General features: G+C 40.6%; 2 protein-coding genes across 2 annotated transcripts; both read left to right on the forward strand.

Annotated features, from left to right (window-relative positions):
• Nucleotides 1-4,065: 4,065 nt before the first annotated feature.
• Nucleotides 4,066-44,033, forward strand: LOC124277760 (cell surface hyaluronidase-like). Its single transcript, XM_046713483.1, has 35 exons — nt 4,066-4,437; nt 5,862-6,028; nt 6,906-7,050; nt 7,261-7,434; nt 8,661-8,891; nt 11,269-11,373; nt 12,227-12,411; nt 13,153-13,225; nt 14,164-14,282; nt 15,955-16,127; nt 17,809-17,878; nt 18,671-18,817; nt 20,054-20,205; nt 21,101-21,172; nt 21,693-21,836; nt 24,563-24,758; nt 25,502-25,714; nt 29,018-29,120; nt 29,806-29,911; nt 31,178-31,348; nt 31,906-32,071; nt 32,902-32,952; nt 33,524-33,605; nt 35,691-35,796; nt 36,178-36,353; nt 36,651-36,817; nt 38,040-38,202; nt 38,545-38,646; nt 39,979-40,124; nt 40,572-40,652; nt 40,991-41,065; nt 41,238-41,270; nt 42,218-42,308; nt 43,137-43,231; nt 43,707-44,033. Exons 1-33 carry the CDS (start codon nt 4,083-4,085, stop codon nt 42,230-42,232), a joined length of 4,464 nt encoding a protein of 1,487 aa, XP_046569439.1. The 5' UTR covers nt 4,066-4,082; the 3' UTR covers nt 42,233-42,308; nt 43,137-43,231; nt 43,707-44,033.
• On the forward strand, nt 43,150-45,934 carry LOC124277744 (putative uncharacterized protein DDB_G0286901). Its single transcript, XM_046713469.1, has 3 exons — nt 43,150-43,231; nt 43,707-43,908; nt 45,490-45,934. The coding sequence occupies exons 1-3, from the start codon at nt 43,150-43,152 to the stop codon at nt 45,932-45,934; spliced, it is 729 nt and encodes a 242-aa protein (XP_046569425.1).
• The last annotated feature ends 26,155 nt before the right edge of the window (nt 45,935-72,089 follow it).

The following is a 72,089-nucleotide window of genomic DNA, read 5'->3' on the forward strand; positions in this document are numbered from 1 at the left end:
CAGACTATAAGTCTTATGAACCTTCTTGGTTCTGTTCTGGTCCGACAGTAGGCTGTCACAGAGTCGCCGAGACTGACGGCAAGATCCATTTAGTCGTCTCAAAGGACAAAGACGTTCACTGGGTGCAAATCCCTTCTTCTATTAACTACTGATTGTGTGAGTGAGTCAGTTAATTTTACGTCACATTTGTGAATATTCCATCACTGTCACTGCGCCACTGCGGGATACCAGAAATAAGCTTTACACATTGCAAAAGGAATCGAATCCATCAGTGATGACAGATTACCATTAATGGTTGTAAGTGGAGGTTTGGCCAAGCGTGACTGTAGGATGTTACATTAACAGATATGTACTGTAATGTCATGGGTCATGTGCTAGGGATAAACCGTTCCAATGTACTGATGATTCTGTTTGTTTTTACAAGTCAGTGACAAACAGACCATAACGTTGTCGAATCCCAATTAGTATTGTTGTCATTGTGTTGAGGGAGTAACACAGACTGTGACATGAGGGAGTTGAGCTTTAACTGGGACATTCACTCATAAAGGTGGCCATGTTGATTCAAAACCAAAATCAATTCAGTTTATTCTCCGAACACAACGGACCGCTGGTACAAGAGCATATACATTTCATTACGGACCACTATTTAGGCAAACAGTGATTGAAATGTTTGTGCAAAAGGGGTACTGATAATGGCTGAATAATAAGAGTCTGTCTAGCTGATATACTCATTTGGAACCAAGACAATAGTATGCTAAAGGCAACAATATTTGAGGCACTGGTTGGTGAACATTCTATAAACAGCGAAGTCTTGACAATATATGTGAACGGGCATATGAATCATATAAATGTAATATTGGGCAGATAAATACATTTCCGATGTCTCGAGTGTATCCTACCTCGTGGTTGTAGCTAGATAATTCATCTCCATATATCTTTGGCAGTGGATGGGGTATTTAAATCAGTTGTGTCAATCGTATAATCATTTTCAGCTTAGTCAATACCGGCTGACCTACCTTGTCATATTATTAATAGTTTTACACACTTTGTCTTTTGTAATTCCTGTATTCAGCATAGACGGACTGTAGTATATACCACTGGGAAAATGATGCATCACTTCAACTAGGGTTGTCCTCGGTCTCGATCGTAAGTATATAGTTTATCATAGTCTTACGAATATCGTAGTGCTACGAAAGTTTGTGAATCGGGACCCTAGTTTAGCGTTTTAATCGTTTTTAAATCGCCATGAGTTTGTGTCATGTGAAGGTCGGTCATATTTTTTTACTGTACCAAAAATTCTCAGAAGACTATTCATGAATGTTTCCTTTGTCATATTTGTATGTCTCTAAATGTGGTTGTTGATGTATGTCCTATACGTGTTGGCTTGAGAACAGGAATGTTATTTGTTATCTGTAGTTTCATTGTACGGAAGGATCTCTTCAGAAGTGTTTCTACTTCTTTCAACAGTATCTTGGAGTCAACGCATTGAACGTCACAAGGGGTATCGTCTTCACAGGGTCTCACTACGGCCATAAAGACAATGTCTGTAAATTGTTATTCCCAAACAACCAGATAATCTGGTGATTGACACCATGGACATCAAACGACAGCAATAGATGACAAAAGTCAACGAAATTGGGAGCCTGAGGATCTGATCAGTCCATGACACATAATATCCCGGATAATCACGTCGGATCACGCGTTGTCTCGTTCACATTTACATATTTTCATATAGTCTGCGACAGTTGGAGTATTATTGAGTGTGTTTAACAACAAGTGAACCAAATTTCATCTTCAATGCCAATTTTCAATTTTCCAGTTTACAGGAAATATGCCATGCATGAATCCCTATCGCTGATCAGTCCGAGGGCCGCCGGACATTGTTTCCGGCACTATAGTGCTGCACCTGGCGGTGTCGAGTCAGGCTGGCAAATATGTCGACACAATAGAGATAACTATACTTTCTCTGGAGCATTGTGTATGTATCTGTATGACACATCAATGTTTGGTTTATAATGATACGTGTTTTGTTTTAATTAGTTCAGCTTCTATTGTGAGACATAAAATTTTGAGTCACGCGTTGAAATATTTTGACCTGATTAAGTTATACATTTATAGAGCATAACGACATGTTGTCAACTGACAATACAATCACAGTAACAGATCAGATATTTACTAATAGCTGGTGTGAAAACAATAAAAAAATCAGTCTAACTTAGAGCGAGTAATAGGGCGGACTATAGGCCATCAGCAGCATCCACTTCGCTGCAGGCCATGGAGTACGCCTCTGTAGTCTCAATGGCCCACAGCAGGACCTGCACCACTCATCTCAGCATTTATGAACGTACAACGTTAAAAATTACGTAAATTTGAGTAAAGTGGACAAAAATGCCAGCTTTGGGGATTTTTATGCTACTTCTAGATCCTGAGAGGATACAGCGACAAATATGAACTTCAGTGTGACACCTTGACACCAAAGGTGTCACACATCATCTTCCAGATTTGTTTCACACCGGATGGCGGCTGAATTGTATCAGCCCCTTATATGGTCATGCTATTTGCTGTAAAGCCGTATTTCGTATATAATTTGTTTATGTTCAGATTCGATATAATGTTTTTCAGTTCGGCATTTGCCCATTGCCGTTAATGGCAGGACATAGTGGGACTGAGTCCTCCCTGCCCCCCTTCCCCACTGAGAGGCATGTATTATTAAAGTGGGGAAAAAAAGATTCACCTATCTGTGTAGTGCGCAGCCATGACCTCAGCGTTATCAACATTGAATGAGAACATTGTTAACTGCGTGCGTGCGTGCGAGAAATAGGTGCTCTATTTGTACACTCACATCCAAGAGAGAGAGGAGGGGTGTGTGGTATGTTTACATGGCTTTATCCCAAACTGTGCTCCACTGGTGATATTGCTTTTGTGATATCAAACGATATCCCCTAGAACACATCTTTTTGACAGTAGATTTTGTACAATGCCCTGACATCATCATTTACATGATATCACAATACTTTTACATCATCAGTTACACGACTCACAACGCTATGACATCATCAGTTACACGACTCACAACGCTATGACATCACAATTTTATGACTTGGCAGTCGAATGGCAGTACCGAGTTCGGACATATACATTTTTCATTGAAAACTAATGAAGAGTGATTTTTCGTGATAATGAGACTCTCTCCCAAGTGTCTTCTGATATCAATTATATCAACACTCGTTGATAAAAGTAAAAATATTGTCGGCAAGCCTCGGATATTTGTAACTTTATCAACTCATGTTGATATATTTGATATCAGTAAACACTTGGGTGAGATGCTCCATGTGTGTGTATAGCAAGTACAGGGAGAGTAAGACAGGTGTCGTAAGGGCCTGACATATGGACGCACCAGTCGTAATTCAAATATAAGCGACAATACCCTTTCAAAAATAATAAGAGCATTTTCTTGAAAACAGAATCTATTGTATGATTCCGATTGTATCATGAACACGTGTTTATGAGACGGTACCAGGTGTTAGTGAAAAGGTGTCTTCACATTTGTATGTCTAACACCTGTGCTTGTAAACTCAACATCACGTACAGACACAATACCAATATTGGAATGGCAGAGCCAGGTTTAAGTCCATTAATACAACTCGTTACTGATAATCAGTACGTGAACTCTTAAATCTACACTATAATGCACCAAAATGCTACAATAGCTGTCCCTTGGCACTGTACATTTCACTTCTAAATGCTCAAAGACTTTACAGACTTGATATAATTTTTGCCGGAATATTTGCCTCGTGTACAAAAAACGGCTCACTGATTCGTATCTTCATGCTAAAAGCTTTTCCCTCTAAAACATCTGTACATATAAAATAAACTAACGGATATTCGGTCAACACGTGACAGAATTGTCCTTCCGTGATAATATTGTTTTATTAAACATATTTTCCGTTTTTCATCAAAACCAATGGAACTGTAGGGACTGTCATTAGAAACAAAGTTTCACGCCAATCAAAACAGTTATAAGTGCCGATCAATACTACAACCCTCTATAAATACCAGGTGACAGCCACGTGCAGACAAAGATGCTGCTCCAGGTGGTTGTGGCACTGTGCGCTGTGGCACCTCTGTGTGCTGCCACTGCAACTTGTTCATACGATGATTCAAGCCTCCTTGACTGGGACTCGGCGGCGACTTGGGGTGGGGAAGAGTACATGCCAAAGGCTAAGGAGACAGCGACAATCCCTAAAGGAAAGCACGTCCGTCTCAACGTTTCCCCGCCAGATCTGAAAGGGATCGTCATCGAGTCTGAGGCTAGTCTTGTTTGGGGCAATGTTGGCGGTCTTACAGTCACCACAGACTACATTCACGTCAAGGGCTCGTTCATCGTCGGGGACGAAGATTGCCCTTTCACCCAAAAAGCTCATATTAGGCTGACGGGTAATTATTATACTCTGGAGTTGTTGCTTAACTGCCGGGTAAAAAAAATTGTGATGCATTTTTAGCCACAATCATTTTACACATGGGTGTTTTGTTTTTGCCTGGCAGTTTAGTATAATTATTTTCTATTGGTTTTGCAATTACATGGAATACACAATATGACGAATCACCTACGTTATTCATACAATTCTTAACGACAAGACTAAAAGATATGTATATTCGAACATGATGTGAAAGGATATCCTTATCAAAGAAATGCATGTATTATTCATTGTTTAAAAATGCCATAGTCCTTGAGTCATATCTATCCTGTGTTAATGTTTAAAAGTTTAGAATAGCACTGGCACGATTCAGATGCTCTTCTCATGATTTGTTGATTGAAAGAGGCAGATATATGAATGTAAAAAGAGAAATTAGAATATGTACACTTTGAAATAGAAGATGAATTACATTTTCTCCTAATATGTCCATTTTATGACCGGTTGCGAACAAAATATATTAAAAGATATTACTATGTCCATCCAAATGTGATAAAATTCTCCACACTGTTAAGTAGTAAAAATCCAGTTCTTCTACAAAATATTTCAATGTTCATTTACTATAATGCTATGATTACCCGATCTAAATTCCTCTCAAATGTAACATAACTTTATGTACTATAGGCCTGTGGCCTTCTCAGTGCAAATACAGATTATTATTATTATTATTATATCGGAAGTCTTTTGTAGAATTGGTTTCAAACGATATTTTTTTCGTGAATAAGCTGACGTGCATGAGTGTCATTATTTTAAATAATTTAATCATTTCCTTCATAATTGTCAGTCCTTCATGTGAAATTCAAAACAAATGCTTCTTTGTAAAATCCCAGCTTACTCACTCACTCATACCAGTATGCAAATGCTGGGGCAAAACATGAAACATTTGAACATGAAGATCCGTGCCTTCAGCAACCAGGGCTTGTCGGAAGAAGCGACTGTCGGAATCGGGTTGTAAGGCTTGCTGACACATGTCATCGTATCCCAACTGCGTATAGCGATGATCATGATTGTCTGGATTGTCTGGTCCAGATTCGACTATCTATAGACCGCCGTCATATATCTGGGTTGATCCTGGGTCGGCGGTACACAAGAAACAAACCTTTGCGTCTGAGATTTACAATAATTAGTATCGGCATGCCCTTCCACGAACTCAAGCACCCCTGTTGTATTATGAGCATGTGGTAAAGAATCATAATTAATAGTGATGATACCAGGTGTCTGCTAAACGGTGGCGTATCCTGCCCAACCGATGGACCCCGTCACAAACACATGCAAAGGCAAGACAATTTTGTACCTGAAAAAAAATACCAAACACGGGAACAAAAGGGGAATTGCATCTGGCATCACTTTTGTCCAGAAATGATCATGTCTGCTTCATCCTTTCAGGTAAATCCAATACTGGCAAAAAATTGCCGGGTATAGGTAAGAAGGTTATAGGTGTGGACGCGGGTGGCACTATAGAACTCCACGGCGCCGTGAAGAAGTCATGGTCATACCTCATACAGACAGCAAAGCCGCCCTCGGAAACCTGTGGAGTCATTTTTGATTTACGGGTAAGTTTAATAGCAATCGGTTCCTAATTGCGCAGATCGATGCTAATGCTGTTGATCACTGGATTGTCTGGTCCAGACTAGATTATTTACAGACCGCCGCCATATAGCTGGAATATTGCTGAGTGAGGCGTAAAACTAAACTCACTCACTCACTCTTATTCCTTATTTTTGGTCTGTGCGTTTCTTGTTTTGAAGAGTGTATGATGCACTAAACAAAATTCTGCAATAGTTGTCATTTGGCACTGTCCATTCCACTTCTAAACGTTGTAATGCAGAACACTGGCATCAATGCATATATTGCTCGTGACTTAATACGTAATGAATAATATACAATGACGTGAGAAAACAACGGAAAACAGCAAAACCACTATGGAATGTGGTCATTTTGATTAAATATCAGTTTTGGGATATGTTGAATAATCTCGATACAGACTACCTTTTATGGAGAGTTTACTGCATTTATATGGGCTGGTTTGGAAATATATTTGGGAACAATCTGTTTTCCTACAAATTATTGCTTGAGATCTGCACCAGATACTAATTCGAACCTCATATTGAATACACCGGCTGTTTCGACAATGCCAACAATCTGCGCTCATTCAAAGCAGATTTGTGAACAATGTATAATACATTTTTCCAGTAGGGGTGTAGAATATCGAGATCAAATATCGGCATGCCATATACTTGGTCGTCATCAGTTTGATTCAGCAAAGTAAAGCCAAGATGTTATGTTGATGTCAAATTATCCATAAACGTTCTTGCCTTCATTGTTGCTTACCAACTTCTTAAATGTAAGTCAGATAGTTGAGGTGAGTCACCTCTGCAGATATGTGCACTTATCGACGTATATGTTAAACGAATTCTGTACCTTTTGTAGGAGAGTAAGTTCCAGTGGGAGAGTGGAAAGGGGTTGTTTGGCATCATCTTTAACCTGGACGGCAGCGTGTACGACTTTGGAGTCTTTAAAACAGCCGACGAGAAGGTCAAGACAGCTGAAGAAATGTTCCAGGGCTTCATCGACGGTTAGTATAGTTATGTTGTTTTACTTTCTCGTTCATGTTTAAAATATATATGATCTCCATGGCAACCGCTTGTTTCGTTTAACGTGACGGTTTTAACGTGACATCTTTGAAGTGATTGTTAATATATCTTTGATGTTTAATAAAAAAACAACATTTTGAAAATTTGAAAATAATGTAGAAGGCCTCTCATAGAATTACTGCTTTTAACAGGCATACCCGATGATAAGATTCTGGTAGTTGCTGTGAACGGAGATTTTGGCAAGGGGACAGTGTCACGTGACTGGGACATGATCTACGAAGCCGTAGAAAGTGTGGGGGGTCTGACGTCATCGCTCCTGAGGCAAGTCAAGGGTCGAGAAGCATATGCCTTCATCACAAGGACAGGTTCGTAATTCAGAACTGACATCGTCAAGGTTGATGATAACGATATTACATTTTTCAGTAAATTGAAACAGCACATTTTTGAATAATTAATCTGTTATGACATGAAGCGTAACAGTTAATCAGTATATAAATATTATAACACCTGTTGTGTAATAAGAATAAGATTCGAACATACACACATAAGTATTACATGATACATACATTTCAATACAAAATGTCGTCAATGCTTCACGTATATATGTATATTAATTTTATCTACCACTCATGAATGCATTGAACCGGTATGTTGAATCATGGGGTATGTTTTAAGTTAGCCAATGACATAAAACGGAAAGTAAGACGAGCCACCTCCGTGCAGGCACATTGTGCGATTCCTAAACTAGATATTGAGTCAGTGTGGAGACCAGGTTCGTGGCAACACTGATGACGAATTTGAAGATATAATAATACAGAACATCAGTGCAACAGAATACCCAGTCTGGACAATCCTCAGAAATACATTCCGTTTGGTGTGAAGAGAAAATTAGCTGTGAAAAAATATATGAATGTGAAAAAGGGACGAAACCAGGTGTACACTACAAGGGAAAGCATGTCCTGCCCTACCGGTAGCACCCGCCGTTCACAAAATTTGCCTAAACATTAAAGTGAAAAAAGTATTACTATTAAGTCAATTTGGACACACATTACACATCATTGAGATGTATACACATTGTCCTTTACTCTCTGCTCGCAACATATAAAAGCCACAAAACTTTTCCCATATTCCCATAAATATTTAACGTCAAATCTATAATCCTACCGATATCAAATCTTTGATAAAAGCGGAAGCCATTGTACAATAGTATATCATAAGCATATGAAGAGGAACAAGTTTTAACAACAAAGGAACAACTTCTTTATTGCAATAGGTGCGACGTGTCGATGTATATATTAACGCCGTTATGAAGCAAGTGATAAAGAAGAAATAATAGGAATATGTTTATAAATCAAAATCAAATAGTGATGACACGAGGTGTTCGCGAAATTCCTTAATATGTGTTCAAAATACAAAATTTAAAGACAGCATAAACATTTTCACCAGAAACCGATTTCGAAATTGATAGATTTTGCAGACTCTAGTATGCGCTTTGGAAGCAAATTTTGAGCAAGGAAAGATAACTCTTGGGTACATATCCGAACAAGTTTGTGTATAATTATAGTACATAGAGTTTCACTTTGTGTTGTAGGGAATGCATCGTCTACCCAGGAGGAACACGTTCGCTTCAAGAAGAATGAAGAGTTTGTGTCCACGAGCGAGCTGTCCATATTGGACGATACCCATAGCCTGAAATTCAGCGTGGTAGGCATAGTATCAGCCGATGTAAACAAGAACAAAGAGCTTGAGGTCCGTGTTCTGTCGGATGACGTGGTACGGCCTAGGATTAAGCTGAACGCTGACGTCACTTCCTGGAAACCCGGTAAGAAACTTGACATTCGGTAATACGTATAAAGTCTTATTGCCAACAATTTAATCAACATGTGTACAGTGCCGTGAACTCCTTAACATGGCGGCCTATGGGATTGTGCATTGTGGAACCATACGTAAGTTGATAAATGTGATGTCATTAGTTAAATAGTGGTCGGAAAATTGAACTGAAGTTATGTGCGCAGAGCAGAGATGATTTCAAATTTGCCTGTCAAATTTTACAAAGATCCATCCTAAACTCACTCCATGAAAATTAGTTATGCTACACTGAAATAACATGTAAGTCTACAGAAATTACGCCCAGTGCCCAATACTTTTGGCACGACTCTGTAGCATAACATCACTTAAGCTGGTTCCGGGCTTTGCGCGCGCCACCTTGCGTACATTGCGATATGCAGACGGGGCCCAGCTTAATCATCACTGCCACAGGCTAATTTGCATATCATGTGACCAGACCTTTCTCTTGTTTGTAAACAAACGCGCATATTCGTAAATATGTAGAGACCCAACGCAAGCGATTCGGCGCGCTCTTCATAATGTTTCACATTGTTGCATAAATATTCTTATACAACTGTGACAGTAAGGTTTATGGCAATAGATATTTATATATCAAACGGGCTGCATGTTTGCTCTCCGTCGGCTTCGATGACAGCACGTGGAGCCGTACAGCCCATGTAAACAAAGTATCGCTCCGCAAATCGAAATATTTGACACGTTTTAGGATATTTTCTCAGCGAAACTAAACAAATCTATCAAAGATGTTTAATCAGATCCGTCAAAAATAAAAGAGTTAAGAAATATTTACATTATATTGAATGGACTGTGTAAGATGTTACGAATTGTACTATGCTGGCCGCATGGAACTCTGGGTAGGAGAGTGGAAACGGCCGTCTGATGTTACTTTATTGCTGTACCCGTACTCGGTGTCAGTGAGTGCAAACACAACAACGCGTGTGGAGCTTTTAGTTTACATATGTGTTTAGAATGTCGATAAATATCATGTGTTGTTCAATTTCCGGGTGTTTTTGAGTATTTAAAGCACGGGAATATTTCATTTGAAACCTCGGTTCCAAATGAATTCCCGTGCTTCAAATACTCAATAACACCCAGAAATTGGGCAAGACATGATGTTTATCTCCTAATTAGTCAGCCCAAATGCACGCAACTGAAGGTTTATTAAAACTGATTATTAGGGTAAATAAAGTAAACACCCATGTCTGACAGTTAAGGGCGGTGGGGTAGCCTAATGGTTAAAGCGTTGGCTCGTCACGCCGAAGACCCGGGTTCGAATCCCCACATGGGTACAATGTGTGAAGCCCATTTCTGGTGTCTCCCGCCGTGATATTGCTGGAATATTGCTAAAAGCGGCGTAAAACCAAACTCAGTCAGTCAGTCAGTCTGACAGCTAAACATAAACCAAGCAAAAAGTAGCTATTCGATGGTGATGTACTGTACACGTACATCACAGCTGTATTATACAACTCATGTTTCCAGTATTTCAGAGACCAATTACTGGTACGTTGTATGTTCAACAATATTTGTAATTCTTTTGTCAAATCCAAATTTCAAGAGTACAGGTTTTTTTTGAAGATCGTGATGATCATTCTTAATCATGCGCCATTTACTAATTGAAAGAGATTTATGCTACAAATTCTGTTGTCCGTTTTTAGTTTATGTTTCAGATTTTGTAGCTGTAGTTTCCCAAAATTTTGCTTTGTTTTAACCTGACATCCCCTTTGGAGCACTTGTGGGGCTTGTGGGGAAAGATACAATCAAAACAAATTAGGTAGTTTCGTGGTTTGCTCTGAACAGTGTCACGTTTTATCATGGCGTGTCTTCTTAAAGATATCTCTATGTCCTCAGAGTGATCAAAATAATCGACGTTTACCTGTTTGGTGAAATCATGCACGGGTGATATCATGCACGGGTATGATTCTGACAGGGCACGTTTTAAAACAGGAGCAAATCAGCAGATACTGGTACAATTAACAAACCAAGCATTTTAAAACGAAAATGAGTACCAAGACAAACGGGTCAGCGGTGGCCAATTTAGACTGATGCAAAATTGAGTCTTTGAACGGCATTTAGAAGAGATACACATAAAGGGGAGAATTTATGGCTGTTAACTTCTTTATTTGAATAACGTGACGTTTTGGGGAATATTCTTACTAGAATCGTGGTTTACTTAGTCTCCATTTGGTATTTATGTTACACTTTACATTCAGGTAGACCTTTGTGGGTTAAGCAGTGATAACCTAATAATCTATCGTGTTTATTATACCCATACGTCGCTGAGTGAAGACGGCTTGATGGGAAGTACTGAACGATAGTTTTAATACTTTCAATATTAAAGACACTCTTACCTGTAGATGACAGGATTGTCGTGGCATCGACCGATTTTGACTGGCGACAGGCAGAAGAGTTTAAACTGGTTAAATGTGACGACTGTCAAGCCAATGAAGTCCGTCTGGACCGTGAGTACATTGTACCTGTTTGTAATTATGGGCAAAACTATGTGTGTTTTACATCACTTGTTGTTGTTTCGTAAGAAGCACTCGTATAATCCATATTTATCAAAGAGGATAGTATATCTCCATGGCAGGTACAGCAGGATACAGCATTAGCGTATATAAGAACCACTGAAAATGGTTTCCTATACATTAGCATGAACCCAAGGGTGTGTCGTTAGCACACATAAGAACCACTGAAAATGGTTTCATGTACATTGGCATTAACCCAAGAGTATGTCGTTAGCACACATAAGAAACACTTAAAATGGTTTCATGTACATTAGCATTAACCCAAGGGTATGTCGTTAGCACACATACGAAGCACTGAAAATTGTTTCATGTACATTAGCATTAACCCAAGGGTATGTCGTTAGGACACATACGAACCACTGAAAATTGTTTCATGTACATTAGCATTAACCCAAGGGTATGTCGTTAGCACACATACGAACCACTGAAAATTGTTTCATGTACATTAGCATTTACCCAAGGGTATGTCGTTAGCACACATACGAACCACTGAGAATGGTTTCATGTACATTAGCATTTACCCAAGGGTATGTCGTTAGCACACATACGAACCACTGAGAATGGTTTCATGTACATTAGCATTTACCCAAGGGTATGTCGTTAGCACACATACGAACCACTGAAAATTGTTTCATGTACATTAGCATTAACCCAAGGGTATGTCGTTAGCACATATAAGAACCACTGAGAATGGTTTCATGTACATCCTGATACGGGAAAAGTTGAAGGAATATTTGACAGCTGCTTTATGAAGCAATATCTAAGACATTTTTCTCTCTTGCTAAAGATTCCTTCGAGCATGTTCACTATGGCGAGATAACTCTCGACGTGGATGAGAGAGCGGAAGTTGGGCTCCTGACGCGCAACATCTTGATTGAGGGCATCTTGGAAGATGAATGCTACGAGAACGATAAAGAGGACAAGTTCCTGTGCGACATCTTCAAAAGAGACATGTACGGGGGACATGTAAAGGTGAAGTCTGCTGTGGAGGTTTTGACGTTATTGCATGGATCGATTTACTACGTGAGACTAGTCCAGATCAAAACTATTTAGAATTTAAATACGCTCAAAGTTAAAAAACTTATGTTCCATATATAGCTAAAACGGATAGAAAGTTCAACATTTTCCGTGCTTGACAATAGCCATCACATTGAGTGAGTCAGTGGGTTTTAACGCCGTCTTAATGAACAGGCCAGTTATGTCAAGGCGAGTCATCTTAATGTGAGAAGGGACGGTGGAGTAACCCAGGGGTTAAAGCGTTCGGGTTTGATTCCCTACAAAGGTACAATGTGTGAAACCCATTTCTGTTGTCTCCCGCCGTTATATTGCTGGAATATTGTTAAACGGCATAAAACCTTACTCATTCACATGCTGTAAGTATACACAAAGCATCGTCACAGGCGTTTCACTTCTGGAGAAATAATTTCCCCTTTTTCTCTCAGCGTCTGTTGAAGCAACTTTGGTGAAATTAAGCATAACTCTTTGTATCTTTTGACTATGAAATAGTGAATAAGAAAATGACAAATATGTTTTGGATTTAGATTGAAAATAGCTGTTTTAGTGAAATATATTTTCTACATCAATAATCAGTTTGTGTACACAAAATCAAAGCTCACAGGAAGTTCTGATAAGTGTCTGTCTCCTTACTACGGATCTATGTCAATAACAGGGTTTATTCCTGCTTTTTCTGATATTCCAAATGTCTTCATGTAGGTCGTTCGAGGATTCGCTGCTGCACATATCGAAGGAGTTGAACTTTATCATATGGGGCAACAGAAATTCATTGGTAAGCTACGACATATTGCCTACCTGATTAACAGCAAGACTAGACATAGCTTCTCGCTGCTGATTGGTTGTATCACATTTGTTAGTAATGGAGGAGACAGAGGCAACAGAGGTAATGCATGCTTGATGAAACGGACCAGTCTACTCTGCAAATATTCGCTGCAATTTGCTAATCTAGTTTTGGGGTTCAGATACAAACACGAAACTTTCGTATTACATATTATTTATTGACTTGTGTACAGATATGATTAGCCTTCAGATGAAGTGATTAAACCCAGGGAAATGCAGTGTGTTCACGGGGCTGTACGTGAACGGGAGTGTACGTGAACACTGGCTAAATGAAGTGTGTAATGTTATTCTGATAGAAGCCGAACTATGAAAGAGACCAAATGAAATAACAACAACAATAAAACCCCACAAAACAACCAAAACACGTGAACAAAAACAAACAAACAAACCCAGCAACAAAAACAAAACAACAACAACAAAACAACAGCACCAGCATGGGGAACTAGATGTTGGTCATTTTCCACTAAGGTTAGGACCTTCTCATGGCCATTGTGCATGAACCTCCCAAGCTCTATATCATTCCAGTATAAGTATGAACATATATAATATATTCAATTGACATTCATAATTAGGGAGAGATGGGACAGCCTACAGGTTAAAGCTTTAGTCAATCAGGAGGCCAGGTTCGATTCCCAACATGTGAACGCTGTGTGAAGGACATGTCTGATGTCCCCGCTGTGATATTCAATTTGCTAAGGGTGATGTAAGATCTAACGCACTCTCTTTTTTATGATAAATCAACCAAATCTGCGGTATCCAAACAAACTGAGATGACAATCTACTCGACTATAGCATCACTAACTACTTAGTCGTGTTGGCCTTGACCTGTGTATCGACTAAGGGGGATAACTCCTGTTTTCCTTGATCCAGGATCCTACGCGCTTCACTTCCACATGTGTGATGACGTGGAGGGCAACTGGTTCCGGAACAACTCTATCCATCATGCCCTGACGCGCTGTGTGACGGTGCATGGAACCGACCACGCGGAGGTGGGTAGTTTCCGAGCTGTTCATAAACACCTGTCCATTGCTGGGTTCCCCTGCTGACGGAGTTATTCTGGTCATCAATGCCCTTAAACATAAAGGTTCTGGAACTGACCTTTTCATATTTTGTGTCTCAAGACTTACAAGAACTTAAGTGTATGTTTGTTTAGAAAATGATTTTTACAAACAGAACTTTAGGAATGACGATATTTTATGGATATACTACTTCTTCATTCTTTGAAAGGCGACCCGTGAAGGTCCGGGTTAGAATATTGATCTTCAGTAACCCATGTTTGTCGTAAGAGGCGACTAACGGGATCGGGTGGTCAGGCTCACTGGGTTGGTTGACACATGTTATCGGGTCCCAGTTGCGCAGATCGATGCTCATGCTGTTGATCACTGGATTGTCTGGTCCAGACTCGATTATTTACAGACCGCCGCCATATAGCTGAAATATTGCTGAGTGCGGCGTAAAACTATACTCACTCATTCTGAATATTGTTGAGTAACATGTTCCGACATAAGTTAGGAGAACTCCTGATTGGATGAATTTATGTGTAACACGCATCCAGCAGAGATGTAGAAGCTCTTTAGCGGGAACCTGCAAATATTCCAGTCAGGCATACCGATGTTGGAAAATCTTTAGTCGGAACGCTGTCTCAGTCAGTAATCCAAGCAGGATCTTTTTGAATTTGCACATACAATTTACAAATTATTTGTGTATTTAGCAATATTCGGGCTGTATCTGAACATGACCAAAATATCAGCAATAAAACCATTGCCATAAAGATAAGAAATCTGTAATAAACAAACATTCAGACTGTCAGAGCCACTGACTATCGGAACCGAACCTTCAGTATCCGGTGATAACAAAATAGGTTTTGTCTGCAATATATTCAACTGAAAGGCTCTGAATATAGCGTGTTAAGTAACATATACTACTGAAAAGGATTATCAAAATTCTAATCAACATTAACGTGTCATCTATCCAATACCAATAGCCTTTCGAACAGCTGCATATATTCAGACCGATAATGTAGATTAGCTTTTGTTTGTTGTTGGACGCGGCTCTCATTGCTATTCTTGATATATGACGGCCGTGAGCAAAATTACCTTATCTGTGTCAGACAGCCCAAGATTGACATCATAAAAACTGGGATACGATCACATCCATCAACCAAGTAAGCGAGACTGACTTCACGATCCATTTAGATGCCACGATATTACTATTACGACTTTATCATGGTCATGTGTTTATGAATCAGTATCAGATAGTGATAATACCAGATGTTCGCGGTATTGTGAGCGTATCCTGCTCCCCGGTGGCACCTGTTCTAAACACATGCAAAGGCTAGTCAATGTTTCATCTGAACAAAAAGACAAACAACAAAAACAACGGGAATATATGGAATAAGTGAAAACATATTTTTTCACCGATATGTCAAATTAAAAAAAATGTCCTTCTATCAAACTTTTTGAAAATTCACTTGGTCTTGTTGTAGCCTTGATCGTTGAATGAAGCCTTGATCGTTGAATGAAGCCTTGATCGTTGATCGTTGAATGAAGCCTTGATCGTTGAATGAAGCCTTGATCGTTGAATGAAGCCTTGATCGTTGAATGAAGCATTGATCGTTGAATGAAGCATTGATCGTTGAATGAAGCATTGATCGTTTGACAGGTTAGCGACAACGTGTGTTACCTGACACATGGTCACAGCTACTTCCTTGAGGACAGCGCTGAGCAGTGGAACATCTTCGACGGTAACCTCGGTCTGGGAACCCAGCACGGTGCTCACACACTGGCAGACATGCGCAAAGAGTGGTGCAATGCTACGATGAAGGGATATTGCGAGTAAGTGACGTAATCAGAAACGCTTTGGTATGTTGTTTCATGCATGTTCATTACGCAACACATATGACATATCAAATTGGCTCTATAATGAAAGATACTTCAGAGAAATCTATATAGAACTTCGTTCCCTCTGAATACGTTCAAATTCAAAATATTTCCGTTGAAAATAATTGATTTATAGACTTTTGCGAGGGATGTGTAGAATCACACAATGACTTTACAGAAGTGGTGAAATGTAACAGATATGTACTTTCTCCCATCCGGGATTCGAACCCACACTCGCAGAGCCTGGCACTATAATTGCTGTGTGCGAAGACAGTGAATCCTGTGTCCTATACTGACACAAGTACAGCATATAGTTGCAACCGTTTTAGTCGAAATACACCAGGGTCAAGTTCACCTATGCTAACCTGCCAGGCCAATACAGCTTTCTAGGGGATGTTAGTACTGGGAAGCAAACCGTCTGATGTGTATGTAAGCTTAACAATCACTATCCCCCAAGTGTGGACACTGGTCACATACACTGTGTTATCTCTTTAAATAACCAGTGGGGATTCCAGGTATGAAGAAACAACTAAATGGATCAGCTTGTCCCCTGTTGATTGCTTGTCATCGAATCTCAGTTGCGTGGGGTAGCCTCGTGGTTAAAGCGTTCGCTCGTCACGCCAAGGCCCGAGTTCGATTCCCCACATGGGTACAACGTGTGAAGCCCATTTCTGGTGTCCCCCGCCGTGATGTTGGTGGAATATTGCTAAAAGCGGCGTAAAACCATATTCACTCACTCACTCAGTTGCGTGGATCGATGTTCATGATGTCAATCACTGGATTGTCTGGTCCAGGCTAGGTTGTTTGCAGACCCACCATAAAGCTGGAGCATGCGCAATGCGGCGTTTTAACAAGATTGAAAAAGCACCCATGTAGATGTCTAGAGTTTAGAATGCCTTGGTTCTAGATTGTGGAGTCTAGTGCCTGATTATCATGCAGTCTAGAGCCTTATAATTTGCGGAGTCTACTGCAAGATTATTGTGGAGTCTAGTGCCTTATTGTTTTAAAGTCGACTGCCTTACCATTGTGAAGCTTAGTGCCATATTGTTTTAAAGTCGACTGCCTTACCATTGTGAAGCCTGGTGCCTTATTGTTGTAAAGTCCACTGCCTTACCATTGTGAAGCCTGGTGCCTTATTGTTGTAAAGTCCACTGCCTTACCATTGTGAAGCCTGGTGCCTTATTGTTGTAAAGCCCACTGCCTTACCATTGTGAAGCCTGGTGCCTTATTGTTGTAAAGTCCACTGCCTTACCATTGTGAAGCTTAGTGCCATAATGTTGTAAAGTCGACTGCCTTATCATGGTTAAGTCTGGTGCCATATTTTTGTAAAGTCTACTGCCTTACCATTGTGAAGCCTGGTGCCTTATTGTTGTAAAGTCGACTGCCTTATCATGGTTAAGTCTAGTGCCATATTTTGGTAAAGTCTACAGCCTTACCATTGTGAAGACTAGTGCCTTAATGTTGTAAAGCCTACTGCCTTACCATTGTGAAGTCTAGTGCCATATTGTTGTAAAGTCTACAGCCTTACCATTGTGAAGTCTACAGCCTTACCATTGTGAAGTCTAGTGCCTTATAGTTGTACAGTCTAGTGCAATATTACACTGTGATTGCTGGTATACTATTGGGATGTTTCCAGTGGTTTGTCCACCTTCTGGCTGACGCACCCCAACAACTACGTGAGGAACAACGTTGCTGCCGGCTCCGATGTAAGTGACAAATGGAGGATGGAGAGAACATGTGTCCAACCTGCATCATATCATGTGTTATAGATACTACTCAGATCGACACGGGTAGAAGTATACACTGATAGGTCTGTGTATTGGCAAAAAAACTGCATTGCCATATGGTGAGATAATGGGATAAGTGTTTGACAGTAAATGACACTGATTGTAGATGCAGATAATAGTATATTCTACACACTAAGGCCTGATAAACAAATGACAGGCTTCAGATAACATCCACCTAAAGTACGAGTTGGGTTGTTAGGGATTGTTTGTTTTTAATACAATTCATAGCATATCAGGTATGCCGTTTGTCAATTACAATGGGGAACATATATACAGGCTCTCAGAAAAATATATTGCAATACGATTTTCAAACAATACGTATTGCGGTATAACGGTAACACCGTACATTCCTTCTCACTGTTCACAGTCTTCAGGTTTTTTTCACTCGCTAATGTTCTATTCCTGAACACGAAGATGTGGCGTCATATAAACATTATTCACATTATTCACGTTATTCAAGATGGCGTCATTCAATGTTCATACACGATTCATACAACGGACAGATCTAATGTTTGAACTTGAGAAATGGGAACCCACATTTCCCATAGTTTATAGAAAAACTGTAATTTAAAGAATAACATCCTGTTAACCAGGGATTATGGATTATCTGTCAGTCGTGTTGGACTATTGCGGCATTTATTCACTCGGGACAGATAAGCCTTTTAAGACTATTGGCAAGTTGGATCACTCTGATCCGTCTTTGTTTTTCAGAAGGTTGGCTTCTGGTACATCAACTCCTTCCTGCCCATTGGTCCCTCTAGGGCGAGACAGGAGGAGAGGAAGCTAGTTGGCTTCAAACATGCCTACCATTCCAAGATCCTGGAGTTTGATAACAACGTGGTCCATTCTTGTAACGGGGTATGTTGTAAACCTGTATAAAACCTCGGAGCAGTTGGTTGAAATATGACTGGAAGTATTCTTGACTTATCAAGGTAACTTGGAAAGGTTACTAACTAATGAAGAAGTGAAATCCACGCATCCTGCCTAAATGATTGTTTCGAAATGCCACTTACAAGTTATGTTGCCAATTTCGTTGCATCCATAACAGAGACAGTTAAAACATTATCCGAGCTGTGTTACCAAATAGTTCATTTTTTATGAATCATGTGCTTGATAATATCTATATCGTTGAAGCTTAGGCTTTTTACTCCCGTCTTATAACGAGGACCATGTCTTGATGATATCTGTATCGTTTAACCATGGGCTTTTCTCTCCCGTCTTATAGCGAGGACTGCGTCTTGATGATATCTGTATCGTTAAACCATGGGCCTTTCTCTCCCGTCTTATAGCGAGGACCATGTCTTGATGATATATCTGTATCGTTTAACCATGGGCTTTTCTCTCCCGTCTTATAGCGATGACCATGTCTTGATGATATCTGTATCGTTAAACCATGGGCTTTTCTCTCCCGTCTTATAGCGAGGACCATGTCTTTATGCTATCTGTATCGTTAAACCATGGGATTTTATCTCCCGTCTTATTGCGAGGACCCTGTCTTGATGATATACTCATGCCAATAATGGTTGTCACCCCCCCCCCCCCACCCCCACACCCACCCCATACCACCTCTCCAATAAACAAATTGAAGGGGTGACAACCATTATTGGCATGAGTATATCTGTATCGTTTAACCATGGGCTTTTATCTCCAGTCTTATAGCGAGGACCATGTCTTGATGATATCTGTATCGTTTAACCATGGGCTTTTCTCTCCCGTCTTATAGCGATGACCATGTCTTGATGATATCTGTATCGTTAAACCATGGGCTTTTCTCTCCCGTCTTATAGCGAGGACCATGTCTTTATGCTATCTGTATCGTTAAACCATGGGATTTTATCTCCCGTCTTATTGCGAGGACCCTGTCTTGATGATATACTCATGCCAATAATGGTTGTCACCCCTCCCCACCCCAACCCCCACACCCACCCCATACCACCTCTCCAATAAACAAATTGAAGGGGGTGACAACCATTATTGGCATGAGTATATCTGTATCGTTTAACCATGGGCTTTTATCTCCAGTCTTATAGCGAGGACCATGTCTTGATGATATCTGTATCGTTTAACCATCGGCCTTTCTCTCCCGTCTTATAGCGAGGACTGCGTCTCGATGATCGACTGTCCGAAGGGATATATGTTGGTAAAGTGTATGTTCCCCCGAACGGAGTGATGCAAGACGAGACCACCCACGTGCCAAGAGACCCTCCACAAGCTGATGGGAAACTCGTTACTTCGCGCATGACCAGGTATGTTGTTATTGGTCATGTCACACCTGTACAGCTAAGTGCTATTCCAAAACAAACCAGGACAGATATTGTATTACCTATCCCTTTTTAAAACTTTGTCGATCAGTAACGATCTTTTTATGAAACATTGTCACCAACGATAATTTTTTTATGAAATCTTGTCACTAAGGATATTTTTTTATGCAACATTGTGAAGAACGAATATTTTAGACTGTTACTTGCTCCGCACATGGTACGAATCCAAGACTGAGAATGTGCTTCACTGTTTATAAGTTCGAGAGAATAAAATGTTAATTGCAAAATACAACATAGAGTACCTGGTGTATGCGAAGATGTTTAGTAAATACTACTTTCAATGGCCTTCAATATATACACCTTTTTGTAAATTAAAACAACCAAATAACCGTACACTGGCTTGCATGAATGCCAACTATCTGTGACTGCTATCCGTCTATCCACTACTATCCATCATTACTATCTGTCACTGCTATCAGTCACTACTATCCACCATTACTATCTGTCACTGCTATCAGTCACTACTATCCATCATTACTATCTATGACTGCTATCCGTCACTACTAGCCACCATTACTATCCGCCAATACTATCCATCACTGCTACCAGTCACTGTTATCCGTCACTACTATCCATCACAGCTACAAGTCATTACTATCCGTCACTACAATCAGTCAGTGCTATTACTATCCGTTACTGCTATCCGTTACTGCTATCCGTCACTGCTATCCGTCACTATCCGTCACTCAATCAGTCAGTGCTATTACTATTCGTCACTGCTATCCGTCACTACTGTGTGTCACTACTATCCGTCACATAATGACACTGTAAGGGAGGACAGTGGAAACGTGTACATGTATGTCATTTTTGTTTCCACCAGGTTTCGTGCTTATAAAAACAAAATTCAGAATGTATGGACTAAAGGCGGAAATCTGGTGCTGAATCGCTTCACGTAAGTCCCCTCAGCATCGAAACATTAAAACTATTTCATGACTTGCCATGACCAACACTTCCAGTACATGTACAATAATTTCACCACATTGAAAACAGTATTATGTATCTTATTATGTTCCGTGTGGGGATGACGCGTGACGATTTTGAGTCAGGTATTTAGGCCCTATTTCACTCAACGACGTAGAGTGAGATCAATGCGAGACATCACTGTCTAGCAGCATTACCGGTGATGGAGGAAAAGGAATGTAAAGAGGATGGAATCGGACCAATACTCCCAACTTACGAAGGAACGCTGGAGTGAATGAATGAATGAGTGAGTGAGTTTAGTTTTTACGCCGCTTTCAGCATTGTTCCTACAATATCACGGTGGGGACACCAGAAATGGGCTCCACACATTGTATCCTTGTGGGGAATCGAACCCGGGTCTTCGGCGTGACGAACGAACGCCCATTTGGCTATTCCGCTGCCCCTAACTCTGGCGTATGAGCATTGTAGCGGACATTAAGTTGATTTTTCAGGATAGCAGACTCGAATCGTGGACTTTCCATGGCCAGAGGTATTGAACACACATACACTGAAATCAAGAATTCAATCTTCGTTGGTGAAACGAACAACGTTGGTCGCAGACAGTCACCATTTAATCGTTCCCGGACTGGAATGCCGTGAGTTATACCTCATATGTTTTAAACATGCACGTGTTTGTAACGCATTATAAACGTGTTTTATAAAGCGCGTCGACGATCTTTGAAGAATCACAAGATTAGGATGTGACAGTAACCCAAATATAGCCTTCAGCAATCGTAAATCGTAAATCCTTTCTCTATTTCGGACTACATGTATATCACAAGCATCCATTACGATGGATTACTACGGACTAATAATGGTACCTGGCTCGAAAAGACGAGCATACCCTGTCACACTGCTGGCTTCCCCTTGAACAAATATAGCAACATACTGTCCAGTCAAAGGTAAAATATGGAGAGAAAACTCATCTAGTGTAAACAATTTGAACATTTGCTTTTGTTGTAACCCTGATGAAACAACGTCGATCATTGAAATTGGATAGAAAATGCATTTTTGATTGTACCCGAAAGGTTGTGGAATACAGACATCAGCAGATATGTTCCGGACACACGGGTTCCAGCTGATCAACATCCAGACTTGACTTGTGATGTCACGTGTTCATGATTTTGACTTTCATATTACGTTAGGAGGGCGTGGGGTCATCGCTAAGATCATTATACACTTTACACCCCTGGGCCTAGATTTCCGAAGCTCTCTTAGCGCTAAGATAGTCGTAAGTGGCATACATTAACATTCACTTACGACTATCTTAGCGCTAAGAGAGCTTCGGAAATCTAAGCCCTGAAAATTTGAACTGAAAGGAAGCAGTGTTATTGTCAGAATTCCTAAAGTATTGCCAGGATGCCTTTACTACTGCCAGGATGCCTCTAGTATTGTCAGGATGCTCCAGTATTGTCAGGATGCCTTTAGTATGGTCAGGATGCCTTCAGTATTGTCAGGATGCCTTAAGTATTGCCAGGATGCCTCTAGCATTGCCAGGATGCCTTAAGTATTGCCAGGATGCCTCTAGTATTGCCAGGATGCCTTTAGTATTGCCAGGATGCCTCTAGTATTGCCAGGATGCCTTTAGTATTGTCAGGATGCCTCTAGTATTGTCAGGATGCCTTAAGTATTACCAGGTTGCCTTTAGTATTGTCAGGATGCCTCTAGTATTGCCAGGATGCCTCTAGTATTGCCAGGATGCCTTTAGTATTATCAGGATGCCTCTAGTATTGCCAGGATGCCTTTAGTATTGTCAGGATGCCTCTAGTATTGCCAGGTTGCATTTCAGTATTATCAGGTCGCCTCTAGTATTGTCGGGCTGCCTTTAGTGCTGCCAGGATGCCTTCAGTATTGCCAGGATGCCTTTAGTATTGTCAGGATGCCTTTCGTATTGTCAGGCTGCCTTTGGTATTGCCAGTTTGCCTCTGGTATTGTCAGGAGGCCTTTAGTTTTGCCAGTTTGCCTTTTAGTATTGTCAGGTCGCCTTAAGCATTGTCAGGTTGCCTTTAGAGTTGTTAGATTGCCTCTGGCATTGCTAGGTTGCTTTCAGTATTGTGAGGCTGCCTCTGGTATTGTCAGGATGCCTTAAGTATTACCAGGTTGCCTTTAGTATTGTCAGGATGCCTCTAGTATTGCCAGGATGCCTCTAGTATTGCCAGGATGCCTTTAGTATTATCAGGATGCCTCTAGTATTGCCAGGATGCCTTTAGTATTGTCAGGATGCCTCTAGTATTGCCAGGTTGCATTTCAGTATTATCAGGTCGCCTCTAGTATTGTCGGGCTGCCTTTAGTGCTGCCAGGATGCCTTCAGTATTGCCAGGATGCCTTTAGTATTGTCAGGATGCCTTTCGTATTGTCAGGCTGCCTTTGGTATTGCCAGTTTGCCTCTGGTATTGTCAGGAGGCCTTTAGTTTTGCCAGTTTGCCTTTTAGTATTGTCAGGTCGCCTTAAGCATTGTCAGGTTGCCTTTAGAGTTGTTAGATTGCCTCTGGCATTGCTAGGTTGCTTTCAGTATTGTGAGGCTGCCTCTGGTATTGTCAGGATGCATTTAGTATTGTCAGCTTGCCTTGAATATTGTCATGAAGCATTTAGTATTGTCTGGATTCCTTGAGTATTGTCAGGATGTCTTTCGTTTCGTCAAGGTGCCGGTAGTATTGTCAGGATGCCTTGAGTATTGTCAGATTGACTCTAGTATTGTCAGAAAGCCGCTCTTATTGTCACAATGTAAAACAAATGTCAGGTATACTCGGTGTTCAAAAGGAACATTTTGTCAATTCCAGGAACACAGCTACGTAAACAAACGTGTCGACCTATGACAGTTACAATAACCGTATTTCTACAGGTACAAACATAGATACTTATGACAGATATTTCTGTTCTATGTACAGGAATCGAATTCATTATTCAGAAAAGCATTGTAACGGAAGAATATTTCAAAATGAAGTTTCATAAGCATGTAAATGAGGTCAGTCTGTATGCATGGCGTGTTTTATAGACCCTGCATCCCCCAAGAACACACAAGTCTCATGTACCCCGATATACTGTGTGGCAAGAAGCTTGTAGCTAGACTTCAGGGCAAGTATCACCAGAAATGTTGGAAGTTTGCGCGATGCGATCTAAGCGCTCTTTGGTCGAAGCACTCGTATATTTCCCTCACTGAAATCAGGCATTTAGTTGACTGGTTAAACAAGCGACTGTGCAAGCAGTACACATACATATGTATTCAATGGGAATGGAGGAAGGTAGACAATGCTGACCCGTGCAGTAGTTGAAAGCTATAGTGCAATCGGTGTATGTTTCTTCCATGGTCCTTTCTCTACAGGGACGATGTTCTTCAGGGGGTGATTTTCTACCAAGGCCCCGGCATTGTCACCAATTGCTTCTTTAACAACTACACATTCAAGTACACGGACACGCTGTTCAGAGCTGCGGGGGCAATCAGCCTGAGACGGAACAGTACCTACCACGCATCCCCTACTAGTGGGGTGTCCGGCATCACCTTTGGGTTTTGTGACAAGGTGATTTCATACTCACCCGACAGCGAGCTAGCGTCTTTTTACTCATTGTTGTTATTTTCATTATCAAATAGAAAAAAAATCACATTGTCAGGTTACTGAATGTGTTTGCTTTTACATCAAATATGCCCCCATTCGTGTGTATAATCTAGAAACCTACAAACCGATACTCTACAACACGACCAAAGTTTCACTATACGTAAAGTCAGGCTACATGTTTCTGTTCATAACATGGTGAAGCAGGGAACTATCTCATGGACATGGTGTAAAATTGTAACCCATCCACTGTGTGGAGATGCCAGCACTCTACAGATTGTAGACCCGCTGTTGACAAAACCAATGAGTTTCTTCCTAGCTATATCTCTCTGCATGTTTAGCATGTTTTAAAAACTCAAACTCAAGAATATGCATGCAGTAAAGCATATCCTGCCTTCGGTCTTTAGTCTGATTTTTAATATATTTGTATCTATAAAATTCCATGTCTTGACGATGGTAGATGCGTCTGAACGTACTTGTAGAACTATTACAACCTATCATATCTCAGAGGAGAGATTCGCGCATAATGTTCTTCAATATCGGCTAAACTTTTACTCTTCCAGTAAACACGTGTTGGTTTATTCTTTAATGTCCACATGGAGTCAATGTTTACTAGGGTGACTAACACTATATTGATTACGATCAATAATGATCAAATTACAACTGTAGCTGTGTGTATATATATATATATATATTTGTGTTGTTTCGAGGTTGGTGGAAACTGGGTTTTCAATGGCAACCTGTCCGTACCTGGGTTCGCCGACCAAGACGGCAACAAACAAGCCAATTTCCATGACTACGATGGCAGCGTGACCGGAACAGCTGGGACACAGGTGGTCAAGAATGAACGGTTCTTTACCACAGGGAGATGCCGGTACGAGGAGACATGGAACATGGCAGTCTGCCCATATGAATATGCCAGGGTACGTGAGTTTTATATCACAGTGTTAGCGTCATCTAGTCACGGCGAATGTACGGGTTCGGTCTCTCATACGGGTGCTATGAGTGAAGCCAATTTCCCCATGGTATAACTGGAATATTGCCGAGAAGGGCGTGGTTCTGGTGTCCTCGATGGTATAACTGGAATATTGCCGAGAAGGGCGTGGTTCTCGTGTTCTCGATGGTATAACTGCAATATTGCCGAGAAGGGCGTGGTTCTCGTGTTCTCCATGGTATAACTGCAATATTGCCGAGAAGGTCGTGGTTCTCGTGTTCTCCATGGTATAACTGCAATATTGCCGAGAAGGGCGTGGTTCTCGTGTTCTCCATGGTATAACTGGAATATTGCCGAGAAGGTCGTGGTTCTCGTGTCATCCATGGTATAACTGGAATATTGCCGAGAAGGTCGTGGTTCTCGTGTTCTCCATGGTATAACTGGAATATTGCCGAGAAGGGCCTGGTTCTCGTGTCCTCGATGGTATAACTAGAATATTGCCGAGAAGGGCGTGGTTCTCGTGTTCTCCATGGTATAACTGGAATATTGCCGAGAAGGTCGTGGTTCTCGTGTTCTCCATGGTATAACTGGAATATTGCCGAGAAGGTCGTGGTTCTCGTGTTCTCCATGGTATAACTGCAATATTGCCGAGAAGGTCGTGGTTCTCGTGTTCTCCATGGTATAACTGGAATATTGCCGAGAAGGGCGTGGTTCTGGTGTCCTCCAGGGTATAACTGGAATATTGCCGAGAAGGTCGTGGTTCTCGTGTTCTCCATGGTATAACTGGAATACTGCCGAGAAGGGCGTGGTTCTCGTGTTCTCCATGGTATAACTGGAATATTGCCGAGAAGGGTCTGGTTCTCGTGTTCTCCATGGTATGACTGGAATATTGCTGAGAAGGGCGTGGTTCTGGTATCCTCTATGGTATCAATCTTTTATTCGGTAGAAAGGCCTTCGGCCCACGTACAATGTTGACATATGAAATACATTTATGAGTTGCTGTGAAACAAATGAATGACGCAAAATTAAGGCCTCTTTAACATAATTTGAGATGGACAGTAAATGTGTTTGATTATCATTTTTAAGATTATAGATCATGACATCTTCATTGATGTACATAGGTATATTTTCAAAGTATTTAACACGTAATTCGTTATATGTTGGACATTTATAAAGAAAATGAAATTCAACCTCTACATAATTTAATTTACATACCTTACAATAGCGATATTGACGTGGAATTCCATCTCGTCTACCAATTGTTTTATAAAAGGAAAGCTCACCAATTCTGAGTAACGTTGTCCTACGTCTTGCTTCTTTTGACTTTACATTTACGAGATAATTCCCCCCCCCAAAAAAAAGAAGTTTTAATTTTAGAATATAAATGTAATGTTGAATATTCATTAATATCAGCCATTATTGATTGAACGTGGCAATTCCTTATCCTTGTTTCAAAATTGAATAGAAATGCCTCCTTGAATCCAACACCTTGATTCTCCCAAACAAAACCGAAGCCATAAGTGAATAAAATAGTTCTAACATGATACACTCACGTTTTACGCCCAACGTTATCTAAATTATACAACACAAGATAGTTCTGTTTACAGTACCTATCCACGGGCATTTCAAGCAATCTAAACCAATATTTAATTACTCTCAACAACGAATCAATATAAATATAATGTCCACCACATTCTGCTAAAACAGCAACATTAGTACTTTTATAACTCAAACCCAATACAAACTTGCAAAACCTTACATGAAATTGTTCAACTATAGACCACTTTTGATAACCCCATATTTCTGATGCATATAATATAATTGGCTTTATCTGAACATCAAAACTTTAAAGAGAACTATTGGGGAGATATTTCTGAGTTTGTAAGCAAGAACTTTAACTGAGGATAAAGCATTAGTGGCCTTATTGACAAGATTTTGAACAGACTTGGACCACGAGAGCTTACTGGAAAACAACAGTCCTAAATAGTTGTAATAAGATGAAATCTTCAACCTTTGACCCTGAAAACACCAAACCTCACTTTTCCTAAGTTTACCACCATTTCGAAAAACTAAGACTTCTGTCTTTGTCAAAATTAACAGTCAGTCCCCCATCTATGACAAAATTTTACCAATAAATTGATTTTCCTTTGCAAACCAATAACACTATCTGAAAATAAACACAGGTCATCTGCATACAGCAAAAGATATAATTCCAAAAACTCTGCGCAAATAAAGATACCCCTATCCGATTTCTCCATTTTACCATGAAGCTGATTTATAAATAAAGAAAACAGCAACGGACTTAAAATGCAACCCTGCCTCACTCCGCTAAAAGAATCAAAACAATGGTATGACTGGAATATTGCCAAGAAGGGCGTGGTTCTCGTGCTCTCCATGGTATGACTGGAATATTGCCGAGAAGAGCGTGGTTCTGGTGTTCCAGTTACCGAGGGACGTTCTGCCCACACACATTAGTGATGAACAGTTTACGATGCACGGTCATCAGGTACTGTGACTCAACAATATGCGGGGGCGGTGGGGTAGCCTTGTGGTTAAAGCGTTCGCTCGTCGCGGCGAAGGCCCGGGTTCGATTACCAACATAGGTACAATGTGTGAAGCCTATTTCTGGTGTCCCCTGCCGTGATATTGCTGGAACATTGCTAAAACGGCTTGAAACTAAACTCACTCACAAACAATATGCAAACTTCCAAATAGGCACCAATCATAACGTCGAGACTTTCATGAGAAATTATCTACAAGGAATGTATCACTCACGTTTCCACAAGCGGTGGACAAACTACCATATGCTTCAAATTATTTATACATAGTCTCCAAGCAGATGTTACATTTTAGATTTCATGAAATTTCATCAGCGTGACGAGTGGTACATCTTTCACAGGAGGACCTTCTAAGCTTAGATACAATGAAGAATACGTGGTTAATGAGCCAATTTCATGGAAGGCTTGAGCCTGGGACGATATCTGCTATATTTATCATCTCGGTTTGAAGATGACGGTCATTTTTAGCACACGCTGAGAACGCTGTATTTTATCATTTGATCTCATGACATTTTACTCTGAGAATGCTCCACTGACCTAATTATTTATCAACGTTTAGTTGACTAAAATAAGCATGCTAATATTACATTTACTCAGTCTGGGTCTAGCTACAGCAGGACTTCATCATCGTACGGATCTAAACATGGAACATCATACTCCACTATTTATCGTCATATCTACTAATGACGATTACGTGAACGTTTTGAACAGTATTAAACTGCGTTCCTTTCCAGGTTATACTGGACGGGAAAGGAGGGGTCCTGGAAACACGCCCGAAGGACTACGCCATGACGATAAGGAGGGACGACCGACCAGCTGATGCGTTTCAGATACGTGGTAAAATATTGTACAAATATTCCATAGCAGGAGTGACTGAGTGAGTTTAGTTTTACGCCGCACTCCATTAATATTCCATCTATATGGCGGCGGTCTGTAAATAATCGAGTCTGGACCAGACAATCCAGTGATCAACAGCATGAGCATCGATATGCGCAATTGGGAACCGATGACATATGTCAACTAAGTCAGCGAGCCTGACCACCTGATCCCGTTAGGGACCGTTCATAATTTAGGGGTGGTTGGGGTGAAGATGACTTTTATGGAGACGCATGTACAATGTATGTGAATGCCCCAGAAACACACCCCATTTCGTGTAAAGGGAAACATATATGTGAAAATTATATGAATGACACCAATTAGCGATGGGGTGTCAAAACTCACTCACTCACTGTAACATTAATGGTGTGATGGATCTGGTCTTAGTGAGTGAGTGAGTGAGTTTGGTTTTACGCCGCTTTTAGCACTATTCCAGCAATATCACGGCAGGGGACACCAGAAATGAGCTTCACACATTGTACCCATATGGGGAATCGAACCCGGTCTTCGGCGTGATGAGCCAACGCTTTAACCATTAGGCTAACCCACCGCCCCCGGATCTGGTCTTAATTTTCACCGCAATTGTTTGATATACTGTTGACATAAATGCCTCCTCTGGTTTTGTATCTCGGGCACAATGTTTCAGGTCTAAGGAAAATCAGCTACCTAGTCTTAAAGAGCATGTCCTACACCGCTTACTTCAACGGGAAAGCTCCAACTGAACTCGAGGTCATTGGCGAGAATCTAAAAAAGTAAGTTTTAAGTTATATTTTACTTCAGTACAAACACATACATGGCTTAAATGAGTGAATATAAAAACATAGTAACTACTATATATTCGATTTATGTTGGATGGTGCCTCATGTATGTATACGTTCCCTTATAATGAAGAACGGGTGGATTGGAACTGACATCTTTCTACATAGTGAGTGAGCTTAGTTTTACGCCGCACTCAGCAATATTCCAGCGATATGGCGGCGGTCTGTCATTGTACCCATATGGGGAATCGAACCCGGTCTTCGGCGTGATGAGCCAACGCTTTAACCATTAGGCTAACCCACCGCCCCCGGATCTGGTCTTAATTTTCACCGCAATTGTTTGATATACTGTTGACATAAATGCCTCCTCTGGTTTTGTATCTCGGGCACAATGTTTCAGGTCTAAGGAAAATCAGCTACCTAGTCTTAAAGAGCATGTCCTACACCGCTTACTTCAACGGGAAAGCTCCAACTGAACTCGAGGTCATTGGCGAGAATCTAAAAAAGTAAGTTTTAAGTTATATTTTACTTCAGTACAAACACATACATGGCTTAAATGAGTGAATATAAAAACATAGTAACTACTATATATTCGATTTATGTTGGATGGTGCCTCATGTATGTATACGTTCCCTTATAATGAAGAACGGGTGGATTGGAACTGACATCTTTCTACATAGTGAGTGAGCTTAGTTTTACGCCGCACTCAGCAATATTCCAGCGATATGGCGGCGGTCTGTAAATAATCGAGTCTGGACCAGACAATCCAGTGATCAACATCATGACAATCGATCTTCGCAATTGGGAACCAAGGACATGTGTCAGCCAAGTCAGCGAGCCTGACCACCCGATCCCGTTCGTCGCCTCTTACGACAAGCATGGGTTACTGAAGGCCAGTATTTTAACTCGGACCTTCGCGGGTCTGTTTCTAGATGGCTTATGAACATGCTGCATTTGTGTTGAACAACTGGTGTCATCATTGCTTGACTGGGGTACCCAAACCGGACAATGGGAAGCAGAGATTCCATTTCAGACAGGAAAGACCATGTTGTTTGTTTTGCCATTCAGTTACATTTACGTTAATTACGTCAATAGACGGGGTGTGCATGATATATGTGTTAGATCAGGTACATAAACATTATATATATATATTGTAGACAGTATGCCTTACACTACAGATAATCAGGATAATTCCAACACTTATTTGCTCGATCAATATGAACAATCACCTTAATCGTGGCATTTTGTCTTTATTTCTAGGGGCGATTCCTTCCGAATCGGTTTGTGTTTCCCCAAAGATGTTGAAAGTTTTACCTTCGAAAGTCAGTTTCCTGTGATCGACGAAGATTCACCTGCCACCCAACTGGCATCCATTGACGAGCTTGACAAGGATTCTTCTGGTACAGCTTACTTCTGGGACAAGGCTAGAGGGTAGGAACTAGGCGTGACTATTGAAGGGGACAACTATTGCAGTAGTTATGTTCTCCTTGAATTGTCTCATTTGAAGTCACTTCCCAAATGGAATATAGTTTATATGAAATAAAAACAAGCTGAAGTAGTTTCAGTCTCTTTTATTAACTGACAAGATCAAGTAAAAAAGTTACAACATAAAGTATTTGTTATTCACAATTTCAAACTCGCATGTCGTTTAAGAGTTAACAGGGGCGGATAACTCTAAATCAAAGTGAACGAATCTGGTACTTCCTGTATTTTGCGGTGCTCATTTATCAACGGAAGTCAATTACTAAACTATCGATAGTCATAGATACTACCGATGCATCGATAATTTTTCGTTTCTGCCATCGATTAATTGCCACATTAAATGATTTATCTTGTAACTATACAATCATTTGATCAACATGTGTTTCGAGCTCATCCGGCACGAGTTTTACATTATATTGTTTGTCTAAAACTCGAGTCCATTTGTATTACATTCTGTATTCGAGTTTTCAGTTAACCCATGTTCATTTTCTTAACTCTTCCACCAGTCTGCTGTTCGTGAAGTTAGTCGGGACGGCAGACCGTATTGATCACGAGATCTGCCCCGGTAGGCAGTGCCCATACATTACGATCAAACGCGTGGGTGGGAGCGACAAGACCGTTGACTGTTACAAGGATGCCTACGTGGATGGACCATACACCAGGAAGGAGGATGTAAGCACAGGGGTTCGAATCTCTGTTTGGACAATAATTGAAAAAAATAAACATGGAGATTTTTGCAATCATAATATTGTTTTTATGTGTTATGATTAATATATATTTCAAATTTGAACGAAATCGGTGAAGGAATAAGGATTGTAGAAATTCTACCGCTACACTACACACTAATGCTAAAAACCTGATCGAAAACCAAGCAGTTGGACTATTTTAATGTGCGGTTCAATCAAACTTTATGTTTTTCATAAATAAATTGTGTTGAGCTTGTAGGTCATTCTTTACCTTTCTGTTCATCGTATTCGATTTGTCTAACTGCATTTCACATTTGACTACTGACCCTCGCATCAGCACTACCATTTTCTTTGAAGAAACGTCTGGTCTCTCTTCGGTAAACATCGACAGTTTCCGTAAATCTCTGAATGACCCGGAAACAGAAAATGGCTCTCATTTGTCAATTTCTACCTTGCCGGGAAAACACAATTTTCATATTTCCCGCAATAATCGCACACGTGGCAATTGACCAATGAGAGCCGTTTTCTGTTTCCGAGTTCGATTCCCCACATGGGTACATTGTATGAAGCCAATTTTGGTTTCGCCCGCCGTGATATTGCTGGAATATTGCTCAAAACGGCGTAAACCTAAACTCACTCACACACTATTGCCATCTCATGATAAGACGAACGACATCTTGCGTTGTGTCCTCTTACCGGCAACGGTATCGGCTGTAGCGTAAATATTTATCAAGATGGACCGTAACTTATCGGACGTACACGAAATATAATCAGCTAAACAACGATTGATTAAAAACATGTATATATTTTTCTCAGAAATCAGCGCCCATACCAAAGCCAGCTACTTGTAAGATTGGAACACCCAAGGTAAGATACATGTAAACACTGATCCACCAGCACACCATTTCATGTCGCTTGGGGGTGAAGACAGTAAAATCATATTAATGTTGCAAAGATCGATGTTTTCGTGATAAATGGAGAAAATGATTGTGAGATGAATAGTTTGTTTTAGTGAGATTCACAGACGTTCTGTACAGTCAATGCACCTGCAGCTGACACTTGCCACAGTGACACTTTACTAAATCCTCAGTTACAAAGACACGCTAGATTAACTTCCAGATCGCCAGTGGCCTTCCAGTATAGTAATTAAGAGTGAGTTAATGAGTTAAGATTTTGAATCGCATCGGCAATATTGCAACCATGTAGCGATTTCAGTACAGTAACTAAGAACACAAACATGTTTTACATTATGACGCGAAGAGCATGTGACGTCACATTAACCACTATGACGTCAGGATATGTAGACTCGATGACCTGTAGTGCATTGTCACCAACTATTCAATCTAATGGTGACATTCCTACGGGTTAATCCGACTCAGTTCAGTAAAGGTATACGCTTAAAAATTTCAAATGAAAACTGTCATCCCATATTTTGCAGGGTTTAGGAGCTCCAATTGCGCCGAACAACTACCCGACCGGGCCTTTTCAACCGTCGTGTCCAGCGGCGCCAAAATATCCAAGTATGTTGAACTTCCGTCTCACGGTCTCTGGCGTGTTAACAGGCGAACGAGGGCGGTGGGGTAGCCTAATGGCTCAAGCGTTAGCTCGTCACGCTGAAAATCCGGGTTCGCTTCGCCACGTGTGTATAATGTGTTACGCCGAAGACCTGAGTTCTATTCCATATGGGAACAATGTGTGAAGCCGATTTATGGTGGCAGTCCTCAAGGGTTGTTACAAAGATGTCTCTGATTGTTTATTGTTTCACAGAGCCTGCCCTCAAGGGTTGTTACAAAGATGTCTCTGATTGTTCATTGTTTGACAGAGCCAGTCCTCAAGGGTTGTTACAAAGATGTCTGTGATTGTTTATTGTTTCACAGAGCCAGTCCTCAAGAGTTGTTACAAAGATGTCTCTGATCGTTTATTGTTTGACAGAGCCAGTCCTCAAGGATTGTTACAAAGATGTCTCTGATTGTTTATTGTTTCACAGAGCCAGTCCTCAAGAGTTGTTACAAAGATGTCTGTGATTGTTTATTGTTTCACAGAGCCAGTCCTCAAGGGTTGTTACAAAGATGTCTGTGATTGTTTATTGTTTCACAGAGCCAGTCCTCAAGGGTTGTTACAAAGATGTCTGTGATTGTTTACACAGAGAAGGGTTGTTACAAAGATGTCTGTGATTGTTTATTATTTCACAGAGATTGTTTATTGTTTCACAGAGCCAGTCCTCAAGGGTTGTTACAAGGATGTCTCTGATTGTTTATTGTTTCACAGAGCCAGTCCTCAAGGGTTGTTACAAGGATGTCTGTGATTGTTTATTGTTTCACAGAGCCAGTCCTCAAGGGTTCTGTGAGATGTTCTGATTGTTTATTGTTTCACAGAGCCAGTCCTCAAGGGTTGTTACAAAGATGTCTCTGATTGTTTATTGTTTGACAGAGCCAGTCCTCAAGGGTTGTTACAAAGATGTCTCTGATTGTTTATTGTTTGACAGAGCCAGTCCCCAAGGGTTGTTACAAAGATGTCTCTGATTGTTTATTGTTTGACAGAGCCAGTCCTCAAGGGTTGTTACAAAGATGTCTCTGATTGTTTATTGTTTGACAGAGCCAGTCCTCAAGAGTTGTTACAAAGATGTCTCTGATTGTTTATTGTTTCACAGAGTCAGTCCCCAAGGGTTGTTACAAAGATGTCTCTGATTGTTTATTGTTTCACAGAGCCAGTCCTCAAGGGTTGTTACAAGGATGTCTGTGATTGTTTATTGTTTCACAGAGCCAGTCCTCAAAGGTTGTTACAAAGATGTCTACACAGAGAGCCAGTCCTCAAGGGTTGTTACAAAGATGTCTGTGATTGTTTATTGTTTCACAGAGCCAGTCCTCAAGGGTTGGTGTCTCTGATTGTTTACACAGAGTCCTCAAGGGTTCAAAGATGTCTGTGATTGTTTATTGTTTTCACAGAGCCAGTCCTCAAGGGTTGTTACAAAGATGTCTGTGATTGTTTATTGTTTCACAGAGCCAGTCCTCAAGGGTTGTTACAAAGATGTCTCTGATTGTTTATTGTTTGACAGAGCCAGTCCTCAAGGGTTGTTACAAAGATGTCTCTGATTGTTTATTGTTTCACAGAGCCAGTCCTCAAGGGTTGTTACAAAGATGTCTGTGATTGTTTATTGTTTGACAGAGCCAGTCCTCAAGGGTTGTTACAAAGATGTCTGTGATTGTTTATTGTTTCACAGAGCCAGTCCTCAAGGGTTGTTACAAAGATGTCTCTGATTGTTTATTGTTTGACAGAGCCAGTCCTCAAGGGTTGTTACAAAGATGTCTGTGATTGTTTATTGTTTCACAGAGCCAGTCCTCAAGGGTTGTTACAAAGATGTCTGTGATTGTTTATTGTTTCACAGAGCCAGTCCTCAAGGGTTGTTACAAAGATGTCTGTGATTGTTTATTGTTTCACAGAGCCAGTCCTCAAGGGTTGTTACAAAGATGTCTGTGATTGTTTATTGTTTCACAGAGCCAGTCCTCAAGGGTTGTTACAAAGATGTCTCTGATTGTTTATTGTTTGACAGAGCCAGTCCTCAAGGGTTGTTACAAAGATGTCTGTGATTGTTTATTATTTCACAGAGCCAGTCCTCAAGGGTTGTTACAAAGATGTCTCTGATCATCACGATCTGCCATATGAAAGGATAGATCTCTTCTCATCAATGACGATAGAGCATTGTTCTGAAAGGTAAATATACTGACGTGGAATCCATTTCAACCCCATACAGGATATATTAACTCTGTTTCTAAGAATCTAGATATATCAACCTGCAGCACATCACAGTCACTGCACTTTGGATCAAGCAATATCAGATTTTAACATTTAGCAAACATGAATGATTTCTGCGTTGCATAAAAAGCAAATATTAAACTATAAATGTTGACTGTCCATGAACACATGCGTGCAATGAGCGTACGAAATTAAAAAACCCAGTAATTTAATAATTTTACATTCATCCATTATTATATAATGGTTTTTCGGTATTGTGGTTAAACACATGAGTCAGTATGTATATTAATGCCTGTACATGTAACTGGTAAACTAATGCACCCTCATACTGCTACATAGGTGCTATAGGAAGCAGTACGCCTACGCTGGACTTCAGAACGGCAACCGATGTTACTGTGGACACACCTATGGAGCATATCTCGAAACGCCCGACGACTGTAACAAGCCCTGCACTGGAAATAAAGATACAAGCTGTGGCGACATGGACAGGAATTCTGTATATCATACAGGAATAGGTATCGTTATAAATAACCCAACTTATTCAGTGTAAGTGTAAGAAACGATAAACAAACGATACACGAATCACTTAGGAAATCGACCTGGATGTTGTCTCCATGCTCCGGTTGATCTTGCTCGTGAACTTTTGGAAGTTTGTTTATAGCTGTCAAATTACTAACAGAGATTCTGTCGTAATGTTGCAGGCAAGTAATCCGAGAAATGTAAAAATATTATTAAAAGATTTTTAAAGCATGTAAATGAGATAGATACATACAGTTTGTACCGTATACAGTTTGTACCGTATATTTGTTCAGAGCCCAAAAGTTCAAGCCTACAGGCATGTGGACCTGAGAATGCCGGTGTTGTGATCAATAGCCAGTGCTATTACCTGACGCCAGAGGAGGGCGCCTACGCTGATGCCCAAAAGACATGCGTTAACCTTGTGGGGAACCTTGCTACCATCAGTTCAGAACAAATTCAGGTAGGACGGTGAAGGAGGTGAATGTGGACATAACTGTTTTTGTTCAGTGTTATTTCTTAGTCTGCTATCGTTCGGTATTCTTCCGCTGGTTCAAACATGTTCGTATGTTGGCTATGATCTCTGGCGCCTGTAGCCCCATGAACATGACTGACTGTGAGTGACTGCCCTCTATACATTTACTGGAACGCCACCATGTCCAATCGGTACCGATTAGTCGAATGTAGCAGCAATCGTTACATTGTATTTAGTAACCGCCTCCGTGGTGTAGTGGTTAGAGCGTCCGCCCGGAGAGCGGAAGGTCGCGGGTTCGATCTCCGACCGCGTCATACCAAAAGACGTTAAATATGGTACTTGTTGGTCCCTGCCTGGCGCTCGGCATTAATGGGTACAACAAGGACTGGTCGGCTCGGAGTCAGTATAATGTGTCTGAGTGGGGTATTCATGCTTCACTGCGGCATGGTATCTCAGTGGGCTAGCACTATAAAACCAGCTTAAGTCTGGGCTAGTACATGCAGCCGCACATACACATACACACGCATGCACGTCGTCATATGAGTGAAATATTCTCAAGCACGACGTAAAACCCAATTTCACCTCACCTCACATTGAATGTAGTTGTTTCCACCATGGCTGAACATTGACTTTATCCCCGATACGCAGTGACGCCACTGAATTGTCATTGTGTGCAAATATGTGACATACATGTGACATTAGCTTCAACTGTAGGCATTTGAAATACTGACTGTAGTAAGTAGATTGAACATCACAAGGTCTGAACAGGCACCAGGATTGTCTTCTACTTTGTCAGATAATTAATCTTGCTGAAAACAGCTATAACAAGATGTAAGAGGCTTTAGTTGCTCACATTATGGTACATGTGTGACGAACTGCTTATTTGAAAGGTTTTCATGACGAGTCGCTCCAATATGAGAAAGTATTAGACTTGAGCGGATTTTCTTTTCTTGGAGTTGTAGGCATAAGGACACTCAGTATAAACGTGCTAAAATATATAATATTATTTTTGATCAGTGACCCGAACTTAGTTAAAGATAAAGCGATTGTTGATTGGTGTATTGTTAGCCGTTTGAATGTATCTGAAAACACTTACATGCGAAGTTTACCATAAGTGTAAAAATGGCACCATTGGGCCCAGAAAAGATCTCATCCTTCCTGCAATTCTTCTTCGTATTCAATATCTCCAATTGTTTCTCAATGTTCCCAGGATGACGTGGTAGAGTACATGCGACCCAAAGGGGTAGACGCGTGGTTTGGCCTCAATGATATTGCAGAAGAAGGGACGCTGGCGTTTGTGGACGGAACGCCCGTCGGCAACTACGACAATACACAGAGTGGTCAAGGGGTCAGCGCCAACCAGGACGGATACGGTGAGCTATCATACCACAATATGGCCTTATGACATCGTGTAATGAAAACACTAATACCAACTATAATGATAACGACAAGAACGTCTTTTGTCTGTAAAACGTTACATCAAAACTCATTCTATTGTTTGCACGTGTTTCGCGAGCCAAACAAGTGAATAGTAGTAGTAGTAGTAGTAGTTAGTAGTAGTAGTAGTAGTACTAGTAGTAGTGTTATAGGGAATAATTCAGGGCAGCCATCATCCAAATATTTAAAAAGTAAAAAACTATGTACTCAAGAAATAGATAACACTCGTTGTGTTAAACTTACAAACATTTAAGGTGACCTTTTTCGCCTGATTTCAGTTATTCGGGCAAGTGTTCTCTACAAATGGGACGACCGTTCTGTCTCGGAGAAGAACAAGGCGCTGTGTCAGTTTGCCGTTGGTTCCCAGCCGCCAACAGGAGGTAATATATCTTCTACAGCGTATTTTTCTATCCTTCAATAATATACTACCCATCAAAAGTTTAGACTCACTAGTGTAAATGTAGCCACTTACTTGTCCACTGTTCTAAACTAGCTTTTTGCAAAATATTCCATACTGTTTAAAGGTACTGTTTAGTTATGAACTGGTGTATTGTAAAACATATTCGTAACATTGAAAAGATTATTGTCATGAGTTCAGTAAATGATTAAAATCTGTGAAAATTGGCGAATTCTTAACAAAACTTTACACCAAAACGAATCTGTTCACATGCACGACATTTGCTCATGCCTTTCGCAATTTGAAGCATCATCCTTGTGCAATTCATCTGCATAAGGTTTTCAGTTGGTTCCCCCAAGTTGGTGGAGAAATTCATCTTCGATGTAACCACATACATATACATAACATATAGTGAGTGCTTTAAGTGAGTCTAAACTTTTGATGGGTAGTATATTTAGGAGGTTGTGCTCAATCGGCTATCTTTTACTGTCCTTCAAGATAGTTGACGTGAATATATTACAATAATCAACTTCTTATTATTTAATATTAAGCTATATAATTATCGTTTAGATTCAACCAATAGGTATAGTGTACACAATACAGCACAGCCTACAGGTCCCCGACCAAATGAACTAGTGAGTGAGTTTAGTTTTACGCCGCACTCAACAATATTCCAGCTATATGGCAGCGGTCTGTAAATAATCGAGCCTGGACCAGAAAATCCAGTGACCAACAGCATGAACATCGATCCACGCAATTGGGAACCGATGACATGTGTCAATCAAGTCAGCGAGCCTGACCACCCGATCCCGTTAGTCGCCTCTTACGACAAGCATGGGTTACTGGAGATCAATTCTAACCAGCATCTTCACGGGTACAGATGAACTAATAATATACAACGCTACAGCGGAAAGTAGGTGGATGTTTACCAGCTCCTGAGACTCTATAGCCTCTCATCTGTGTTCTCAAACACTGGATTGTCTGGTTCAGACTTGATTACTTACAGACAGCCTCCATATAGCTGGATTAGTGCTGAGTGCGTCGTAGCAGCAGCAGCAGCAGCAGCAATACACATAATTGGGGGAGGGAGTAATTTACGCCGCTTTTAACAATACTCCAGCAAAATCACGGTGGGGGAACACCAGAAATTGGCTTCACATATTGTACTTATTTGGAAATCGAACACAGGTCATCGGCTACCTATCTAGCGAACGCTTTAACCTCTTTGCCACATCACTGCCCAGTAGAACTAGTGACCATGATAATTAATATTATTATAATCATCATGACGGTCATTATTGTTCTTCTTAAAAAGAGAGTTGTGGTGTCAACGGTTTTGGCAATCGGTTCGGATCCGGATCCTGCTACGCAGTGATCAACTCTCTGGGCAGTCAGTTTGAATCCCAGTACGCCTGCTACACACGGATGGGCACTCTGGTCACGGTCACGGACGACAACAGGGTAGGTCGATATCACCATAAACACATAGCTGGATAAACAATGTGTTCCACGTGTGTGTCAACGTACGTATTCAGTATTCCGGAGACACCACACACGTGTAAATTACATAATGTAATTGCTGCTTGCATGTTATTCCTCCTCTCATTTGAAGGGATCTAACTTCTCAGAAATTCGGTCGTTTGAAAAGCTCACAAACACTATGAAACGCCGATGTTCAAAAAGCCTAAACATATAGCCAAAAATGTCTTCCTTTCGAGTTAAGATTATCTGACGTTCAAAGGGTTAAAACATCAGTAGAAAAAAAAAAGATTTCAACTTTGTGAACATTTTATCGTTTATCCTCGCCACCACGCCCTTTTCTATGAAGTTATCTGCCCTTTCTGAATCAAAGGGCCAACCCTATATTCCTAGGCATATGCATGTTAAGTGATTTGAGGAATTCTTCAGGCTGAAATCCTTCAACACATCTATGTGTATGGAGACTCGGTGGACTATTGGACAGGGGAGGAGGGGCTAAGAAACCCTACGGTGAGTACATGATACTTTAAAGTTTTCAGTTGCAAACATTATGCATTAAGTTTTTTGATAAGTGCTTTTATTACAATATACTTAAAAATTTTGCAACGCGGGCCGACATGTCATTGCTTGGGTTATCAAGTACTATTAAACAAAGTACGGGATATTCCATTTTAGGGTGATATCATGATAGTATGTGTATTTAGAACATGATTACTGTAGAACCTACGGTCATTTGACGTCCAACGACAATGCACACTGACATGTCCCTGTTACACAGTTTAACCAGTTTTCAGACAAAAAATGTAAAGATCCTACTTTGTTTTTATAGTGTATTGATTTTTTTCCAGAATTATCTTCGAAAATGCTCTACGGCAAAGTTGCTGCATCGTCTGGCAAGAAAAACGGCGCTGTGTGCTTACTGGGTATGTTAAAATACCAAACAATGTTAGATTCATTAATTTCTTTCGTACCTGAAATCGCCTGTATTTCACTAGAAAGGTCTAGTGCGTCAGATGAATGTCGTTTCTATTCCTATAAGTTATGTGCTGGATGTATTAACAGAACATCATACCACTGACGTCCTTTGTATTGCAGAAACCATCTCAGCAAACAAGAGATGTTCAACAGGTCAGTTATGGTCTATCAGTTGCAGAAAATGTTTTCATATCAGCACAATGAAGATACACTGAATTTGACAGGGCAGACAATGGGCAATAATACAGCATACAACTTTAGGTAGGGCGGTGTATTGGCAAATAAACTGTATTACAATATATTGCGATTCAGGTACCTGTATTGCGACACGTAATGCTGTATATTTGGAACTTAAGTATCTGACAGTTAGGGATTCTAATTTCCTTTTTTATACAATATATAGTGTTACAGGATGAATAACAACGGAAAACATTTGTTGTGAATGAATGAAAGTCTGTGTAGATAAAGATAATCACAAAAACTTCATATGTTCTTTACCCAATATACCGTTTGAAAACCGTACTGCGATAAACCGGTCATACAATGCCGTCTCAACTTCATATATAACAACCGTTTTCAAGCTAAAAGTGACTACAACCGTGACTTGAGAATTTGAAGTATATATACATAGTATGTTGTGACAAACATCAGATTAACATTAACAACAGCATGTAATTGAATAGCACGTGGTACATAACTGGATGAGGCCAGTCGGCAGGAGGGAGTAAGTAGAGAAAACAGTAGACACGTTAAGCTTGAAAACGGTGCACGAATCTACACCGAAATGTCGCTGTGTGCAATGGACAGAACGTTGTTATCAGTTAAGTTGTATGCTTTATTATTGACTCACAAACTTCAAGAAATCCGATCAAAATATTAGACAATAGCCAGTAACTGCTTTAAACAGTATGTACGTTAAATCACCACCGTTCTGTTTGATGTGGGATGAGAGGCCGAAGTAATGCAAGTCTTCGACGTTTACTACTTTGATGAAGGCTAGAAGCATTGGAATAGTGCTTGGAAACAAATGTTAGGTTACTTCTGGGATTCCAGCTTAAACCTTAGCGTCACAGGTTTAATTCTACTTTTATGTTTTTCAGGGTGGAAGTACCTAGAAGCCAGCAAGAGGTGTTACCTCTATACCAGTGGCTTTGCGAAAACCTTTGACATTGCTCACGCATTATGCACACAGTAAGATATCCTCAATATTATAGTGAATGTACTTACTGAAGGAAACAGAATGATACTGATGCCATCCATTCGAATCTACTTCATCTGTTTAGTTAGTTGATGGATTAGTAGTGCTAAGCCACTCAGTTGATTCAACTGCCCCATTGCCGTGAACGGCTTGGCAGATCATGGGTTCAAATACCAGATTCTGCTGAATTAAGATAACGTGATTGTCAGTACCACTGAGACCAGACTTTCTAATTATTCTACTTTTGTAGTTTTTTTTGTTTTGTTTTTTCATTTCTGCATTGGGTACTGGTAATTTGTCCGTCCGTCCCTGCACATTTGCCTTTTCCGCTTTTCCGGAGCAGACCTATAAAACCGATCACTATTTCTTCACCAAACTTGACAGATAGATAGGTCTGGCGGTGAACTGGTGCCTTTTGGTAGTTTTGGATTTCTGAATAAAACATATTTTGCGTTTCCAAGGCAGCAAGTTTGACTTCGAGTGAAATTGGAGGTATTGTTCTTTTCCGAAACAGAACTTTATAACGTTTCTATACACCTTATGGTCACTCTCCTATAGTCGCTGACTTGGTTGATACATATCATTGTATCCCAGTTGTGTAGATCGATGCTCATGCTGTTGATCACTGGATTATCTGGTCCAGATTCTATTATTTACAGACTGATGTCATATAGCTGGAATTGCTGAGTGTAGCATAAAACTCACTCACTGCTATATACACTCCAAAACATTTGGCATAGTCGTAACTAACTGACATATTCATGGAGAGTATTTTGCCATTGCGGGGGATAATGATGACTTTGTCTTCTTGTTTTTTTCAGAGGTGTCAGTAGCATGGTGACCATCAAGAATCCAACGGAAAACGATTTTGTGGCCAAAACCGTGAATGACATATCCAAGAAAAATGTCTTCCTTGGTAATGCAACTATTGTGGATATGACACAAAATATATTATTGTCAGATAATGATAGAGGACCAGTTTGTATTTCACATTCTATCGGGTACTTAATATAACGTACAATATAAAATCGGCACTTGTACACTGGGATATTTAAAAAAAAACTCGGCACTTGTACACTGGGATATTTTAAAAAAAAGAAACGGACGGAAATAGTTTGAAAAGTTTTTACATTGTGAGTGACAAGTCGCAACCATAAAATTTTTGTGTGCAAGTTGCCATACACCTCAGGTAAAGTAACCAGCGCCGTAAAGGCTGTCTGTGTGTTTAAGCAACATGTACACAATGTTTGTGATTTGTAAGTCACCTTCAAAACAGTTTTCAAAGTATTCACTTTTGACTTTTAAACAATAAACCCAAAACACTACATCATGCCCATACCAAGAAGACAATTGTTTAGTTTGGGTAAGAGTTATGCAAATATATGTTTCAGGTACCAAGTACAACTCAGCGTCAGAAATGTTTGAGTGGCTTGATGGATCGGAGTTCAGTTATAAAAACTGGGCTTCGTCGCAAGGTCCCACCGTAGGGGAGTCCAAAGGGAAATGCGCACGGTTGCGCTCCTCCGATGGGAAATGGTTCAACAGGAAATGTGCGAAAACAGGAAACGTCATCTGTGAGGCGCCTGCAGGAGAGTAAATTTTAGAAATATTGTGGACTGAATCTCCAAATGGTTTAACTTTTGAATCATTTGCGAATAAAACTACATGCAATGTATAACTCTAAGAAGTTCGAGTCATAATAAAATTTCAAGTCAGAAGCTAGTCTCTTGTTATTTGTTCGTGTTGCCATGTATTTGTCTTCACTAGTCAGGCATGTTATCATGCTTTTCAGACAGTTGAGTACTCGGCGATTAAAGTCTTGATTCGGCATGAATGCCTGAAACAAATGATTGACTTGAGTCCCATCTCTTGATTCCCTGAAAGCTAATATTTGATATCCGTCCTATCTCCTGAATACCTGAAACAAGCGCTTGGCGTAATTAAGTCCCATCTCCTGAATACCTGAAAACAAATGCTTGACTTAAGTTCCATCTACCGTTTAACACAAAAGAAAATCCTTGACTGGCCTCCAACCTACATTCATCGTAGAAAGGCGATGGTCCATTCCTAGGTGAATTTTAGACACAGGTTTGGGCCACCCCATGTTCTCCAGATCGGGTACGCCAACAGTGAAAGTGAAATAGTGCGAAAACAACTCCGTTTGCACGAGTGGTTCCCCTGTGATTTAACTGAAATGTTGTTGACGTGAAGTCTCTAAAAATGTAAATATCACATTTCATGGACATGATTATCCGCCAAAATAGATTCCGTTGAGCATGACATGTATTTGTGACCATAAAGAATCAATGTTGACACCAGGTGTTCGTGTACGGTGTTAGCATGTCCTCACCTAGACAATGACACAAATGCAGCAATAATCTGTTTTTATGTTTTATTGGTTTTACAATGTTCAAGCCTCACAATCCCCATTTTGTTTAACTTTATATCTTGGTACCCCCAAAAACTTAAAATCTGCAATAAATGCATCACAACCTCCAGGTAACAAAACATGCAAGAAACATTTTGTGTGTTTGAGATAGGTAGAAATCCGCTAGAATCAAGCTTAGATATTAAAGTGCATAAAAGGCACTTTGAAACTACAATCGCTTGTTAAAGTGACTCCCCCTTGATGTTTACTAAAAGAGCTACCCACCCTCTTTCAGATGACGTTATACAAGGACATAACTTATTCAAATGTTTTCACTTATTCATACATGGTGCCAGTGGTTCAAACTAAATACTGAATGGGTACACAAGTGTCAACTCTCAATATATTGTAAACAGGGCCAGCTTGAATATCTGGACACAATATTTTTGAAAGCCTAAAATGGGAGCCCCCGTCTAAACATAAATCAAACAGTCCAAATCTTTTACTGTTGATTATGGCGGGAAGTCATCCAATACTATACTGAACATATTTTATATGATATTATCTGAGAGCATACCATTATTCAAGAGGTACCAAATGCCAGATCGTTTTTCATTTTCTACCTTTTTTGACCGACCCTCGTATCCTTAACGAGAGATATTTCCGATAGATAAACTGAGCTTGACGAAGGTTTAATCACTCTAAAACGTTCATTCTCTCAGTACGTAGGTCAACCTGAACCAGACCCAGTTGATTTTGTTGAGCGTTGTGTAACAATAGATGAGTCTTGGGTTCACCACTATCAGCCAGAGATTAAACAATAGCACCGGAAACAACGACACTGGAAACAACGACACCGGAAACAACGACACCGCAAACAACGACACCGGAAACAACGACACCGGAAACAACGACACCGCAAACAACGACATGGGGAACAACAACATGGGGAACAACGACACCGGAAACAACGACACCGGAAACAACGACATGGGGAACAACGACACCGGAAACAACGACACTGGAAACAACGACACCGCAAACAACGACACCGGAAACAACGACACCGGAAACAACGACACCGCAAACAACGACATGGGGAACAACAACATGGGGAACAACGACACCGGAAACAACAACATGGGGAACAACGACACCGCAAACAACGACACCGGAAACAACAACACCGGAAACAACGACACTGGAAACAACGACACCGGAAACAACGACACCGGAAACAACGACACTTGAAACACTTTCCATTACAATACAAGTTTATTGCGTCGGTAACCTCGGATTCCAAAGGAACCCTATGTTTAGGCTACCTCAGCAACCGCTATGTTTAGGCTACCTCAGGAATCCTATGTTTATGCTACCTCAGGAACCGCTATGTTCAGGCTACCTCAGGAATCCTATGTTTAAGCTACCTCAGGAACCCTATGTTTAGGCTACCTCAAGAACCACTATGTTTAGGCTACTTCAGGAACCACTATGTTTAGGCTACCTCAGGAACCACTATGTTTAGGCTACCTCAGGAACCACTATGTTTAGGCTACCTCAGCAACCGCTATGTTTAGGCTACCTCAGGAATCCTATGTTTAGGCTACCTCAGGAACCACTATGTTCAGGCTACCTCAGGAATCCTATGTTTAGGCTACCTCAGGAATCCTATGTTTAGGCTACCTCAGGAACCACTATGTTTAGGCTACCTCAGGAACCACTATGTTTAGGCTACCTCAGTAACCACTATGTTTAGGCTACCTCAGGAACCACTATGTTTAGGCTACCTCAGGAACCACTATGTTTAGGCTACCTCAGTAACCCTATGTTTAGGCTACCTCAGAAACCACTATGTTTAGGCTACCTCAGGAACCACTATGTTTAGGCTACCTCAGTAACCACTATGTTTAGGCTACCTCAGGAACCACTATGTTTAGGCTACCTCAGTAACCCTATGTTCAGGCTACCTCAGGAACCCTATGTTTAGGCTATCACAGGAACCACTATGAACGCTCAATATCATGCTTAATTGCTTAACCCGTGAAGATCCGGGTAAGAATTGATCTTCAGTAACCCATGCTTGTCGTAAGAGGAGACTAACGGGATCGGGTGGTCAGGCTCGCTGTCAGCGTATCCCAAATTGCGTCGATCGATGTTCATGCTGTTGATCACTGGATTGTCTGGTCCAGACTCGATTATTTACAGACCGACGCCATATAGCTGGAATATTGCTGAGTGCGGCGTAAAGCTAAACTTGCTCACCAACTGCTGTTACACCCTACTGGATTTCAGAGCAGAGTATATCCCAGTGTATCTTTTGGGGTTCAATGGTTGAGGACCACGATCTCTAAATCTAAATGTTTAATCAGGCTGATCGTTATATGATTCAATACCAATTGCGTAGATCGATACTCATGCTGTTGATCACTGTATTGTCAGATCCAGACTCGATTATTTAAACCGCCACCATATAGCTGGAATATTGCTGTATAATATAATATAAGCAATAAGCAAAAAAACAAATTATATGATCCACTATTCATTACGCATGGATGTTTGCTAGTGCCATTTGTATGGGTTGGTTTAATTATTTCAACACCGCCTTCATGGCCCAGTGGGTAGAGCGTCCACCCGGAAGCAGGAAGTCAGTGGATCGATCCTCGACCACGTCATACGAAAAGACATTACAAGAGGATACACGCTGTGATCCAGGATGATGCCTTGTGTTAACACGCGAAGCGGTAAGAGAAAACATGTTCAGTGTTTCACATATGCCTATGGAGGTACACGGTGGATCATCCATCCAGCGGCCTTGAACCTTAACCATTGTTCAGCTCAAGCTTGAGCGAGCCTTCTGGCTTACACCATCCGCAGCGGCCACCACATAGCAGATTAACCCTCGTACAATCAACCCTCTTAATACTGGCAATTGGATAATAGCCACCTTCTTTCCAGGTTTGCTGTTGAAAGAAAACAAAACGTTTAGGATTAGGAAACTCGATATATTCCTGAGTGCAAAGTGTAGAACTTAAGAGTTCCTTATGATTTGATATGATATTATTTTTTAAAAAGGGCAGCGAAAGACTACAGATAACTATAGAAATTGTTATGTCGCGAGAGCTAATTATATAAAAACTCAGTCAATTCCGAAAGGGAAAATGAAATAACAAATCAAGATCACGTGATAGCGTTAGTCAGTTTGCTGTCAGGGGCGTAACTACCATTATAAAATAAAGCCCGGGCTTACACATGATTGTTGCTTAAAGGTTGTGCAAGCCCCTAATACTATCTAAATATAAAGCTTTGCAACCTATCGGGTTTATACGAAAAAAGTGCTTGCTACGCGCCAGGCTGACAAATCGGGACGAATTTCGATTTGACAAGCACATCAAAGGGAAGTAACTCTCCGCAGAGACTTGCATGGTCCGTTAACACAGGGCTTCTCGTAATTTGTTACATTTGTTTTTATTATTGTTGGATATTTATATAGCGCACATATCCATGCGCTAGTGAATATGCATGCACTAGTGCATGCTCAAGGCGCTGGTAAATTTTCCCTCGATCTTTGGATGTCAGTCTCAACGGCACATCTTGACATCAGTCTCAACTCCCTTGGGAGTTACCACCACATGTGTCCCGATCATATTCAGGGCAGGTCCAGGGTTGGAGGGGGGATGGGTGGTTGGTGGGCTAGTGCATATTAATGATGAAGTCCAAAGGTCAGGGGGAATTGCTCCTCGGGAAAAATTGTTCGGGGGAGAGGGTGCTGGTGTGGGTGTACTGTGCTGTAATGAATATTGAAATCTAGGAAAACTTGAAATGTATGATCTCACTTTGGGATTCAGTCGAAATCCGGTTCCTGATAGGTCAATGTTGAACGTGCCCTTAGGACCACATTTTTTATTGGACGTGTAGCAGTCGTAGGCGGCACCGTATGGCTTCAGTTTTGTTGAGCCATGCGCAAATGTCGTATCTTCAACTATCACAGTTAAGTTCTGAAATTAAAAACAGTGAGTGAGTGAGTGTGGTTTATGCTTCTTCGAACATTTCGGTTATATCACTGCGTGTCAGCCTTATTTGGGAGGTCTGGAACGTTTACCAACTTGGTGAAACTCATGAGCAAATGAATGGAGCTGACACACTTTAACATAGTCAGGGTGAACTGGTGTTTGGTCTGCTCAAGCAACACAATGCTGCAGAGAGAAATCGGGCACCTTACAGACAATCTGTTCGAGGTAACCCTTAACCCTTTCCACGGGTGGTGCTCTTGTTTTAAGTGTTGCAAATAGAAGCGACAAAACCCTTCCACATTTATAAAAATTCTCTGCTTAAAGGAGAGTCGATTGTACAACTGTGACTATATCATGAAATCTTGAGACTGAAAAGGACTAATAAAAGACTTGACATGACCTCGTGCCTGATGAAGCACTTCAGATCATTAGATATACCATTGAACCTCGTCCCCGATGAAGACTTCAATAAAACCATGGGTGTTGATGCCTCATGAATCTGTGCAGCAATGGAAAGTCAAGGTCAGACCGGCAGCCATTTTGCTTAATTTTACAACAATGGCTGATGAGATGTGTCTTGACAAACTTGTATTGGCCTACATGACAGTAACGATAGAGCTGAACTTCTCAAGACATATAAAACAAGCAGATAACAATATGACATAATGTCTGACGTTGTCAGTGAAGCAAACAAACTAATCATCGACTCAAGCAGAAACATATATGAACAGGTACATAGGACAAGAAGTTGAGAAGAGAACCAGGTACATGTCACTGGTGTGGTGATAGGAGAGGTCCATATTCATGGAAAGTATGTCCAGCTAAGGCAAGACCTGTGACAAATGTGGAATTAATGACCATTTTGTAAGGGCATGTCTACAGTCAAATTCATATTGTAATTCAAGGGGAAGAGGGCGGCCTAGCAGGAGTCGAGGACGGGGTGGTAGATGCATAGGACAGCCAAGAAATCAGCTCCATTTTTCTAAAGGGGGCATTAGGTGGAGATCTAACAGAGACACTCATCAGCAAACCCACCATTTGGATACAGACATTCCACGTGATTAGTATGGGGATACTTTTGATCAGGATGATGACTACTAGGTATTTTCCCTTAACGCACAAGGTTACAACATCAACACAGAGAGTGGTGGAAAGAGTACTTTGTGAACCTACTATCCTCCGACACAGGGTCTAAATTCAAATACCAAACTGACTCAGCAGCTACCTGCAATATAAATCAAACTCAGGAAATCACCATACATTCTTCATCCTTCTGGAGACTCGAAGCCTTTATATCCAGTAGGACAAGTGGATCTGATTTGTCAACGGGGAAATCAATATCATCTCCTGAAATTTCAAGTGCTTCCAATTCACGAAATGAAATGAAAACCAGCTCTCCTATCGGGAACCGACTCTGAGAAGATCGGATTGATAGAAATCAAAGCTGATGAAGTATACACATTGTCCGCCAATGTAATCAAGGCCTGTGGCAAGGACAATGACCCGCCAGGTTATCAAGCCAGAACTTGGTCTCAAGCACAGATAGCTAAGGACTCACACACACAGAGGGTGACATCAAGACTTTGGATTCAGCAGTGATGTGGGCAGGCAATCGTCTGGATGCCATTCACAAGAAAGAACCAAGCCAGTGTTCAGTGCCTCAACCGGTGACAATCAGGGTGCCAAGTAAGCGACCCCTACTTAACTTCGGTAGCCTCGCAAAAGAAAATGTCTTGACAGCATATCCAGAGAATTTCGAAGATGTAGGATGCATGGGCCCGTCATTACAGATCAAGGTTAAAGAAGGTGTAACACCAATTCAGATACCCATCCACAGACTACCAGCGGTAAAGAGAGAGAGAGAGAGAGAGAGAGAGAGAGAGAGAGAGAGAGAGAGAGAGAGAGAGAGAGAGAGAGAGAGAGAGAGAGAGAGAGAGAGAGAGAGAGAGAGAGAGAGAGAGAGAGAGATGGAGAGAAAGATTGCAATCCTTGCAAAAGTAGAAGAACCAACACCATGGTCCACTTATATATGTGTATTAACATGATATTGACATAATGCCTGTACATCATCCATCTGTACATCACTGTTCTACATATGACATTGTAATCCTGGGAACCAATAAAAAAACAACAACAAACAAACAAACAAAAATCACCATGGTCCTCCAATATACTCATCTGAGAAACACCAAAGAAGTTCCAGATGTGCATAGACCCTAACCAGACTGTGAACAAAGCCATTCTCAGACCATTATATCAAATGAAAACATTGAACGAACAGCTCCAGAAGTTATGCAACACAAAGTGTTTCTCGCTTGTCGATGTATGTGAAGGGTTTCTGCACATACCACTAGATGAAGAATCGTCTTTCATGACAACCAGGCATACGTCTTATGGAAGGCACAGGTGGCTGCGACTGCCGTTCGGCATTACAAGTGCAGATGTAACAGATGACATCCTCATATATTTTGAAGGAAATACCTACGAGGAAGCAGAGATTGACTACGACTATCACAGACAAAGGAATGAAAGCAGATCCAGTGAGGATCTTTTCAATTAGAGATATGCCTGCTCCACAACACAAATCAGGCCTTTGGAGATTCACAGGAGTGGTCAACTATCTATCACCTTTTTGTGAAAACCGGAGTATTAGGCCACTCACCAGACTAACCCAAGATGGCGTTCCCGTCTCATGGTCATCAAACAAGCCCTCACACAGGTTACACAATTGATATATTCTATACCATTTCTCAGCATGAATGCGACAGAGCAGCACTACTCCCAGATAGAGAAGGAGAGTCTTGCCAGATGCAGCGCATTTTCCAAGTTGCCCAGTGGCTGTATGGGAACGCAGACATCACAGTCCACACAGATGATAAACCACTGGAGACTATCGTTAAAGAAAACCTCTAAACAGGGCACCTGACAGGCTGCAACGGATGCTCCTGAAGATACAGTGATATCAATTCACACTCACATACAGAGTATGAACTATTTCGTTTTGAACTAGAAACAGAAGTCGAGGCCCACAATCCAAGGTTGTCGGAGCAAACCGAGGACAAGCTTAGAAGAGAGACTGCTGAGGACCAAGTCATGCACAGTTTATGCTCTCTCATCAGTCAAGGATAGCTAGAGGAACGAATTTTCCTTGACGCCAGACCGCTTCCTTATTGGGGATTCAAAGATGAGCTCAGTGTTAAGAATGGGATCATTTACAAAGGCTGGCAATTCCTGATACCACAGGCAATGTACAAAGAGATGCTAGAGAAGATCCATCTAAACCAATTCGGACCAGAGTCTAGTCCGGGAATGGCAAGAGTATTGTTTTGTCCAGGTATGAGGACGTCTATCCTCGACATGTGTAATGCATGTGGGACATGTGCATAGTATGGGAGCCTATGAAATCATTGCCAATCCCCACAATGCCATGACAACTAATTAGTCAGGATTTGTTCAGCTAAGAACAGAAAAACTACCTGGTAACAGTGTGCTACTACTGGATAGAGACTGACGAGTTGGAAGACACGCTCTCATCAACAGTCATATCAAGACTGTGTCACACAAATAATGGCCCACAATTCATCAGCAAAGAATATGAGACTTTTGCTAAGAAACACTCCTTCAAACACACTACCTCCTCAAGAAAACGGAAGAGCGGAGGCTGCAGTCAAGGTGGCCAAAGTTATGATGAAGAAATCTACACATCTAGATCTAGCACTGCTGAAACACTCCCTAGAAAGGACACACATACTCACCTGCCCAACGAATGCTGAATCGGCGAACAAGAGTATAACTCCCTACGCCAAACCAGCTGCTTCCACCTGCGATGCTCGACAGTGAGGTCGAAAACCTACAGATAGAGGCGAAGAGCCAGAAGCGCAACTAATCTGTACTACGACAAACAGTCAAGCGGACACAGTCCAGTAGAGCCTGGAAACCAGCACCAAGTCGGAGAGGAAATCCGAGGATATACTGTAAAGTAGTGGACAGAGATGACAAGAGATCGAACACCATTGAGACCCCAACCTGCACTCTGAGACGGAACCGAGTCTAACTACAGGTTCCACTACAGATTTCAGAATCACATGCTCCCTGAACGAGTAGCATATGTAAACATCTGAAGAAATAGAGACATGGGTCAGCTGTGATTGGATGAAATAGTGTAAGATGTTTATGTTTTTTAAAAGTAAAACCATCCAGTAATTAATACTGACCACAATTTTAAGTATTTAGTGCTGTCATTTGTATCACCATAACTTATACTTATGTGTGTACACATATTTTCAAGTAGGTGGCATTTGGTGTGGACCTGGGGTGATGTGTTCAGCTTCCTGTGCTCGGAAGATTGGCGGGATAAGTTAGCCGGAGTTTGTGTTTTTTTTGTAGTTTCAAAGCCAGACTGTACCTATGTGTACATGGAATGGCTGTTGACAGCCTGTATGATTAAAAAAAAATATAGGGTGACTATAGAAGTCTGTGGGAAATCATTTGGTGTTGTGTAACCTGAAGCCCGCAGCTCTTCCCCCAGCCAGCGCTAGTTTGAGACCATCACGTCTCATGATCCTGAACCAGCCAACAACGCCGGCTTTGGTACCACTGACAGCGACGAAGGGTGTGGTGCAGACAGATCCGGGACAGCCGACCACAAACAGAACACCGCATCCTGCTGCAGACAACAGCATCAGACCTGCGGCCGACTCGACCGCTCCGGGAGAAGACACTCCCAGAGAGACTGAAGGACGATGTGCTAGACCTCCATGATAGAGACTAGTAGATCATGAAGGACAGTTAAAATGTCTTTAAGAGAGCACATTTAATTAAATTCATTATCAGAGTTTTTTTAATATATTAGGGTTAAAAAACTGGTGTCTATATTGCATTAATGACTGAAATGCTAGACAAGTTCTTTCTGAACCGCTATATGTTCACTGGAGAGATTTTCTATTTGAATTCTAAATGTTCAAAGGAAGGGAAATGTTGGTAGGAATGGTACATTCCGAATGTTAGTTCTGAATGCACGAAGCGAAAGGGTTCATGGGATAGAATGGCGGCCCCCACCCATGTACGCAGGCTAACAGAATAAACGACGTTATCCCGATCATCACTGTTTGTCAGCACGGGACAGGAACCTGAGAATTATATAGAAACTTACATAGCAGTGGAATCCAATGAGTTTCACTTTATATTCTGTAAGGTCGACTGCATCTAGAATGGTGGTATATTTTGTCTAATATCCTAATTTTCATACAGGATGGAGTAATATTCAGAACTAAAATGTTGGTGGACACAGTTGGAAACATTTCTATTGATGTTGATCTATGCTGGCTGACTCGTGTTGATAATTTCTGTTGTGTCTGTCCAACATAAATCAATTCACCAAGAAAACATTCAATGCCATATATGACGTTTTGACATGATATGTCTTCAAATGATGCTATACAGTATCCCGCTGTAAAGTTGAATTCAGATTCGGTTATCGAAATAGGACAGGTTTTGCAATTTTTTGGGTCGCATGAAGAAATATTGCATGAAGATGAATTCAAAAGAAATTGTCCTCCAAATTTACCGAACATTTTTAATGTTTGAAAATGAATCTTTGTTCTTAAAATAGGAGTTGCCTTCATGTTGAGCATCGATTGATTTCACGACATCCAGAAGGACCACCCGAGGACTGCAATCAAAATCATATACTGCAGCATAGAGGGGGCACTTTTTCTGTCTCAGTGCAAACAGTTTCTGTTTTGTTCATTCAAAACTGCGTGCCTCTCTGATAATCATTCTCAGGTACAAGAAATAGCACTGAATAATTACAAAAAATGTACGTTGCAGTGAGGTTGAAATCCTCCTTGGATTTACTGTACTATTTTGTTTGATAATCTATGCCTATTCAAAGTATGTTTCAGTGAAGGAAACGCATTGCTAAATTTCTCACACTGAAAATGTGTGTGTCATTTCGCTTGCATTGCAAAAACATTCTCCGCATAATAATTCTACACCTGGTGGTGGTGTGTGGTCCTGTGCCTAGGTCACAAAGCAGTTCAAGTTGAACAAAGTTGTTCACTGAGGGTCCTTGGATGCGTGAACTCACATTGGTCACATGCGGTTGCACCAAAGGCAATTGAGTTTGTCAAAATGCCTTTGTTCACCCTGCAGTGAATGGGTACCCGACGGGTATGTCATAATACTGTTAACCATCTAACGCCTCATAGGAAGCTTGGGTTAACCGGAGAAATAATGTGTTGAGTATGTACACATGCGTGGATACAGGGGCTTTATTAATAGCCATCATGATACCCCCTTACGAAGTAACGGGGGTATATAGCGTTCATTCTGTCCTTCCTTCCGTCCGTCCTTCCCTCCCCTAACTGTGTCCGCCTCTCACAGTTTACATGCTATGTTCCCCAAACTTAACATACAAGTTAATCATGACCAACAGGTGTGTCTTTTGCTAATTTAAAGTTTATCAGAATTTCAGTTTTTGCTGTTTTCATGGAAACATGATTTGGTGCAAAAATAATATTAAGAATTGTAAAATAATCAGTAAATGGCAAAACTATTATCTTACATGTATATAAGGTTTGGTGGAGTCAAGGAAAAAGTCTTGTGAGCAGCTGATCTTTGTCACGTTATATATACTAGTATATATCACTGTCAGACATTTTCATATCTAAAGTGGGAAGCTGGTGTTTGTGGGCTATCGTCACTTCTACACTTTATCATTATTATTTATTACCTGTAATTCTATTCTTATCTTCGTAAAGGTTCTTGTTCCATAATAATGTTTGTCTGGTCCCTCTAATGGCATGTCTCTGTTGCAGTCGAAATTTTGTACATCAGGGTAATAGCCTCTGTTGGGTTCGACCAATGTTAAGAACTCTTGTGGATTTGTCGAATGCATGTTGTAACAGTATATTCTCGCTTTTGATTCTTCCCGAGATCAAGCCAGAATTCTCCATCTGTACTAGAAATGCCACTGTGTTTTACCTCGGCACAAGACGTTGGCAGCGCTGAAATAGTTGATATTATTAGTGCAGGGGGAATCGTCATCACTGAGAAATGGAAGGCTATTGTCAATTGTAAAGAAGTATGTAGCATATGGTCTAGAATGCGGACTTTGTGCACCTCTCTGATGACGGCTCCCACGGCCCAAAGTTATGATTACACAATGCCATTTAGAAAGTGGTCACATGAAACATATGTTATATATTTGGGACTACACTCTTTTAGAAAAGTACAAATTCTAGTAATTTTGTTTGGTTGAGTCTCATCCGGGATTCGAACCCACACCCTCAGAACACGCACCTAATCGCCAGCACACAAAGTCAGAAATCATAAGAAATCTCTGTCAAAAGCAGAGTCGATTGTACAATTGTGACTATATGCTAAGCAGATATGAATGAAAGAGAGAAAAGAAAGAGTTCAACACCAGTTTTACAAGTACATGTATATATAACATTTTTATTAATGCCAAGTTAAATGTGTATTTGCCTCATCTATCTACAAGAGTTGGAAATAGTAGAAGATATATATAGAATCTCACCCGAGTGTATTTTGATATCAAACATATCACCAGGAGTTGATAAGGTTACAAATATCCGAGGCTTGCAGAGGATGTTTTTACTTTTGTCAACAAGTGTTGATATATTTGATATCAGAAGACTCGTCATTAGTTTTCAATGACAAATGTACATCTCTGAACACTGTACTGCCATTAGACTTGCAGTTCAGCTATGTCATAGCATTGTGACGTCATCAGCTTTTTGGTGTCATAGCATTGTAAGTCATGTAAATGATGATGTTAGGGCATTGTACAAAATCTACTGTCAAAACGATATCTCCTACGAGAAATCGTTTGAACTCACACTAGCAATATCTCCTTACAACGCTCTCTATTCCATTACTGGAGAGGCCACAGGCCTATTGAACAAAGTATGTGAACAATAATGGCATACAATCACAATGTTTGCAAACGTTATTTTCTATGTTCAAAAGTATGGTATCTATACTAGCCACATAAAGAAACTGTGCATTGTCAAAATATTATCCCAGTTGATAACTACGATAACAATGTCAAAGGTACATATAAACTTTAATGGAGAGATCATGAGACCATAACAAGTCGGGAGAATTTCAATTGAAAAGTCAATCACAATGACGTCACGAGTCCACAAGCGGGACAGGGGTCAAACGACCATGTCACAAGCTCAATAACGGGTATGTCCACCATCGGCATTGAGAACAGCAGTGCATCGACGACGCATAGAGCCTATCAAACGTGCAATGAAGGCTTGTGGGATGTCACGCCAGATTCTCTCAAGGTCTGTTGCAAGGTCAAGGACGTTATCTGGCGGATGAGGAAGACGGCGTAGACGTCGATCCATCTCGTCCCAAACATGCTCTATCTGGGAGAGATCCGGTGAATTTGCAGGCCAAGGCAGTAAGTCAACGTTGTGGTGTTGCAAGAAATCCATAGCAACCCTTGCCGTATGAGGTTGGGCATTGTCCTGTTGGAATGTTAACCCAGGGCCATGACGTTGCAGAAAAGGAATTGCCACAGGTCGTAGAATCTGATCCCTGTAGCCCACACCAGTTAAGTTGCCCTGAACAATCACCAAAGGAGTTCTTTGGCGTGCTGTTATTCTACCCCAAATCATCACGGAACCACCACCAAAGCGATTCCTCTCCAAGACACAGGCCTGTGCATAACGTGCAGCCACATGTCGTTGAGACATTCCCCCACGGACCATCCCAATGGCCTCCTGACGTTGTGCAGACGTGAGCCTTGGCATGCTATGCGTTTCAATAGCCGTTTAATTTTTTGAACGATCGCAATGGCAGGGGTTGAGCTTTCCAAAGTAACAGTATTGTGTGGCATTCATTTGCTCTGTTTCTCTTTCCCGGAATACACGTGCAACAACGTATTGCACGTCTCAAGGACGAACCCACTGACGTCACGGAACGTGGCACGTGCATGCATGTTGGATACATGTCACTAATCTCTGAGTTTAAATACTTATGTGTCTACACAGGTTTGATAAATTTAGATTTTAAATTTTTGTATGCACAGTTTCTTTATGTGCCTAGTATACATCCTGTCTCCTGTGGAACACATTTTTGGATGATAAAGCAAAATAACAGTATTCGGTGACAGATCACACAGCCGCACAGATCATTTTGATTTGTTTAATCATGAATTTCCCATTCAAACAGTATGCCATTAGCTCCAGTTCTGCATTTGTCAGTTGGCTTGATATTACAACCTTCAAGTTATTTAAGTTTCACGGAAAGACACATTTTGCTTGCGACCAAGCTTTAAAATTAAGATTTCACAATGAAAAAAGTGGTTAAGTCATTTCAAAAATATTACTCAGAAAATTGCGAAGAACCCGTGAAGATACCGGGTTAGAATTGATCTTCAGCAACCCATGCTTGTCGTAAGAGGCGACTAACGGGATCGGGTGGTCAGGCTCGCTGACTTGGTTGATACATGTCAACGTATCCCAGTCGCTTAGATCGATGCTCATTCTGTTGATCACTGGATGGTCTGGTCCAGACTCGATTATTTACAGACCGCCTCCATATAGCTGAAATATTGCTGAGTGAGGCGTTAAACAACCAACCAACCAACCAACAATGCGAGAGATTAAACGTGACCGTTGGCAAGATACGTTCACCAAGGCCCCGTTCCAGAAAGCGATCGTAGCGCTAAGGTGATCGTAACTCCCATACTTTAACATAGTCTCATCGTAGCGCTAAGGTGATCGTAACGCCCATGCTTTAACATAGTCTAATCGTAGCGCTAAGGTGATCGTAACTCCCATACTTTAACATAGTCTCATCGTAGCGCTAAGGTGATCGTAACTCCCATACTTTAACATAGTCTCATCGTAGCGCTAAGGTGATCGTAACTCCCATACTTTAACATAGCGCTTTTGACAGGAATTGGTTTTGAATTGGTCTCTATATGATAACTGTTCGCAATCGATATGATTCATTGTTTTATTTAATTCAGATAAATTTCAATTGTTCACTTATTAAGCGTGACCTTCTCTTCGCAACTACACATTGGTTACGGTATTTTAAATGATATATGCATGAAAAGGCATACTCTCAAAGAACACGACAAGGACAGTATTTCAATCTTGTATGTATTACCGGACGTCATTTGCATAGTACTTATTCGAGAACCAGCCTGACTGGGCGGCTCGATTTAGTACGTATGTATAATTGTAGTTTTTCTCTCCCAGTCATCCTTGAAATCGAGGGGTGGTGGGGTAACCTAATGGTTAGAGCGTTCGCTCGTCACGCTGAAGACCCGGGTTCGATTCCCCGCATGGGCACAATGTGTGAAACCCATTTCTGGTGTCCCCCGCCGTGATATTGATATTGATATAGAATATTGCTAACAGCGGCGTAAACTAAACTCACTTGAAATTACTCACTACTCACGTCGACATCTGACAGGTGACCACGTTCCGTTAGCCAGACATGTGACAGTGCTACCCTCCTGTAGAAAACCAGGATGACACGTGTAGTTCATGACGCTGCCAACGGGGGTTTCTGCTGGTGGATTGGTTGTTGATGTCATTGTAGCGTTGCTGGCGTCTGGGTACTTTAGGCAACCTGGTAACGATACATTGATACCTTATATCAAACATTGTAAACAATTAGTCTGTTCGGAATAATGTTTGCCACTAGAAGAAGATCACTTAGATATCGTACCCAAATGTTTATGATTTAGTTGAAAAAAATGAAGTCTTTGATTCGACTCTTATTCGATCACGGTTTATTTTATCAGTCAATTTGTTCACGATTGATAATATTAAAATAGCATAACCCGCTATCCGTTTGTAGTCAACATATTCTACAGAAGCTCATAGGTTTTCTCGACAAACAACAGACATGTTTCTTCAGTTTATCTGTTTTCTCAATGGCGCCGAGAGTCTTCCAGAATTGTCATTACAAAATATGGTTTGAGTGAGTGAGTCAGTTTAGTTTTACGCCACACTCAGCAATATCCCAGCTATATGGCGGCGGTCTGTAAATAATCGAGTCTGGACCAGACAATCCAGTGATCAACAGCATGAGCATCGATCTGCGCAATTGGGAACCGATGACATGTATCAACCAAGTCAGCGAAACTGACCACCCGATCCCGTTAGTCGCCTCTTACGACAAGCATAGTTGCCTTTTATGGCAAGCACATGGGTTGCTGAAGACCTATTCTACCCCGGATCTTCACGGGTCAAAATATGCTTTGAAGCAGAAGTGACTATGAGATTAACATAACAAAGGACCCTCTAGACGCCATCCTTGTTCGATTTGATAAAGAAAAGACTTCTTCAACTAGGTACAGCAGTTTCAGGGTATAGAACGCTATTGAAATGAGCGAGAGATCAACACATCTCCTTGGCGACTCCTCTCAAGAGTTCCCTTCATCTCACCTGTAACTATGCACGTGTGCCCTGTTGGTGAACTTTCTTGACATCTCGCATTGTCTGGACAGGTGTGTGAAGCACAGGCTCCTATTAAACTCTGTAAAAACATACACGCCGTCTGTTTAATAGGAATAAAAAACTGTCGTACACAAACAAATACATAAAGGATATAATACCTTTAATACCTCTCTCACTCTTTTTCTGACACACATACTTTCTTTTATTCTCTCTCTCTCTCTCTCTCTCTCTCTCTCTCTCTCTCATTCGTACAAACAATGTCATTTGTCTAGTGATATACTTACTCCTACGTAGCTACATACGTGGCCCATGACGTCTGTAGTGTGTATATATATACGACAGGCGTCAAGGGACACACACACACACACACACGCACGTGCACACACACACATTAAATCGAACACATAATTACACATCCATCCATGCATACATACAGACAGACAGACAGACATACATACACACACATACAGACAGACATACATACATACATACAGACAGACAGACATACACACATACAGACATACATACAGACATACAGACTTACAGACAGACAGACATACATACAGACAAACAGACATGTAGCCAGTTACTCACTGACACATGCATGCATTCTACCTGTGGCCAGTGGTCTATGTCTGAAAAGAGTGACGTTGTCTCCGGGTCTGTATTAAGGTCGCTTGACGAGCTGTTGTATTGCAGTAAAGTGCAGGCTTCCCTGTCGTGACTGAATGCCTTACAGCGCCTCCTGAGCAAACATTCTGCAGCACACTCCTGGAGACCAGATGTCGTGGTCCGCAGAAAATAAGGGGACGTCACTCTTACACCGTGCTGTATCTTACGAAACCGGCTGACATCCGTGCATATCTGTGTCGCCGTGACAACCACCGCCGTCATCAGGAAACAAGACTGATGTACACGATGTTCCTTTACCATGTCTGTGCCAAAACAGACAGACAAGCTACAATTGTTTCTGTTGATGAAATGGGAATCCTCAGTGTTTGTCGTACAAGTCATGTATCTGAGCCTAGATTTTCAAAGCTCACTTAGCGCCAAGATAGTGGTAACTGCCATATATCACTGACAAAGAATGGATGATTTATAATATTATTCCAAACAAATGTACTAAAAGTACTGAACCTAGGTGGTTACAAACATTTTACCAACAAAATCTTTCCTCCAAAAATAAAATACGTAGAATCACCACTTTGCTCCTTTTGTCAAAAATATCAAGAAACTACTGATCACCTATTTTAGAAATGTGAGGATGTATCGAAACTATGGAATGAAGTAACAAAATGGCTTCAGACTGTTCAACTATCGGTAAACTTTACCTTTGAAAAGGTTTGTTTGGAATTAAAGGTGAAAATAATAATCCTATAAAAGTAATCACCCTACTAGTCAAACAAAATATATTTAAATGTGCTACTCGAAACTATTTGCCTAATATCAATTCTATTAAATAAGTAGTAATCAAGTATTATGATGTTACTAAATGTCTTTATTTATCAAATGGTACTGAACAAATGTTTTTTTAAACACTTGTTGTTAGGATAGATTCATATCAGCCTGTAATGTTTGGTACATGCTTACATATTATGTACCTTAGATGAATCACAATGTACTGTTTGCTGCCTGCTCGTACGATCCTATAATGTATGCCTGTACAATTTATTGGAAAAAAAAAATGTATAAAAGCTGGTTACTTTAAATCGGAGTGGAGGTCTATGTCCCGAATCCATTCCGGTGTTAAAAGTGTCAACGGTTTGGCCATTGAACCAAATTTTGCACTGTTACGACAAGATGATATATAAAGCAGGCAGAACAAGAGTCCTTGCGTATTGGACATTGGTAACTGATGACATTGGAATCTTAACTCCGCACATTGATGTTTTTCATAAGGCTTCTCGTACAAGCGAGGAATTCTTTCATTTATTGGATCAATTAGTCGTTTACTTGTTGACACGGTTCCAAGTCGACTATCTAGAACGACTGGCGCAGTATGTGAAACAATTATAGTCGCATGTAACTAATATTTCTCGTGCTTTTTAAGTGCAAATTCGTCAGATGTGGTCATGCATGTCTAAATCATATTTCATCCGCTCCTAATAGCTTTGTATTGAACCATAGGGACATATTAAGGACATTGCTAGACAAATATGCAAGATGCGTAGAAAAGTATTTTTATGTCTGTGAAAGTTTTGATAGATCGCCTGACATATTTTACTAGTATTCGACAAAAAAATAATGAAATGTATTTGGGAATTCAACAGTTAATAATCACAATTTGAATCAATCTTTGCTCCAAGTTACGGGACTTAGGAAAACTTTAAATATGATTAACGAATCAATGCAGAACGTTGCTCATAAAGATCCAAGTTGTTATTATCGGGAACGCACTGTCCACTGTTCTCGCACTGAAGTGTGAATTATAATTTCGCTTATTGTTCCTATTCAAACTCATTCTACTCTCCTAGATGTATATCGAATTAATTCATTCGGTTCACGAATTAATCAGTCAAGTTGACATATCACTCAGGTTATGAATTTACCACTTTGCCACTTTGAGTTGAAACTTAAACAATTCCACATAGACATGAACCTTCATAATTGTCAGAAACATACAACATGTTATACAAAGGTCATCTTATACTCTTATCGGAATTTTTCCAATTTGTCCGCATTCAAACATTTTTCAGTTTTACAATTTATCCTCGAAAATTATGCTTTTATAATTCCACATTTATGACTTGATGATAAAGTGACAAGAAATGTCAAGTTGATTTACACCTTATTTCCAAGGGTATGAAAAAGCGTATGATAATTTTATTGCTAGTATTTGGAAATATTCCCTTCCACCAACTCTGTAGTGAGATTATGGTATCACACTTCTATCTCTCCCCCCCACCCCCCAACCCCCAAGTCTTGACATTATCCCCTCAATAATTTTCATATTCAAGGGGAATTCCATTCTTACTACATATAGTTTTATTTTTCCTCTTTGCAAATTCCCACCCATGACGTCTACATATACTCTCCCAAAAAAGAAACGCATATAGGAATTGCAACTGTATTTTTATGGTTTTTTTAAAACATCTTGTAGGCTTTATGAGTCAATGAAATATAGCGAAATTGCACACTGGGAATGCAGACTTATCCGTCTTTGGCACCAACTCGAGGAAAGTCAGTTTGAGTGTCACATGGAGACGTGTGGTGGCGCTGAAGTCAAAGTCAAAGATCTTTATTATGCATGAAGGCCACCGGCCCATATACATATAACATATGTACAATCAAAATATATTGGCAACATGATGTAAAACAATTAAGAGTTTGACAAAGTCTGTCTCTTTTTATAAGCAGTATATATGAATTTGCATAGATTTAATAATGCTTCATTTGAAGGAGAAGTTAGCAGGTTTTTGAATATAAATATATTTGGAATGCGGTTGTAAATATGTGGAAAATAATAGAATCTTTCTTCAGAATAATATTTGCATACTAAAAGAAAATGGATTTCATCCTCTATACCGAGTTTACAGACAGGACATGTGCGTAGAGATACATCAATATTTAACCATCTTCCTTCATTTATTTTTAATCGTAATAGGCCTGCTCGGAATTTTATAAGAATATTACGATATTTGTTTTCATGTATAACACTTAAATATTTTTCCGGTTCTAGTAAACACTTACATTCTCTATACAAATTGTAGCGTGAACTGTTGTCGAGAGTACAATGCCAAGATTGGTAGAACATATTTACACATACATCTTTAAAACATCTAAGAAAATCAACCTTATTGCCTACACTTTGTGCTAACCATACAAAGCCAAATCCATGTGAAAAAAGTATGTTACGAATATGAGAAGCATAATTATTTTGCCCAATGTTATCTAAATATACTGACATGTCATATGATTTTTTTGGCATTCTACCAGAGTGCATTTCTGTAAGCTTTAGCCAATATTTAATAACTCGACATAAGGCATTTATATACAAAGGATATCGTCCACATTCACCATATATTATAACATTAGGCGTTTGTAATCCTACATTTAGAAATCTCTTCCATGCAAGCAAATGAACTTTTTCAATATTTTCATAGCGGCTAATCCCCCATAAAGTAAAATTGGTTGAATTTGTGAATCAAATATTTTAAAGAATACCCTAGGATCAACCACATCAATCTTTCGTAAGTTATATAGTATTTGTAACAATGCTCTTTTTCCTCTCAGTGCTAGATCGTCTGTTCATTTATTCATTTTAAACGTGGATGAAAATATAATACCAAGATATCTATATGAAATCACAACGTCAATAACAGAGTCTTTATAATACCATATGTCTTTAGCTGATAATCGCCCACCCCTTCTAAAAACAACAATATTGGTTTTATCGACGTTAACGTCAAGTCCCCATTTATCAGAATATGATTCTAAGATATTCAATTGTTTTTGTAGTCCCGAAGCAACGTCAGATATGAGAATGACATCATCTGCAAAAAGTAATAGCAATATCTCTAAAAAATCAGGGAACAGCTGTACACCAAATCTACCACTTTCTACAATATCAGTACACAGTTCACCAATAAAAAATGAAAAAAGAAGTGGACTTAAATACACCCTTGTCTTAGACCGACTGGGCAATCAAAATAATCTGTATAAACATTATCATTGCATCTTACACATGCTGTAACAGATACATTTATACTTTTTATTGCAGCCAACATTTTGCCATTTAATCCAGAGTTTTGAAGACAGTACCAAAGTTTGAGACGGAATCAAAAGCTTTCTTAAAATCTACGAAGGCAACATACAATTTCTTCTTTTTTCTTGATAAGCATTTCTGAATTATTGCATTTAAGGTGAAAACATGATCAGTTGTAGAATACTCTTTTCTAAAACCGGCTTGAAATTCAGGTATTTTATCTCTTATCGTAGCCCAAGTTGTAAGTCTGCTATGAAGAATCCGTGTATATATTTTGCTGAGTACACTTAAAAGGGAAATCCCTCTGTAATTATCGGGATTACTTCGGTCACCCTTTTTATGTATAGGAATTATAATTGCTTTAGTTCAGTTTTGAGGGAAAACACCTTTTTGAAACAATGTATTAAAGAGTTTTCTAAGAAATGGTAAAATGATCTGTGTAGAACATGTAAGCATTTCTACAATTATACAGTCATTACCTGGAGATTTACCTCTTTTTAGATGATCTAAGGCTGATATAATTTCAGAATCAGTGAACTCACATTCAAGAATAGTTGCATCAATATCATCAACGCAATCCTTATCATCTTGACATTCCCAAGTTACTGTATCACTGAGCACAGGTCTATTAAAAACTGTGTTAAAATGATTAAGCCACACATCTTTATTGATCTGAGGTGATAACTTATTTCCTCCAGAGATGGATCGGAGCTCTTTCCAAAATGATTTAGGGTCCGATAATGTTGTATTTAATCTGTTTCTCCTTTTGAGCTTAAACATGGCCTTGGACCTTCTACATATATTTTTATAGTCATTCCTTAGTTTGCAATACGTGCTTCTTGTTTCGTTTGATTTATGTGTTCTGAGTCTTCTCAAAGCACGTCTTGCTTCTCTTTTAGCAGATTTACAATGATGATTATAGAATGAATTATTGACGATATTTTTGTTTCCAAGAGGCTTTTTCATACAATCAGCAGCTCCAAGAATGACAGATACAAATTCATCGACTGCATAATTAACATCGTTCTCTATATGATCTTTGAGTTCTTCATTCCTCCACAGACAACTTAGAGCTTGTAAATATGCATCAGCCTTGTTATCGTCCCACCTATATCTAAACTCATCTTGTGATTGTTCATGTTTACAGTTAGCATTATTGTCTGTCACTTCAGTAATTCACTTTAAATGTAAACTCACTGGCATATGTTTCGACTCAACACGAGTATCAATGTGTATGTATTTACAGATTTGATGTACATCAACAGAACTAATGAAAAAATCAATTGCATTACATCCTTGGTTTGAAATATAAGTGAAATTGCCATCCCAATCTCCATTTGTTCGTCCATTAAACAAGTACAGATTGTGTGCAAAACATAGGTCTAAAAGCTTACGACCAAACGAGTTTATAACATTGTCGCATGAGTGTCTCTGGCCTAGTAGCACAGGATCTTCATCTGAGAAGGCACTTCTGTCAAGTCGTTCAGTGTCAAATGTCTCAGGTGGGCTGTTACCACTACCAACTCTGGCGTTCAAGTCCCCACAACTTCTGCGTTCGAGTGACGGTGTTGAGTGAGCCATTCGTCTAGCTCGTCGATGGGGTTGGATTTAACGACTGTAACATAAAATGTCGAGCTGGCAGGAGGGGCATACATTCCTAGCATGATGACTTCTTTATGTTTAATGACAATGTTTTTTCTCTATCTTGAGACATACAACATTGCTTATGTCAGTGAAGACTTGTTGGCAGTGAGACGCCATGGTGCGTTTAACCAACATCACATCCTATACATAACATAGGATGAGAGCTCAGGTATGGATATGACACTGTCTAGAAACGTTTCGACTAGACAAACGATGTCATAGCTTTGTATATACTCAACGAAATCCCTATCGTTAAGTTTTGTGAGGAAACCATCAATATTCCAAGTTCAAATATTTAGATCACAAAAAGAACTGGAATATCCTGCACCTGATAATTGCGGTCGTGTAGAGTTGTGGGCCTGGCCGAGTCCCTAGCTGTCGTCCATAGAGGAGCCGAGGTCAGCTGACCGGGGAGATGTCAAGCTGTTGACTGTGGCTGCGGCTGAGGCTGAGGCTGGTACGGGAGTAGAGGCTTGAGAGCTGTGATGCATGCTTGTCCTATAATCGGGCTGTCCGGAACCCCTGCTCGTCACTGGTATGGATGCGGCAGTCCTAGCACGGGTTAATCTGCGTGGGATATCAGCTCTGTGGGCTTGCTCCGGGTTAGTTGGTGCGGTCACAAGCTTACCATTTTTATAATATGCTGTAAGCCCTCTGCTCTTACGGTCCGCTATAGTCTCTCTTTGTCTCTTGGTAAGATCATTAGCTACACCTATATTTACCTTTCTCAGATCATCACGATGCTTCAGTACAGCTTTTTTATCCTCTGTCGTCGAGAATTTGGCAATCATCGGACGGGGTCAATACCTCGTTTGACCACTGTGGGCATCCAGAGCTGCACGGCATCGCCTCGGCATCGAACGAATAAGTCTCAGAATCTTGTGTTGCCCAATCGCAGCCAACTCTGCCTGTAGTGTCTGTGCGAGTTGCTGAAGTGTCTGGGGCTGAGGGTTACGGCGTCGCACCCGTCTGTCCAGGGCATCCCACAGATGTTCGATCGGGTTTAAGTCCGGTGATCTTGAGGGCCAGGGGAGCACATTGATCTTGTGGTTCTGGAGGAAGTCACTAGTCACCCCTCTGGCGATCAATGATTGGAAGGAGGTGTGGGCGTAGGATTTCGTCACAGTACCGTTGAGTTGTCAGGTTGCCCTGGATCATCACCAAATCACTTTTCCTAAGGCAGGTGATCGCTCCCAACATCATAACACTGCCCCGGCCGAATCTGTCCACCTGGGAAACGCAAGCGTCGGCGAAACGTTCACGTCGACGTCTGTACACCCGCATTCTTCCATTGCGTCGTTTCAATAGAAATCGTGATTCATCACTGAACCAGATTCTACGCCAATTCGGTAGGTTCCAGGCCTGAACGTTGGTGCACCATTGAACTCGATGTCGACGATGTTGTTGTCGAAGCACAGGGCCAAAATAATGTCTTCTGGCACGTAAACCAGCCTCTCTCAAACTGTTTCTGACGGTCTGTGCAGAAAGCCTCCTCCATCCGGCTATTTGTCGAGCGGTACTGGTCGCCGTAGCTGTTTGATGACGCAGGTGATGTACCCGGATGTAGCGGTCCTGCGCCGCAGTGTTGGCTCGAGGTCGCCCACTACGAGGGGCATCTGCTACCGCATTCTGCCGGCGATATCTCTCCCAGAGCCGTGAAATGGTGCTTTGAAATGAATGGTGAACATTCATGCGTCGGGCACCTGCACGTTGAGACTGGCCAGCTTCAAAGCAAACCAATGGCGATATGACGGTTGGCTTCACTTAGACGTGGCATTTTGCATTCGTCAACAATATTCAAAATACAGTGAATAATCGACAGACAGCGATCAACATTTATACCCATCATTGAGACTATCTGACCCCCAACTGTCACGTGCATTGCATGTGAAATGTGTATTCTGTGACACCACACGCCGAAATTGAAAATCATGCTGTTAAATACGGGTATTTTACGGATGGTGCGTTTTATTGTGATGTTTCAAAACATAAACACCATAGGACTCATAAACAGAGACAAAACCTGTTGTAAAATGAATCACGTTTTAATTCATTGCTACATGAAATTGCTATTTTCATGATGCAAGAAAAGTATTACAAACCCATTCATGAGAATTGTGGTTATTTCGTGACAGAATGGATGCTATCACTGCTTGGTAACACATCAAGGGTTATATAACATAATAACAGGAAGTAACAGAATCTGGGGCGGTGGGGTAGTCTAGAGGTTAAAGCGTTGGCTCGTCACGCCGAAGACACGGGTTCGAATCCCACACATGGGTACAATGAGTGAAGCCCATTTCTGGTGTCCCCGCCGTGATATTGCTGGAATATTGCTAAAAGCGGCGTAAACCCAAACTCAGTCAGTCAGGCAGTCAGAACTGTGTGAAGACAATGGATGTCAGTCAGTAACAGAATCTAAAAGATTCTTAAAGTACTAGTTAACGGTGAATCACCGATGAGTAGTTTACAGTAATTCTCCGATCACGAGGTACGACATGGGACCATGGAGTGATGTAACTTTAAACGAATCAGAAATATTGTATCTGGACATGTGACAAGGGTGGAGCAGGCTGGAACACCTTAAAAAGATACCGTCAGCACTAGCAAGTGGTGCCGCTTACAAAGTCAGTCCGACATAACGGTGATTTTGAAATATTGTTGATGAATGCATGTTTACCAATCAAGGACAATGGGGTATGTGAAAATACTAAGATGAATGAAATCGTCTGATTGGGTCATTTATGACCCCGACTGATTGAATGAAGCCGATCAAAGTGAATAGTTCTGACCCATCCCACATTAGAACTTGAATGATTCCCAGAAAACCTCTAAGGTTTGAAGAATCATTTGCAAAGGAAAATATACAATGAAATGAACCAAACCCTCCCCACCCCCAACCCTCTCAATAGAAAAATACACTAAATGGAATCTGAAAATGTTCAATGTTTAGCTTAAAATATTTGGATTATTTTGGATTAATATGAAAAGTATAATACTGAAACATCACAACATATACTTCAAATACATTTGCCATCGGATTCTGGATTCGTATTCTACACCGCGACTTGGTGGAACGTGTTCATGAAGTGTTGTAGTCCAGCTTGATAACATTGGCATTGACAACACAACCACATTTTAAACAATGTCGATATGACGAAAATTGAAGATGTTTTGTACTGAGATTGGTTAACCGTGAAGGTCCGGGTTAGAAATGTTCTTTAGTAACCCATGTTTGTCGTAAAAGGCGACAAATGGGATCAGGTGGTCAGGTTTACTGACTTGGTTGACACATGTTATCGTATTCAAATTTTGTAGATTGATGCTCATGGTGTCAGTCACTGGACTGCCTGGTCAACACTGGATTATTTACAGTCATGTAACAGGAATTAATATTGCTTAATGCAGCAACACAACTACAAACCCATTGCTAAGAAAAAGTATATGCTCGATGTCTTTACAGCGCAATCCAAGGGAATATGCATGTGGATATGCAAATTATCTTAATATTTGTTACGTAATTTTGTTATGAACATCGGATTTTTTATACCACATTGAAGAATGATAAAGGTGGCACTTACTTTCCAATAATACCGCGTCAAATGAAAACACACACCATGAATCTTCTACTTGATTATCATAGGGGGATTATCCACGCTTTGATGACAGCACTGTGTCTGTCGGTGTTGTTGTGGGTACGTGTGAGTAGCACTGGCTGTATACGTCACAGATCGATACTGTGTCTGTATAGTTGTCAGATGTCTACGTGTTGTAATGAAATATACATCAAAATGGGATACTTATTCTAGTTTAAAAGAGAAACCTCAGATATTGTAACAAGCAAGTATACATTGATTCAGTACTCTAAGTAACTACTCTGTGAACATGGCATCTCCCTATTAATCCGCACGGCGGCTACAGTCCGTTTGGCTCAAGAGCGGACCGATGAATTGCAATCTGACGCGAAAACTAATAAACATAACATACTCAATGAAAAGCTGACTAGATCAAGATCAAGATGGTTTATTGTACATAAGGCCTCTGGCCCGTATACATAGTATTGTAATGACAGGCAAGGTATGGACATTGCAAACAGTGGAAAGCATCATAACATTGTTAGATTAGTTGACAGGAGAAATTAGGCTCTTCCTTAACGACAGCGAATGTGTTAAAAACAGGGCTAATTTTACATGGACAGATTCGTCTTTTGATGATACAATTCTTATAAGTGTTTCCCTTGTAGCTGACTATAATCAAATCATCAGACCAAATCTGTGAGTTTTGTTTCAGAGTTTATGTCCTAAATATAGAAAAAAGTTGTTTAACAAACTATCATTAAAATTTTGACACAGTTCACTATTTGTAACGAGGGAGTTGTACGAGAACCATGTGCGCAAGTGCCGACGAAGTTATTGATTCATTTACATGTGCTGAGAGATACACAGGATGAAATATTCATCGTTGGGTCGTCTAAAACACGTACTGAGCAGAAGGAATGGCGTATCAGCCAACAGTAGCATGATATTGTATACGTCTAGAATGACTGTTGGGTATGTCGTAGCACTGGGAGAACACGGATAGCCCAGCCATCGTGGTGCCTGTTATTCGCACCCTATTACCAGTTCCAGGCGGCCAGCACAGTACCTCTGCCAAAGGCAGCCACGTTTCGTCACATCTAACAGTCTATTCAATATATAGCTTATGTTTCACTTTTGATGAGTCAACGGATCTAATTCAACATCAGTTATAGAACGGCCTACTTTCACTGAGAAAATTTGATAATAGGTGTAAACAATTTGATATGGGTTGGTATACTTTGCTAACATTGTTTCTTTGCTAACATTGTTTTCTTACATGTTGGACTAAAGAAGCATACTATAGGCAGAAACTGTTGTTGGCGACGTAGTGTGCCAGGGAAAGCATTCTTGACCATGATGGGTGTGGAGGGGGATTAAGTTCTCATTCCATATTCACTATCATTTCACAAGTACCCTTTTTGCTTTTAGTGGGCAGATGCGTGAAGGCCTGAATATTGACAGACCTTATAATCGAGTCTGGACCAGAGAATCCAGTGATCAACAGCATGAACATCTATCTGCACAATTGGGAACCGATGACATGTGTCAACCAAGTCAGTGAGCCTGACCACCCGATCCCGTTAGTCTCCTCTTACAACAAGCATAGGTTACTGAAGATCAATATTCTAACCCGGACCTTCAAGGGAAACATGAACAGAGACACTTGGAGACACAGATATATATAACACAAACATACAGACACACATATATACATGAACACAAACACACTGAGACACAGATATGCATGGACACAAACACGCTCTGACATAGATATACATGAACAGAAACACATGGAGACACAGATATACAGGAACACAGACATATGGAGAGACACTTAGATGCAGCCATTGTCACGTAATGACGTAAATATCACAGTGGAACCGTTACAAAACATGAGTGTATCACTCTCTGTACAGGGAAGACTTGGAATTGAGCCAGTCGTGATAGTCGTTTGTACCTCGCTTCAATCAGAAGGAGACGATTAAGTTCCATCCTAAGGCCTAAACAAGTGTA

This window comes from Haliotis rubra, unplaced genomic scaffold (genome assembly GCF_003918875.1).
Source record: "Haliotis rubra isolate DU_JTF1 unplaced genomic scaffold, ASM391887v1 Scf227, whole genome shotgun sequence".
In the NCBI taxonomy this organism is placed as follows: Eukaryota; Metazoa; Mollusca; class Gastropoda; order Lepetellida; family Haliotidae; genus Haliotis; species Haliotis rubra.

Bases quoted from the DNA above. Each gene is read 5' to 3' on its own strand.
- LOC124277760 (XM_046713483.1), top strand. From the start codon at position 4,083: ATGCTGCTCCAGGTGGTTGTGGCACTGTGCGCTGTGGCACCTCTGTGT. The intron at 18,818-20,053 runs GTATGTTGTAAA...CCCGTCTTATAG, and splicing joins TGGTCCATTCTTGTAACGGG to CGAGGACTGCGTCTCGATGA. The intron at 21,173-21,692 runs GTAAGTCCCCTC...TTGATTTTTCAG, and splicing joins CTGGTGCTGAATCGCTTCAC to GATAGCAGACTCGAATCGTG.
- LOC124277744 (XM_046713469.1), top strand. From the start codon at position 43,150: ATGGTGACCATCAAGAATCCAACGGAAAACGATTTTGTGGCCAAAACC. The intron at 43,232-43,706 runs GTAATGCAACTA...TATATGTTTCAG, and splicing joins CAAGAAAAATGTCTTCCTTG to GTACCAAGTACAACTCAGCG. The intron at 43,909-45,489 runs GTAAATTTTAGA...CACCACTATCAG, and splicing joins TGTGAGGCGCCTGCAGGAGA to CCAGAGATTAAACAATAGCA.